Consider the following 72089-nt stretch of genomic DNA (forward strand, 5'->3'; position numbering starts at 1 on the left):
GACACCGAAGTTTAAAATACAATACTACTTACAATTTCTCAAAAAAGTGAGGGGCTTCCCTGGTGGTTAAGAGTCCGCCTGCCAATGCGGACATGGGTTTGAGCCCTGGTCCGGGAAGATCCCACATGTCACAGAGCAACTAAGCCCATGCACCACAACTACTGAGCCTAAGCTCTAGAGCCCACGAGCCACAACTGCTGAGGCCCGCATGCCTGGGGCCCACGTTCTGAAACAGAGAGGGGCCACTGCGGTGAAAGGTCTGCGCACCGCAGCAAAGAGTGGCCCTGCTCGCTGCAGCTAGGGAAAGCCCGCGCGCAGCAACGAAGACCCAACACAGCCAAAAATAAAATAAATAAATATAAATAAATTTATTTAAGAAAGAAAAAAAAAAGTGAGATACCAGGGCTGGTATCCCTGTCTGGGCAAGGTCACAGGCTTTGCTCAGGAATTGTGCTAGTCCATAGGCTGTCCTCTGTTGTGAGGCAGGGCTGGAGGAAGAGCTCTGCAGCTGCCCTGGTACTCTGGCTAAGCTTCTTGGTAGAGCAGGACTGGAGACTATGCTCCACAGGAAGGGCTGCTAACTCATTTCCCTGTCCAGGTGGGCCACAGAATGTGCTCCGCTACTGCCAGACATCTATGGCTAGGCTTCCTGGTGGGGTGAACCAGAGGCTATGCTAAGCAGTTGGGTGGGGCAGTGAACTTGCTTCCCTGCCTGAGGAGGACTGTATATAGAATGGGCTCGGGCTTCCCTGGTGGCGCAGTGGTTGAGAGTCCGCCTGCCGATGCAGGAGACACGGGTTCGTGCCCTGGTCCGGGAGGATCCCACATGCCGCGGAGCGGCTGGGCCCGTGAGGCATGGCCGCTGGGCCTGCGCGTCCGGAGCCTGTGCTCCGCAACGGGAGAGGCCACAACAGTGAGAGGCCCGCATACCGCAAAAAAAAAAAAAAAAAAAAAAAAAAAAAAAGAATGGGCTCCATTGCCAGTATGATATGTTAGCTGGAGACCCATACTAGGCAGAACCACCTACTGAGCTCCCTGGCCAGACAAAGCTACCACTTAAGCTCTGCAAATGGGCCAAGCCACTGGCTGCGTTCTCAACTTGGGGGCCACCACCTGCCAGAACATGGTCTGCCAAGATCTGAGCACGGTTGCTGTAATCCTTGTTTCTATTTGATCCCACATGGTCCAGCTCCACAGATTACCCCAAGATCCCTGAGATGAAAACCAAGTGGTTCTCCCCAGAAGTGTCCTGAATGTTCACCTTGGGCTCTCTTTTTCTCACTGGAGAAACCTTAGGCCCAGTGTGGTGCTAAGTTAAATTTTTGCCACCTTTTTTTGAGGACAATTCTGCAATGTACATCACACCATGTCTACTTCTATATCTTAAAGAAGTAATTAAACTTGTGCAAAAATATGTACAAATATCAGCATTCACAAAGTGGAAAGGGCTGTGGAATTTATTATTTAATTTTGGATGTAAAGGTCTGGAACTTTCTGCTGGTCCTAGAAGTGGAGTATGTACAATTATTTGAAGAATTTGAATGCTATTACAAAACAGTTTATGGGTGACTTTGCATGGTGCTTGACATGATTTCAATATGTTAATTCCAGTGGAAACAGGAATTCTTGATTTAAAAAAATATGGTACTAGGAGGGATAACACATAAAGCCATTCATGTTTAGAGTGAATGGGTTCCTCATCTAAAACACAGAACATTAAAAAAAAAAAAACTATTTGAGTGATTCTTTTCTAAATTTCCCCAAAGATAGAATGGAACTAGAACCATTCTAGGTGCACAAGTAGAGTTACTTCATTACATACAAGGAATGCCTTAGGGAATTTGTGCTTAATTTTAATTCTCTCTCTAGAACAATTGAGAAAGGGTAGCAGCTATTGATATGAAAAGCAGAGAATAAGTTTCTAATAACCAGACCCTGCCAGCAGGTAAATTTGGATACGGGAAAATGTAGGAGGGAGAGATCTAGGATGTGGGGCGTTTCCTGGACTAATTGGACATATGTGGTTAGCTCTACCTTGGAGCCCTATGTGACAAGAGGAAATCGGGCACTGTCATTCGTTTGACAAATATTCATTTAGTACACAGACTTTGATAGGCATTGAGTATAATAAAGAAAATAAAACATAGTAGTCCCTGTCCTCAAGAAACTCACTGCAATTATTACTAAGCAATTATTTTTTTAAAACTACGTAATGCAGGGCTTCCCTGGTGGCACAGTGGTTGCGAGTCCGCCTGCCGACGCAGGGGACACGGATTCGTGCCCCGGTCCGGGAAGATCCCACATGCCGCGGAGCGGCTGGGCCCGTGAGCCATGGCCCCTGGGCGTGCGCGTCCGGAGCCTGTGCTCTGCAGCGGGAGGGGCCGCAACAGGGAGAGGCCCGGGTAGCGCAAAAAAAAACAAACAAAACAAAACAAACAAACAAACAAAACTACATAATGCTAAATAAAAGTAAATATTAATCAGTGTGTTAAGTGATTATATTTGTTTTCTACTGCTACACCACAAATCATCACAAACCTAACAACTTAATCACACATCTATTTCTTACTTTACGGTTCTGTAAGTCAGGAGTCCAGGCACAGGTTAGCTGGGTCCTCTGATCAGGGATTCACCAGACTGAAATCAAGGTGTTGGCTGAACTATGTTTTGATCTGGAGCTCAGGATTCTTTCTAAAAATCATTCAGGTTTACACTTCAAATCTCTCTGACTTCAGGAAGGGCTCAGTCCCTTTTAAAGGCCATCCTGATTAGGTCAGGCCGTGCGGGATAATATTCCTTTTGAAGAACTCAAGTTTAACTAGTTAGTGCCCTAATAATAGGAGTAACATCCCATCATATTCACAGGCCCTGTCCACACTCAAGTGAAGAGGATTATACAGAGCATATACACCAGAGAGTGGAAATCTTGGAGTCTAGCTGAGAATTCTGCTTAGCACAGTGATATAAAATATATAAATAAATTCAGTACCCCAAACCACAGAGCAGGGGGCATCAAACACTGTTTAGGGAAGGAATAGTAAGTAGCAGGCTCACCTGCCACATTCTCCCTTGCCTGTGGCAGAACTCCTTTGCTAATGGCTCCAGGCAATTTCTCACTAAACGGAAATATGCTTTAACAATCCATTTGTAACAAAACAAGCTGAAACTGCTTTCTGATTCGTAGCCTAGGGTAATTAGGTAAGTTGTCACAGAGGACTTGATGTTCGTGCCTCTAAGAATGGATAAAAAATCATTATGTGAAAAAAGCAGAGGAAGTACAGTTCAGGCAGAAAGAACTATTTGTGCAAGAATATAAAAGTATAGCAATGCACGGGATTTTCAGGGTAAATAGTTTCTTGTTTCTGGAGGGTAAAGTACAAGTAGGAAAGACAGAGTGGGAAGTACAGCTGGGGGCCAGACTATAAAGAAGTTCATAAATTGGGTTAGTGATTCTATCCTATGGATAGGTTGATATCATCTAAGCTGTAACACTTTTGAGATGGAAAGGTGGAACTATTAATGATAATGACAGGGCTACAGGTATAAACTGGAATTGCCCCAAGCAAACCCTACTTATAGGCAATGACAAACCAAAGAAGGATTTTAATCTGGATAGTGACCTTGAACAAGGGCATAGAATAAAAGAAGGTGGTTGGAAAATCAAAGGCCTATTTTATTCAAAGGCAGTTTCCCCCTTAGCTGCTCATGCTGATAATTGTACCAATTTGTTAGATGGTCCCGGCTTTTGTTAAAGGTTTTCTCTAAAGTTTTGGTAATCACAGTGAGAATTGTACTAGCTATTTTAGATTATTGCTGAATTACTTCTGGATGATGTGAGAAAGTATGCCTACCCTCCTATAATATTTAGGGCATCATGATGTAGTCAATGGAAAATTCAAGGGCAGGATGACCATAACTTAATACACATACATTTTAAAAGTTTAAAAAAGAATCCAAGCTATGGTTTTTCTGATTGGTACAATAAATACAGATTAAAAACCAACCTCAATTCTGTGATGCTGTTATTTTCTGTGTCATTTTGTGAAAACATAAGCTGAATCAATAGCTCAAGTCATATGAAAATACAGCAGGAAGAAGGCTGTTCCTCTGAATAAATACCCTTTAATGAACTGAACTCCATTGTGGTGATATAATTTTAGATTCAACCATGTAAAATAGACACATGATTCTAAATTACTCTAAAGTTTTTGATCTGGATAACAAATAGAAGTTTGCTTTTCCTATTTCTCATCATCTGGGATGACATGTTGTGGTTAAATATGACTTAAATTCACCATGTAAATTGGGTAGAGACTATAATGTGAACCACTAACAATGGACTAAATTCCAGCTATTTTCCCTAGGGTATGGTATCTCAGTTTATGAATGTATTTGTACTTCATAAATCATTCTCAAGAGCAAAGAGAAAAAATGGAAATACATTTTCTTTAGACCCCATGGGTCTTCACTTAATGTTTAATGAAATAGGGAAGATACTTTATCAATGGCAACAATAAAATAGTTTCAACATTCAGCTTATTGAAAATAAGCTTTTTTAAACTTATTGAAAATGTCAAAGACCTTCCAAACATAATGGATTTGTAAGGAGGATGCGGGGTGAGAGAAGAAGAAATATAGTAATAGTATTTAACTCCGAAAAGTGGAGAATGACCAAAATGTAACAACATATGATAGCATCATGCAATGCTCCCCATTTCAGCATGAAACAGATAAATAATTTTGGATATTTAAAAGACCACTTAATTTTCCAAGGCAGATAGTTGTCAGTGTGCCACTATATTTTCCAGGAGATTTGCTCATTATTTGAAAGCTATTCTTTTGGATTGTGACAATTATCAACTTGTACTTGATATGTTAGTGTCTACTTGACTGAATTTTTTAGTTACATCTTACAAGTCGTAACAAAAAATAGGAGAGAAAAATTATATTTAACTGAAAATTTTGTTGACCTAGTGAACACTTTTGTCCCTAATTTTCTTTGCCTCTCATACCTTTTTGTATTCATATATTCACTCAGTCATTTGTTCATGCATTCATTATTTATATAGGGACTATTATATTCAATAAAACAGACAAGGTACAGTGATGGAGAGTGAAATACATGTCTTAGTTCTAGTAAGATTTACATAACGAAAATACAAAAAGAAAAGTTTTGGGCAGATCAAGAGAAGTGCATATAAAGGGAGGATTCAGGAAAGGTGTCATAGAGAAGTTGAAAAAATAAAGAGTCTGAAAAAAAGGGAAAGAAGATAGAAAATATCAGAACGATAAATAGTCATGTTTTCCTGGACACCTGGAAATCACTTTTGGTGTATGCAGACTAGTGGCAGGAGAGAAGTGTGGAAATGTGGGTTTGGGCGAAATTGGGCAGTGACTTGAAAGGCAAAATTAGACACTTAGAATCTGCTAAACTTCTGAGTATCATTTAAGGATCTGTCATTGTTATTGTTTGTTTAATCCTGTAAATCATATTTTAAATCAATTTCATGGAGTCATAATTTATACATAAATGTACTCATTTTAAATCTATAATTTGAGGAATTTTGACATATATACAAAACCATGTAACTGCTACTACTGTCAAGAAACATTCCCAATGCCCTAAACATCTCCTTATGCCCAAGTGCACTTAAATTCTAACTCCTTATTTCCTTTGTGATTAGTAAGGTTGAGTGTCTATTTGTGTGCTTATTAAACACTTGTACATCTTTGTGTCACGTACATTTTTATTGGGTTATTTATCTTTTCATTATTGGTTTGTAGGTGTCCTTTATATGGTCTATATGTAAGTCCTTGGTTAGATACATGTTCTACAAATATTTTCTCCCAGTACATATTTTGCCTTTTTATTTTACTAATAGTGCCTTTCAAAGAGCAGAATTTTTTTTTATTTTAACGAAGCTCAATTTATCGTTTTGACTTTTTTTTGTGTTTGTTTCTTAGTAATTCCTGCCTTTTGTGTCCTACATAAGAAATCATTGGCTACTTCTAGTTTTGGAAAATATGCTATTTTTCCATAAATATTATAGTTTTATCTTTTATCTTTAGGTTTCTGATTAATTTTATGTTAATTTTTATTTATGGCATGAGGTCCAATTTGAGGTTTCTACAATTTTTACATAAGGATACCAGTTGTTCCAGCACCACTTATTGAAAATACTATTGTTTCCTGTGTTAGTTTTCTATTGCTGTGATAAATTTCCACAAACTTACGAGCTTGAAACAACACAAATTTATTATCTTACTGTCTGTAGTTCACAAGCATGACATGGGTCTCACCGGGCCAAAATCAAGGGATTCTCAGGCCTGTGTTCCTTTCTGGAGGCTCTAAGGGAGAATCCATTTCCTTGTTCATTCAGGTAATTGGCAGGGCCCAGTTTCTTGTGATTGTAGGTATGAGGCCCCTGTTCCCTTGCTGGTTGTCAGCTGAGGGTTGTTACCAACTTCTAGAGGCCACCCCCATTCTTGTGTCCTCTTTCTATATTCAATGCTAGCAATGGTTGGTCAAGTACCACTTATACTTTGAATATCTCCTGCTTCTTTTTCTGTCTCATCTATCTGATTGACACTTCTGCCTTCACTTTTAAGAACCCATGTGTTTACATTAGGCCCATGTGGATTATCCAGGACGATCTCCCTATTTACGGTCCATAACTTTAATTCCATCTGCAAAGTCCCTTTACCATGAAACATAACATACACAGGTATAATAAGAAGGGGCAAAGGTCATGAGGGCCAAAATCCTGCCTACCACACTCCCCTTTCAAATTGCCTTGGCACCTTGTAAGTAAAACCAGTTATCCAAATATGTGTGGTTCTATTTCTGAACTCTCTATTCTGTTTCATGGATCTATACATCTATTCTATGCCAATAACACACTGTCTTGATTACTATAGATTTATAGCAAGTCTTGATATTTGGTAGTTCAATCCTCCAATTTGTTCTTTTCCAAAATTGTTTTGGCTATGCAGGATCATTTGCATTTCCATATGAATTCTATATGCAGATTGTCAATACATTCATAATTGAATTGAATCTAAAGTTAAATTTGGGGATAATTAGCATCATAACTATATTGAGTCCCCCAAATAATGAACATGATACACTTCACTTATTTAGGCCTTCCTTAATTTTTCTTTTTTTTAAGGTGTTTATATTTTCAAAAAATTTGGTAAGGTGAATTCTGGTCTCATGAAAATAGCTGGAATGCATTCTCCCCTCTTATATTTCCAAAAGAGTTTGTAAAGGATTGATATTATTTCTTCCTTGGTATTTGATAGAATTCACCATTGAAACCACTGTCTGGGCCTACAGTTTTCTTTATGAGGATGTATTTCATTACAAATTCCTTCTCTTTAATAGATGTATTTGTATTTCCTATGTTTACTTGTATCAGTTTTAGTAGTTTGCATCTTTTAAGAAATTCTTCCATTTCATCAAAGTTATCAAATTTACTGGCATAAATATTATATTTATTCATAATATTCCCTTATTCTTTTAAAATGTTATATCGCTAGTGAGTTTCTCTTTTCCATTCCTGATATTGCTAATTTGTGTTTCCTCTCTTTATTTCTTAATTCATTTAAATAGAGTCTTTTCAGTATTACTTACCTTTGATTATTTTTGTAAGAACCAGCTTTTGGTTACCTCTACTGTTTATTCATTTTCTCTGTCATGGGTCTCTTATTTTTATTCTGTCCTTCTATTTTAGGTTTATTTTGCTTGTTTATTTTATACATTTATAAGGTGGCATCCTAAATCATTTATCTTAGATTTAGTTCTTTTTAATATGAGTATTTAATGATGCTATATAACATCCTCTGAAAGCTAAAGTAGCTGTATTTCACTTTTGATATCTTTTTTCATCATAATTCACTTCAAGATATTTTCTAATTTCCCTTATGATTTCTTATTTGATCCGACAGTGCTGGTTACTTGCCAAATGTTTGGGTATGTTTCAGATAACTTTTAGTTATTGGTTTCTAATTTAGTTTTATTCAAGTTTAGAGGGAATGGGGATACACAGCGTGGTTTCAATCTGTTTAACTTTATTGAGACTTGCCAGGTGGCTCTGAATATGGTCTACCTTGGAGAATGTCCAGGTACACCTGAAAAGAATGTGTATTCTGCTGTTTCTAGTTGGAGAGTTCTACAAGTGTCAACTAGGTCAGGTTCTTCGCTAGTGTTTTCTGTTTCTACATACTTACTGATTTCTGTTTTTTCAAGTGTTAAATTATCCAACTATAAGTGGGATTTATTTATTTTACTTTCCTTTCTGTCATTTTTCTCCATTTTATGTATTATGAAGATCTGTTTTTAAGTACATACACATTTAGGACTGTTAGATCTTTTTAATGAATTGAACCGCTATACTCATAAAATGCCCCTCTTAGCCTCTGGTGATATTTATTGTCCTGAAGTTTACTCTGTCTGACATTACACAATCTAGCTGTGTTATGATTAAAGTTTGCATGGTATGTCTTATTCTATCATTTTACTTCTAACCAATAATCAATATTTATATTTAAAGTGAGTTTTCTCTGCACAGCATAAAGTTAGATCTTGCTTTTTAAACCAGTTTTATAACCTCTGCCTTTTAATTCAAGTGTTTCGAAATTTTACGCTTAATGCAATTTTTTATACTGTTGGCTTTAAATCTACCATTTTCCTATGTTTTTCTATTTGTCCGTATCTTATTTGTTCATAAATTTCCATCATTTCCTGCATTTATTGAGGGCAATTATTACATTTTTAGTATTCCATTTTATCTCCATTCTTTACTTAATAGCTATTCCACACTGTTTCATGTAAGTGTCTGTTTTGGGATCGTTATGTGCATCTCTAACTTATCATAATCTGTCTTAAAATAATATAGCATTTCACATCTAATTTAAGAACATTAGGAGTTTACAATAGTCTATTTCCATTTACTCTTTTATGTTACTGTTACTTAAAATTTCACTGCTACATATTTTATAAGTTCAACAATACAGTATTATTATTTTAGCTTTAAATTGTCAACAATGTGTTTAAAATTTATTAAAAAAATAAAACATTTGTATTTGGCCACATATTTAACATTCCCATCATTCTTTATGTTTTCATGTATAGTCAAGTTTTCATTTAGTATCATTTTTCTTCACTCTAAAGAGTGAAGAATGTTCCTTTAACATTTGAATGTTCCTTTAACATTTCTTATAATGTAGGTTCACTAAAATTCTCTCTGCTTTTGTCTATTTGAAAAACTATTCATTTTACTCTCATTTTTGAAGAATATTTTCCCCTGTATAGAAATCTAAGTTGACAGTTTTTTCTGTCAACAGTTTAGATATTGTTTCGTTGTCTTCTGGCTTGCATTATTTCTGACAAGAAGTCTGCATTCATTCTTGCTTTTGTTCCTTTATAATAATGTCTTCTTTCCTCTGGTGATTTTAAGATTTTCTCTGTATCACTGATTTTCAGCAATTTGATTTTGATGTGCCTTGGCATGTTGTTCATACGTATTCTACTTGTGTTTGTTGAGTTTCGTGGTTATGTGGGTTTATTATTTTCATCAAATTTGGAAAAGGGGCCATTTATTTTTTCAAATAGTTTTTACTGTCTACCCTCTTTCCCTCTTTCTAGACTTCAATTATATTTATGGTAGACAACTTGATAGTATCACACAAGTCACTGTCACTCTGTTCATGGATTTTAAAGCTTTTTTTTTTCCTCTGTGCATTTCATTTTTGATAATTTCCATTGCTGTAACTTCAAGTTCACTGATCATTATTCTGCAATGTTTAGTTTGCTGTTAGACTTATACAGTGAAACTTTTTTTAAATATTGTATTTTTAGTTCTCAGTGTTTTGTTTGTTTATTATATTTTTCATTTATCTCTTATGTTCATACTTTTCTTTAAAATTTGAATGTATTTAATAGCTCCTTTAAATCCTTTCCTTTTTGGTCAACCATACAACCTGTATCATGTATTAAATATAATGTATTCTATTGAATGATATTTCCTCCTGTACTGCTTCTTCACATGTCTAGTAATTTCCGATTAGATGCTAAACATTGCAGTGCTGTGTTGTTCAATTTCTGGATTTTGTTGTCACCCTTTAAGGGATGTTGAAATTGTTTTTTAGGTTGTTAGGTTAATTGTGAATCAAACTGATCCTTTTGTGGCTTGTTTTATAGCTTTGTTATGGTGATATCTCTAGTAGCTGTAAATTTAGTGTTATTTTAGCCTCACTACTAAGGTGTGACCTTACTGGTGTCTCTTCCAAATGCCCTGGATATTCAAGCAAACTATGCAGTCTAAAAGGTGGGAATTAGAATGATTCCCAGCCCTATGTGAATTCTAGGAATTGCTCAGGTTGCAACTCACTGATAGTTTCTTACCCAGCCTTGTGGAATTTCATTTTAAGCATGTGTCACATAGTATTCAGCAACAGACTCAGAGATGCCTATGTGGATTTTTGGAACTTTTTCTCTGCATAGCTATTTTATTCTCTTGTCTTCTGCCTCAATCTCACTAAACATTGTTCTCTGAATTTTCAACAAACCACTGCTATCTGCTTGGGATTTCTCTCTCTTGCTGTGACCCAGGGACACTTTTAGGACTCACATCATTTGTTGTCCTTTCATGGACTACATTTTTATTTTCTTTTCACCCCACATACCAGCACTACAGAGGGAAGAGTTCAGGCTTGCAAGAACTTTGGATGGTGCTGAAGGGGCTATAGCCTCAGAGGCATCTGTGCAGTCTGCTACATAATGATAGATAATGTTGTTTTTTCCCCCTAGTTTTATTGAGATGTGGTTGACATGTTTAAAATGTAAACTTTGATAAGTTTTGATACATGCATGTACCCATGAAACTATCAACACAATCAAGATAATGAACTCTCCATTAACTGAAAAAGTTTCCTTTTTATACCTTGAAACCCTTCCACCCACTCTTCCTCCTACCCAAGACCCTAGGCAACCACTGATACATTCTATGTCACTACAGAATAGTTTCCAACTTCTAGAACTTTAAATAAATGGGATAATACCATATATACTCTTTTTTTGGCTTGACTTCTTTGATTCAAGCTAATTATTTTTAAAGTCGTCCACATTGGTACATGTTAATAATTAATTTTTATTTCTGAGTAATATTCCATTGTCTACATGCACCAGACTTTGTTTATGCATTCTCATATTAATGGACATTTGGTTGTTTTCAGTTCTTGAGTATTGCTAATAAAATCATTATGAACATTCTCATACAAGTCTTTGTGTGGACATGTGCTTTCAGTTTTCTTGGTTATTTACCTAGGAGTGGAATGCCTAGGTCAATTGGAAGACTTATGGTGAACTTTTTTAGGAGCTGTCAAACAGTGTTTTCAAAGCAGTTGTGACATTTTACACTCCGACCAGCAGTCTTTGAGTGGTCTAGTTGCTCCACATCCTCACCAAGACTTTATATGGTCAGAGTTTTTAACTTTACACATTCTGGTTGGGGTGTAGTGGTGTCACATTGTGGTTTTAATTTTCATTTCACTAATGAATAATGATGCTGAACATCTTTTACGTGCTTACATACCACTTGTATATGTTACGTGATGAAATGTCTGTTTAAATCTGTAGGCAATTTTTATTGTGTTGTGTGCTTTCATATTATTGCATTTTGAGATATTTCTTTTATAGTCTGTATACAAGTCCTTTATCACAGGGGTCTCCAACCCCCGGGCTGCAGACTGGTACCAGTCTGCGGCCTATTAGGAATTGGGCCACACAGCAGGAAATGAGCAGCTGGTAAGCAAGCGAAGCTTCCTCTGCCACTCCCCATTGCTCACATTACCACCTGAACAATGCCCCCCAACCCCTACCCCAGTCTGTAGAAAACTTGTCTTCCACGAAACTGGTCCCTGGTGCCAAAAAGGTTGGGAATCACTGCTTTATCAGATGTAAGATTTACAAAATATTTTCTCCCAATATTTGACCTGTATTTTCATTCTTCTAATGAGCTTTGAAGAATGAGAATCTTAATTCTTATAAAAATTGATATATCAGTTTTTTCTTTTATGGATTATGCTATTGATGTTATATATTTAGATTTCATTGAATTTCTGGATCACTGGGTTTATTATAGTTCTCATCAAACTTGGATATTTTTCAGCCATAGTTTCTTCAAATATTTTTTTCTGCCCCTCACTTTCTCATCCCGTTTGAGGACTGCAATTACACATATAATAAGCTACTTGAAGTTGTTCCAGAGCTCCCCAATGCTATTTTCATTTTCTTCTCCACTCTTTTCTCTTTCTGTTTCATTTTGGATATTTTCTACTGCTAGTTATGCAAGTTCACTAATATTTTCTTCTACAACGTCTAATCTGTTTAATCTTATCAGTATATTTTATCTCAGATTTTTTTTTTACATTTCCAGCATTTCATTTGGAATATTTATATTCTCGTTGTCTCTACTTAACATGCCTGACCTTTCCTTTACGTTCTTAAATATGTGTATAGTAACTCTTTTAATGACTTTGACTCCTATCATCTCTGTCTTTTAAAAAATCTGTTTCTGTTGATTGTATTCTTACCTCATTATTTCTTATATTTTCCTGCCTTTTTGCTTGCTGGGTAATTTTTTATTGTGTGCCACATATTGTGAATTTTACCTTGATGAGTGCCAGATTTTTTGTATTCCTCTGAATATTCTTGATCTTTATTCTGAGACATAGTTAAGTTATTGAGATTCAGCTTGATTCTTTCAAGCCTTATTTTTAAGTTTGTTAGGTGGGACCAGAATAGCATTTAGTCTAGGGATACTTTTGCCCCACTAGCGAGGCAATATTCTTCTGAGTATTGTACCAATTCCTTATGAATTACAAGGATTTCTGCTGGCTGGTGGGAACAGGTACTTTTCTTGGCCCTAATGCAGTTTTCATCAATTCTTCCCTCTACTCCTTATGGGTGGAGTTTTTTTTGGCCTCTGATAGATTTTAGCACATGCAGGAACTGATCAGTACTTGGCTCAAGACTCAAGAGGAACCCTCTGCAGATATCCAGAGCACTCTCTCAATGCAACCCTTGCCTCTCCATTACTCTATCCTGTGAACTATAGCCTTTTTCACCAGTTTGGTCACTCCGCTCAGCTTTTCAACTCAGGGAGACTGTCAGGTTCCTCTCAGCTTCTGGCCACTGCATTGCAACATGGAACCTCTCTCCAGAAGGTAAGCTGGGGCACTTGTAGGGCTCACCTCATTTATTTCCTTCCTCTCAGGAATCACTGTCCTGTGTTGACTAATGTCTGATGTCCAGAAAATGTTGTTTCATACATTTTGTCCAGAATTTTATTTGTTCCAGGTGGGAAGGTAAATTTGTTCCTTTTTTTTTTTTCCATTTTCATTTTTGTCAAAGCAGGAGTTCCAATCCTCTGGGTTTTGACATTTCAATATAGAAAAGCATATGTTTCATATATTTTGCCCAGTTTTCTCATTGTTAACTTACAGAGGAATCATGGACAGAAGTGGAAGTCCCCATCAGTGATTTTGAATATGCTTGCAGGATGGGTTATATTTTAAGAGGAGTCATAATTGAATATATAGAATGAGTAGAAAGGTGAAGAAGATAAAAAATAGAAATCAAGTTAATGACTAACAAAGACTACAATTATGATGCATAGATGATAAATTGTGTTTTAACAAACAACCCAATCAAAAAATGGGCAGAAGACCTAAACAGACACTTTTCCAAAGAAGACATACAGATGGCCAAGAGGCACATGAAAGATGCTCAACATCACTACTTATGAGAGAAATGCAAATCAAAACTACAATAAGGTATCACCTCACACCACTCAGAATGGCCATCATCAAAAAATCTACAAACAATAAATGCTGGAGAGGGTGTGGAGAAAAGGGAACCCTCTTGCACTGTTGGCGGGAATGTAAATGGATACAGCCACTATGGAGAACACTATGAAGGTTCCTTAAAAAACTAAAAATAGAACTACCATATGACCCAGCAATCCCACTACTGGGCATATACGTTGAGAAAACCGTAATTCAAAAAGAGTCATATACCACAATGGTTATTGCAGCACTATTTACAATGGCCAGGACATGGAAGCAAGCTAAGTGTCCATTGACAGATGAATGTATAAAGAAGATGTGGCACATATATATATATAATGGAATATTACGCAGCCATAAAAAGGAATGGAATTGGGTCATTTGTAGAGACATGGATGTACCTAGAGACTGTCATACAGAGTGAAGTAAGTCAGAAAGATAAAAACAAATATCGTATATTAACGTAACTATGTGGAATCTAGAAAAATGGTACAGGTGAACCTGTTAGCAAGGCAGAAATAGATATACAGATGTAGAGAACAAATGTATGGACACCAAGGGGGGAAAGGGAGTGTGGGATGAATTGGAAGATTGGGAATGACATATATACACTAATATGTATAAAATAGATAACTAATGAGAACCTGCTGTATAGCACAGGGAACTCTACTTAGTGCTCTGTGGTGACCTAAATGGGAAGGAAATCCAAAAAAGAGGGGATATATGTATACATATGGCTGATTCACTTTGCCCTACAGTAGGAACTAACACAACAGTGTAAAACAACTATACCCCAATAAAAATAAAATAAAAATTTTTTAAAAGATTATAAATTGTGTTTTAGATATATATAACTTGTGGTATCAATGAGACATCCAGAAAGATATCAATCAGGAAATTGGAAATACAGGACTGGAATTTGGGAGAAAGGTCAGAGCCATATTGCCAAGGAAGAAAGAGAGGAGAAAGAAAATAATGTTGGAAAATAGCTCGGGGTCTTATTAATATTTATAATTGCAACACTTAGCATAATGCCTCGCATCCTATAATTGCTCAGTATATGAATGCTGAATAAATGAATGAAAAAAATTAGAGCTACATTTAATATAAAGAATAAGAAAAAAAGTCAGACAAAAGATGATTAGAGAGGCAAGAGTTTCCTTGATATTAAGAGGCAAGAGTTTCCTTGATATTAAATTCTTGAAAACAAAGTCCTGCAAAATTTGACTTGGGAGCAGTTTTGAAAAAAAACTATATTTTTTAAAAATAATGAAAAGCTGAGGAGACAAAAGTAGTGTTTTTGTAGTCATCTGTAGTTTCTATATGCCATCTACAAAATAAACGGCATGATATACACTTCTCTGTGTAGTCATTACCTGGCCCTTATTGCCAATCAGATCAAGCTGCCTCATTATTGCATTCCTCTCCAGGTTTATAAATGGAAGGCTTAAAATATCTATAGAACCAAACGTAATTGGCACTGCATTGTGTGCTTTTACCTCTCTCATTTTTTTCATCAGTGAAGTCATCCATGACTTTAGAAGAGTGTTTTCCAACAAAGAATCAGTTTCCAAATGAAAACTTTGCTTTGCTGTTATATTGGCTGTGTGAATTACACTACTCCGATTTTGCTACTAAAATATAAGTGGCTTTTGTTTAAATAAAGAAATATATTAATCCAGAAAATATCATAAATTATTATAATCTTATATTTTAGGAAAAAGTTAATTGCATTTCCAGGCTACCAATATAATTTATTTCCATCATATTTTATTTAGCATAGCATCACTCATCTGATCCTGCAAATTATATCCTCCTTAGAAGGCATTTATATATTTTACAAAAGTTAAAAGTAGTTCCATAACATAACATAAATAAAACCTCCCTTTGGAGGATTTTATATCCAAAAAAATATTTTAAATTTCTTAAATTGAAACTTTAAAATTATACTTTAATTTAGCCTTCTCATTATGGGTTGGGCAAATGTATCAAATATAGAATGACAATAACAAGACTACTATCCTTTTACATGTGTAGACTTTTATCTATTTGTGATTTTAAAAATTAGCCATTCTAAACTTTTGGGTTTCATTAAATCATTTTGTGATCAAGATATATTTTGTAATAGGAAATATATTTGATAGATGAAGTTAAAGCACATTAAAACCTCAGACTTAATTTTATGAAAAATAAGAGTAGCTGGTTTGCTTGTCCTCTGCCTTTGCTAAAACTCTGCTTCTCGGTGAAACAATAATCATCTTACTTTAAAATCATTTTGACCATGTCATTTCCCTTTTCAAAAGCCTGTAGTTCCTTATCACTTGTTTTTGTAAAATTTCTCTTATCAGGTATCTGTGGCCTCCATCAGCTCTCACTTTCCCATCTCATTATGCTACAATTCACCAACTTTATTTTTAGATACTCTCTACCATGATCTGCTCTCCAGCCAACAAAAGTAACTTCTCAACTTTCTTATTTCTTATATCTGCCTCCACAGGTTACACTTAATTGTTCAATGACCATTCTCCCTAGCCATATTTATACTTGATTCTTTTTAAAAAATATTCTATTGCAGAATTCTTCTTTACTTAGCGCAAATCATATGTATACATTTTGTACCCCTCTTCCATTGATTCATACAGCTTACTCTACATAATCAATACTTATCTATACATTTATATCATACATTATGATTGACATTTTCACAGTTGTCTATTTTGGTAACTCATTATGACCTGATTTCACTCTGGTTTGTATGTCTCTCTATGGAACACTAATTTAGCAAAGTCATCTCTGAGACAATATTATGTCAGAGAGAGAGCACTGGCCCTGGCCTGGAGTCATAGCCCAGGTTCCAGTCATAGTTTATAACATTTACTATTGGTTTGACCTTCGGTAATGTACCTAACATTTCTGAGCCTCCATTAGCTAATTACTCCATATATAAAATGGGGTCATAGCAGTAGCTGCTTCCTAACTTTAATCTGAAGATTAAATTAAATAAGCATATAGTAAGTACTCAGTAATTGAAGGTTTATCAGCATTAGTATGGCCCATTCTATCAAATTAATAGTGATCCCAAAGGATTTGTTTCTCATCAACAGCTTCCATAATCTTGTTGTCCTTTGCACATTTGCTCTACTGCATGTGTACTCTATTAGCTGAATCTTGTTAGTGGGCCAATCTAGCAGTTGTTTACATTGTCCCATTTCCTCTATCCTTCTGAAATCAGTTCTGCATTCCTAGGGATTTGGTGAGAGGTCATTTGTCCCATGTGGCCTCACCCACTTTGATGCTTGTAGGCAGGCATATTCAGAAAGTTAGTCTAGATTTCATAAACTCTGAATAAAGTTAGAAAGTGATAAGTACCTTAAGCATGGTACAGAGAAAATTATATAGGAGTTCAGGAAGTTAGCACTTAAAAGTCAACTACAAAGAACTTGCAGTCTTATATATTAATTTACTTATTATTAATATTCTACCTTATTTATGAGAAGATATCTGGTAGGCAAAATATGTGAATAAACAATAGAAAATTGGACATTTAAGTAATGCTTACATTAATAACTTTAGCTAAAAACCTTACTAAGGCAATTAAAAACAGAGATAGCACTCATATATTGCTGATTGGAGTACAAAACAGTTACACGATCACTTTGGGAAGTTATTTGACAATCTCATAAATTAACAATATATCTACTCCATGACCCGGCAATTCACTACTAGGCATATACTGAAGAAAGATGAAAATGAGTACATGTGTCTAAGGAAAGATTTGTACAAGCATGCTCTTAGCAACTTTATTGATAATAGTCAAAACAACTAATAAACACTAAAAGCACCCCAAATATCCATGAAGCTGGAATAAATAAACAAATTGTAGTATATTCACAAAATGGAATACTATCCATCAATAAAAAGTACAAGCTACTGATATATGGAAAATTGTGGATGAAACTAAAAAAAATAGTATGTCAAACAAAAAAAGAAGCCAGGTACAGAAAAGTATATGTTATATGATTCAAATTATACGAGGTCTGGAACAAACAAGGACTAATTATGGTATCAGAAATCAGAATAGTGGTTAACATTGGAGGAGTATTTACTGGGAGCGATCTTGTCTGGAAAGCAGCATCTCTGAGGGTGATGAAAATGCAATATTGTTCTAGATAAGATTACAAGAGTATCCATACATAGAATTTCTTCACAAAGTATGCATTGTGCTATATACAAATTCTACTTCAATAGAAAATGCAAAAGTACAAAGCAACAAGGAGGCAGATGTCTGGTAAAATATTAAAAGATGACTTCTACAATGTGTAAGTAATGTTTACCTGTGGGGGGGTGGGAGAATATAAATATAAATATAAATAAATATATATATATATTTGTTTTTCATTATTCCTTTCCTCTAATATATGCTATTATGAGCTTTACTTTTTTAATTATTATTTTTCATTTCTAAAATATATCAAAGTTATGCTGCATTTTCACTGTTGGCATGGGGCTCCTGATACTTCAGGACAAATGTTTACAACTCTTTAAAAATAAAAGTTATTATTGGCTTGGCTGACTGCAAAATATTTATCTAAGGATCACTCAATAGGAGGATAGGTGATTATTAGTCTAGTTTAATAACTTGATCTCATAAATTTTGAAGCCTGTAGCATCATGGGGGACTATGTTTTTGGATGCATACTTGACCATATTGTATATTTTTAAAGATTCTTTTACAAGTGTTCATAACCTAAGGCTAATGTTGTATTTCAGTATTTAAAGCAAACAAGCAAATGCCATAGTGCTGACAAAGTAATAGGCTCTGACTTATTTGAAGTGAGAGCTCTCTCTTGCCTGTTCCATCCATCCTCCAATCAGTTTCTAAGCTTTATGAAGAAGTTCTTAAAACTGGTATGAGAAGCATCCAACCTTGTGAATATGAAGGGAGGTAAAACATAAAACAAGCTGTACAAAGCTACTCTGCATGAAAATGCTCTTCTACTAGTGTGCCTTTGTTCGAATAAATTTTAACTGACTTAATTAAATGAATACTGATGTGTCAAAATAATTAATAACTATTGTATAGCACTCTCTAATCTACAGAGTGCTTTTGCAGGTTTTGTCTCATTTGGTAACCTATTATATTTGGACAGGAACACTTAATGGAATGTTTTGCTTATAGAGTGTTCCCATACACCACAGTCTTGTTACTTGACTAGAACCATTATGGATATGGCAATCTGGACTCTAATTCTGAATATACGAATGTCTCTTTCATTTTGGCTTTGTGGAGAAGTGAGTAGTTCGACATAAGTGGATTTTCCAGATAAATACAACTTAGCATTAAAAGCACCAAGATGATTAATTATAACCACTTTTAAGAGGAATCATTATAAAATCTATAAAACTTTTTATCTCCTTTTTACAAGTCACGTTTGACATGTATTTTAGTTCTAAAGAAATACAGGACCACATTATAATATTTGGAAAATATAGAAATGTGTGAAGAAGAAAACAAAAAAAATTCCATATTCCTACAGTGTTTATTCAAAGATAAACACTGTTAATATTTCAGTATGATTTCAGCCTTTCTACAGTGAAATATATTTCTATGTGTATAAATATAGTTACATATTAATCTTACACTTTACATACTGTTTTATCTTGCTTTTAAAATTAATATTATATCATGATTATATTTTTTTTCATATCACTTCATGTCTAGACATACTAATTATTAGTCATATTTTCTATATCTTTTTATCTACCTTTTAAGGTAATTGCTAAGTAACTGTATTATAATTTAATTAAATAAATGTTTAATCAGTTTCATGATTATATTTATGCTAAAAATTAAGGATGCTTAAATTATAAATAACAGACTTCAATCTATTCTCATAAATCTATATATCATACTACATAATTCATAAGGAATTGAACAACCATTCAGTGAATAAAGAATCTATGCTATGTAGTTGGAGAAAATATTTTTATATAGTTATTCTGTGATTATTTGTAGTTGTCTAAAATATGATCTCAATCTTGAGTATCTGTGAAAGATTTAAAATAGACACTGTGTAGAAGGTTCTTAATAGGGTTAAATTTAAATGCAGCATTCTCTATGTTTCTTAGTATGCTTCCTTACTTTGAAATATAAAATACTAACAATAAACACAATAACAGTGAAGCAATAATTAACCTGAAGCTTCAAAATATATATGTACTACTAAGTATAAAGTTGTATGATACTGTAAACATAGGATAAAAAGGCCTTCAAAATTTCACAAAAAAGGAACATACATCTCTGTATTATCGAATCAGAAAACTTCAAGGTGCCTTCCTCCTTGAGATCCTAGGAAACACAACATTAAAATGGGGGTGGCATCTGCGTTTATACTGAGTGATAGGTACAAAGATAGCTACCTACTCAAATATACTTTATATGGTTCCTTCTCGACATTGAGAATGACAGATGACAAATATAAACCCTTAGGGCTTTATTTATAAAGTCACATCTGTACATTCACATTGGCTCTGTTTATGAGAAGAGACAGACTGGATAAAAATAGTCAGGTACGATAACCCAATGAAGTGCTCAGAGCATGTTGTGAAACACATGGTCAACTATAAACCAATTGGCCCTGTATTAGGGCCAGTTATTCAGAAAACTCTAATATAAAATTCCCTTAAAAATCACACTAAACCACAGTTTTGTCTCTTCTTTGAATTTTAACGTTGGTACAGTAATTCTACAAGCTCCATGAGGATAGGACCCGTGAGCATTTTGTTCTCTCTTGTATTCCTAGCACCAAGTATAGTGTCCCACATTCAGTAGGTGCTCAATAAATACTTTCATTGAATAAAAAAAATATAGATTGGTTATAAAGTACTTGGAAATTAGAAATAGGACATCCTGGGGAGATTAAAGGTTGCAGCTACATATATGATAATATTCATATGCAGGTATATGGATATTTACATTATAAAGTAATTTAAAAACATAAAAGTCTCAATAAAGTTTTAATCAATACTTTCTTTTCCCTCAGAAAAACATATCATTTAAAAAATGTTTTCATCCCCTTAGTGTGAAGATCTGAGCTAAGAAATTTTAAGAAAACAATATGATTTAACTAGTTAATAATAGTGTTTAATATTGCCAAGAGATGTAGCAAAACTTTCAGGCGTTATGTAAGGAGGTACAGGACAGGGGTTAACTATATGCAGATATTATGGCAGGCAGGCTAGGCCTGTCCAAGATGCTGCCTTTAAATTTTTACTGTTTTTTTCTTGTTCATCTCTGGTACTCATAAGCTAATGTTTTCTATTTTTAGGAATCATCTTCAATGTAGTGTCTTTGAGAGTTCCAGCTGTGGTAGATGGGACCTAAGGTAGTGAGAGATATTTGCTGGTGTTGGTCATTTTAGGTTGAATATATAGAATATGATCTATATACATTACACTGAATATTTTCTTTGCTCAAATAAAAGGGAAAATATTTAAAATCTTAAACAAAATAGTGGAGTGTTCTGTCTACGCATATCTATATACAGATGCATATGTCTTTGTGTAGGTCTTAGACATGTATATTCATTTTACTTGTACTGGAGACTGTTTAGCATGCAGTTCATTAAAATATGTCATCATTCTCCCAATGATTTTATAAAAATACCAAAACTGCCATTTTACACATCAGGAAAATTGTCCTCTGCTACAATATAAAAGCAAAGGTTTGTACATCACTTTCATCTTAATGAGTTTTGTGGTAGTAGGTGATTTATGCTTCTTTTATCTTTTTATTCAGTGAATGCTAGTATAACAGGATGACAGTTTGTTTATCATAGCTTCATTGAATTGATTTTCATGATATTTAATGAATGCTATTTTTTAATAAATGTGTGTTTCAAAATAACGTTCTGGTATATTTTCTTATTTTAAAATGTGTGTGTGTGTGTGTGTGCATGTGTTTTGATTTGAAGATTTTCTGCTGCTATCTTTGATACAGCTGTTAATGATCTCTCATTCAATTCAATGGTTCTTTTATACCCCACCCATCAGAAAATGAAGGAATGCACATTTTAAATTGAGCTAGAGATACCAATGCCCAAGAAACAAGAATTTCAATATATAAAGGGTTTTATGGTTTTGATGGGGTATCATTATATTTTGTTGCCTAACCGCCATTTAAACACCAGAACTCAATATGAAAAATAAAAGGAAGCTCATTTGCACTGTAGGGGGCTCTCTCCTCAGTGTCCAAGTTACTCTCTAGGAGTTAGTCACTTAGGTAAGGTCAGCAAGTTTTTTAGTGTTGAGCCTCCTCCCTAAAAACCAACCAAGTGGTAACTGAGTGACTTTAAGTGTATTAAAATTAACATAATGCATCGGGGTACACAGCTTTAGTTAATTCCTACAGCAATCGTGTGAGATATGTTTTTATCCCCATTTTGCAGATGAATAATCTAAAACTCAGAAAGACTAAAAACATTGCCCAAGGTCCTAGAGCTAGTAAGAGAGAGCTGAGATTCCATCATTGCTCTCCTACCTCAAAGCCTGTGTTTCCTTTTCTACTCTGTTCTGTCTCCCAGTAATGTTAACACTGTATTTAGAAGGCTAAATTTTAACTTAAAGCTTTTAAATGTATACCCCTTTCAAAACTGCTCTCATGTTTACTCAGAAAAGTCACTGAATGTAAATGAATATTTGCCTCCCATTCAGCCGGTATTCCCTAGAAAAAATCCCAACCATCTTACTCCACTGCTATTTTGAGAAAATACGTATTGCATTGAATAGTTGGAATGCTTCACAGGGTAAAATACCAGTTCTTTTTGCTCCAGCTCTAGCTAGATTTGAAATGTCAGGTTGAGTCATTTCTCTATATTCTGAAAGAATGTGAGACAGTAGGGATTATTTGGAGATGCTAGACACATACAATGTGGCATCCAGACCAAGGGGAGTGATAGGTCATTGCCTGGCAGATGGCATAACGAGCTGGAGAAGCTAATGGCAGATGGACTTGACGATTTGGGCAAAGCAAAAGAGCTTTTGGCTACTAACACAAAGTACAAGGAAAGCATTGAAGGAGCCTACTCCGATCTGATGATGATGCCAACTTGGATTTAGCAGATGATATGGTGAGAATGAGGCATATGGAAGATAAAGTGGTATTTTTTTCTAGGTATGGTAAGGAAAAGGCAGCTAATGTAAACAAAGTGCTGAGGTTTTTGGTTAACTAAACTCATGTGTGTCGGGACATTTTTTTAATATACTCAGCAATACTTTCATATTGTCAAGGTAAAGTATGAATTTATAAATTGTTTGTTAATACTATAAGGTTAAACTTTAAATTCTACCACAGCCTTCATGAGTTAAGCAAATTAACTCCAATTATATATTTTATATTTTGTTAGAAAAATGAGATATTCAGACCACTTGAAACAACTGTAGTAAGTAGATTTTCTAAGCTATATTTTTGCTCTGAAACTACTTGAAAAGAGCCACTATTTTTTCATTTATTGATCAAGGTAGATTTTTGTGAGTGTAATGTCCTATCTGTCTAAAAAGATGAAACTATTAAACAACCAATAACAGAGCTTTGAGATGTTTCCCCCAGTAGTGATGATTAATTTCCACCAATTCCACCAAATTCTTTTAACCATCTGTAACACATACTATGTTGAATAACTGATTGGCAATTTCTGGTTAAAATGTATCTGAACTTTAGCCCCTGCTGAAGTCTCTCCCAGACTTCCTATGGAAATATTATGAATCCATAGAAAATGATGAGAACACACAGATCAAAAGATTAAAACAAACAAAACAAAACAAAAAAGCCAGTATCTGGGTTAATGAGACCAGACTAAGTTATGAGCAAGAGTTTGCCTCATGAAAGTAAGATGGGTAGGGGTAAGATGCGTGAGGTTTTGCAATTCTACACTATGGCCAATGGCCCAGAGTCCCAGGATCTATACTAACCAGAACTCTGGACAACCATATCTCTACTGTGAAGTTGCTACTTTATGAGGCAAAAAAAGTATGCCTACCCTCATCCATGTTTCTATGTTCATTGAAAGACAGCAGCTCCCAGAACTGATAGTAGTATATTTTATCCTGGGAACATGTAAGACTCACAAATAAACTGCAATAACTGGAGACTAAAACTTATAAATATTTATTGTACATTATGGAACAAGGTTAAGGGTGGGAAAAAAGTTACTGAAGTAAAGCAAAGCTATGTTAAGCACGTGGTAGCTCAAAACTGGAAATAGGACTTAAATATGTGGGCATTAACCTATCCTCTAACTATGGACCAAAAAAAGCTATTCAACCATTCTCTGAATTGAGAAAGACTGGGACCAAAGGCAAACACCTCGCTGGTTCTGTTGCCAAGTATTTTGTCTGAAGAGAACTTGCCTCATTTGAAAATGAGTAAAGAGAAGAAACTCACCACATGCGTTATGAAAAAAATCACACAGGACTGGGGAAATGGAACATAAATTTCAAAAGAAGAGAAAATGAGTCCCTACAAGATCCAGAAGAAAATATCTTAAAACTCTTTGCCATCCTAAACACACTGGGAGAAAAAACATGTCTTGGAGATACAAAAGCACAAAGTCATAGGGACAACATTCTGAGATGTGCAGGCAACAAAAATAGGTGAAAAGGGATATGGGCAAGATAAGTAAGGGTTTCAATGTAACTAAAAATGCAATAGAAGATTAGGAAATTAAATGCATATTGGAGTTACTAAAAAGAAGAAATATACTGCAGAATATCAAATTAGTAATGCAGAATAAAAACTTAGGAAGCTTTACTGGAGTCCTGAGAAAAGGAAAAAAGGATGAAAATGAGAGGGAAAATGAGAGCTATGGAGGAAAGAAAATGGAGATCTAGCCTATGAGTAATTGATGTATCTGAGGAACAGATGTTACAGAAGTTATTAAAAATATAGTAGAAGACAACTTTTATGAATTCAAAAAATACCCATGTATGTACCTTGAAAGGGCTTACTAAATTTACAGAAAAAATAATGAAAGGAAACTCATATCTAAATGTACTTTGGTTAATTTCTTACATTATAAGGATACATTTTAAAGTCCTGCAGGTATCTGAGAAGGTGAAAATATAATAAAGATAATCTAGAAAAAAGAAAGCTGGCTCTGGATTTATCTGTAACATCTTAGTCCTGAAGGCAATGTAACAACATCTAAAGAGGCAAAATCTAGAGGTGGCAAAAGGATTTGACATGTCTTTTATATTCAGCCATGATGACTTCCATGTGTGAAGGCAATAGAAGTAAATCTTCAGATGCAAAAGGATTCAGATACTATACCACCCATTTAGACTTTTCAAAGAATTTACTTTAGGCTTTATTACAGCCAATTATGAGACTTTTTGTTTGTTTGTTTTTACTCTGAACATCACGTTGAAGAATCACGGTGAGACTATATGTTTTCAGGTAGATCTGTAACCTGTCTTCAGATGCTATTCTCTCATTTCCATTCCTTTTTAGTACCAAGAAATGTGTTTTCCAAGCCATGTCTTTTATCTTACAGTTCAGATGGAATCTTGTCATGTTTAAGGACAACTTACAACAATTATTGGCAGTGTACCATTCCAGCACTTGTTAGCAATAGGTAAACAATTTACATAATCACTGTACCAGAACATTGTGCCAGGAGAATTACTGAATAATTTTTACTCTCTACAAAATCATACCTACTTAAAGGAATATAACAGACTTATTCATTATAAAAAACTTGAGTAATAATTTACTGCATCTTTAAAATGCATTGATTGTCTTGACTAATTGCTACTATAGACTGATGCTTTGTGATTTACCACATGTAAACTCAGGTGTGATCATGATAATGCATTGAGTAATTACTAAGGTTATGGTGGTGGTTTGAGAATTTTGAGATGCATCCGATTCACCAAAATATCTCATTTGCACCAGAATATGGAAACTTGTGTAAAAAAAGAGAAAAGAAAAGAAAAACAGTAAATGCAGAATCTTCCACCTTAACTTCAACCAACACCCTTAATTACACTAAGATCAATATTGATGACCCAGATACACAGCATTATTCATTTATTCAGTCAACAAATATTTATTGAAGTACTCCTGTGTACAAAGGATTTTACTGGAACCTAGATACACATCTGTGATAACCTTGCCTGGTGATCACCTCTTTTACACTTTCTCACGCTTAGTAAACCTTTCCTTCAAAAACATTGAAATAATCAGACCACTATCATACTACTTTAACGATCTCCTGGATTTATATCACCCCATACCTGTGCCACAGCACAAAGCCAATCATTCCAACTCCACTCTTAACATTGTCCTCAATTCCCTGATCATTTTTATTTTTGCTGATAATTTCTGACTTGTATGATATATGATATATGATGGAAAGGTTTTTGATCAGAAAATACTGACAAGGCAAATATTTATTTTAGTAAAACAAAATAATACAAACATAAAACCTATTACCCAGTGCTACATGTACTTCAGGAGTTGGAAATAATTTTACCAATATTATGTGAAAATAAAGTAAGAACCTAAAATTGGGACATAAGAAAATGTTCTACCATTCTCCCAACTGACATTTCCCACTGGGACTTTGGAATTCAGGTCTTTGGTAGATTAGGTTGAATTCAATCTTTGTAAATATGTGTGTAGCTTTGGGGGTGAAAATCTAAAGATTATCTTGAAAGGAGATTTGCTTGTCTAGATCATTCTTGCAAACGCTATGCAGTGATTTTTATATATGAGTTTACTCACGGTTACCAATTATATGTGAAGGCAAGTTGTACATAACCCTCCCAGAAGTATAACTTTGAGGACGATTAATCTAGATCTCACTTTAGTTCAAGAAAATAAGTCTTCCACTCAGCATCACATACTATGAATGGAGGGTCAAGTGAGGATGAAGAAAAGCTATGAAAGCTATATATAGGTTATATACATACATTTTTTTTTTTTTTTTTTTTTTTTTTTTTTGCGGTACGCAGGCCTCTCACTGCTGTGGCCTCTCCCGTTGCGGAGCACAGGCTCCTGACGCGCAGGCTCAGCGGCCATGGCTCACAGGCCCAGCCGCTACGCGGCCTGTGGGATCTTCCCGGACCGGGGCACGAACCCGTGTCCCCCGCATTGGCAGGCGGACTCTCAACCACTGCGCCACCAGGGAAGCCGCTAGGTTATATTTTTTTAATGGGTTCTCATGGACACCCCACAGAAAGTTGGGAGGTATAGAAAGAATTGATTAAAATAGCTTACTGAAAGTTCAGGCCATATTACTCTTTGTCCATCTTCTTCTTACCATCCCATTTCTCATTAATTTATCATAAATAAATTTCCAATATATTTGTATTAGGGTGTTTTTCTTTAAAAAGTTTCTGTGGGAAGTTGTATGCCATAATGCATAACAGAACAAGAGTCTGAAACCAAGTTACTTGGGTTTGAATCCTGACTAAGCCATTCCCTAGGTATGTGACCTGGTACTTCAGTTTTTCAGTTTCCTCATCTGTAAAATAAAGGAAAACTTTATACCCATAAAAAATGAGGCATATGGAATAATATTAGTACCTGACTCAGTGCAGTTTTAAGAATTCAATTATATTTGTCTGTATATAGGCAGAGTCTGAATGCCGTAGATAGATAGATAGATAGATAGATACTTGCTTTTACCTATTTTAATCTTCTTTAATCCTCACAACAACTTTATGAGGTAGGTATTCTAATTATTGTCCTTATTTTGTAGATGACTAAATTGAGCCATTGAAAGGTTAAATAACTTGCTCAAGATAACACAGCCAATGAGTGGGAGAGCTGAGTTTTGATTTAATACAGTCTAGCTTCTGAGTCTGTCCTCTTGAACACATTATCTCTTTCAACCCTATAATGAGCGAAATTTACTCCAGGAGCATTTATTAATATCCAGGGCTAAAAACTCAATTTCTAGTACTTCAGCACTTAGGTTTCTTGATGTTTTAAAGATAGGCTTGCTCTTCTGCTTTTAACAAGAAATCCTTTAGTTATCCGTATCTTTTCATTAGTCAACTAAAGATGAAATAGAATATAATAGCAAAAATCATGACTGCATTTACAGGTGGCACTAAAATTCATAAATTATCCACATCTCCATACTCCAATTTCCATGTCACTTAATGAGAAATTGCTGATATGATTCACAGCATCATTTGATGACTGATTTTTAACTTCTCTTGCACTGCCATTAAGAAATAGGAATATTTAAATGTGCAGGTAGTTGTCTCTGCCCTTCACATATTGGCCTTTAGAACTTATTACCAATAGCTCAGGCATTTAATAATGTATTTTATAGCAAGATAATATTAGTGGGGTCTTTCTTATGCCAACATTTTTCCCAAAGAATTCTTAAACCCAAACTGCATCTCTACATTAGAAATAACTCTCAGAATATTTAATGATGAAATGAGCTGTAATAGGTATAATGAGAATATAGGTGAAGAGCCAAGTGAATAAGTACATGTTATATCTATCACCAACTCATATTTTTAAAATGCTTAACAGTAAGACAACTCTCACTCTGATAATCAATGACTACATCTCTATGTTAACGTCCATGATTTTTAATAACATTGTCACATGAAATCGTATATCTATATTGAATATCCTGAGAATAAATTAATAAGGCACTACTGAACTTGGTTTTCAGAAGCTGGTAAAGCAAATAATGGTTATTACTAATGTTAAGATATTTCTGTCACTATTACAAAATATGTATATGTATATGTACATACAGATTAAATATTTTAATAAAATAACCACTGATTGCAAAATATTTCTTCAAATGTTTAAAAAGAACTTTATACCTCACATCTCACAACACTCACCCCCTATATACTTTGATCCAACCACAAAAGTACTCACCAAAGCCTTTGCCTTGGACTAAAAGACCCCACATATATTTGCCTGAATCCTTCATTGATCTGTAAATTCTTAGAAGATAGGGACTATGCTTAACCCGATGCACATCAAAATAGTTAACACATAGTAGGTGCTCAAACTATTCCTTAAATAAATGGAAGAGCCGTTAAATGAAAAATTAAAAATTTGATTAGCATACAGATAAAAACTGAGGACAAGGGAAGAAATTATGTTTTCCAGAAATGACTGTCAAAATGAGAATATAAAAATGGACATGCATAGAGCCCAAGGAAGCCCAGAATTAAATGAAAGGGTAAGTGATCAGAACAAATAAAGGATGTTCAAAGAGGTAGGAGAAAAAAGAGAGAGTAGTTATAAAACAAGGGAAAAGAAACATTCTAGGAGTTGGGACTTACTGACAATGGCAAATGTTGTGGAGAAACTAAGCAGTTTGAATACTGAAATTAACTATGATTGTTAAATCATTCTTAGATATGGAATTTTATGTATAGTGTGGTAGTGTCAATTCGAGCAATGCTAAAAATTTAGAACAAATAATTTGAATTAAAGTTACTCCCCACATGGTAAATCGCCAAAGCTGGTCCATGTTGTACACTACAGAAGCGATATGAGACTTAAGGTAAAGGTGTTTATTAAAAACAAAATACTTAGTTTTCTTTTTGCATTTTAAGAATAGGAGACACAAATTAACAACGTTTAATGCTGAATATACAATTTCAATCAGAATTTAAAAGCCGTAAAACATCTAAATGGAAGTAAAATTAATAAATACAGGAACTTTAATTAGAATAAAAGTAAAAATGTTCTTTTAGCATTGATCTCAGATACAGTCATATTTTTACAGTGCAAATGAATTCAAATTTCATACTTTTAAGCTGATTAAATAGATCCTCCTCATTCAATTTCATGAAACTGCCCAATTTACAGAGAATTTGGGTATTAAAATTTACTGTACATGACAACTAGACTCATTTTCAGAATGCAGTCTACCACCTCTATGTGATTAGATTTCCTGTTATAAGCTCTGAAAAGGTTAGTGAAAACCTTTGCCAAGCAGCTCAGGTTTTATAATTGGGTGTAATAAGTAGATATGGCAATGGAGTTCTTCGTTAATGTAATTGTAATGCAGATCCGCAATGTGTTATAAAAACAACACAGTGAGGGATCTAAAGAGAAATAAAGACACACACACTTGTTGCTTGTAAATATGATCGAGAAATACACTGAATATTTCTATTTGTCTATTAACTGCAAAATATACCTCAGAAACAACTATTTATTCTTTTAAACTATAATCAAAGTTAGAATGGCCTGGTGACTTGAATTCCGATCTCTCTCTCCCAGCCCCCTGATGAGAAAGACAGAGAGAGAGAGAAGAGAGAGAGAGAGAGAGAGAGAGAGAGAGAGAGAGAGAGAGAGCAGGAGAAGGAAGGCTAGGGGAGGGAAGAAAAGAGAGAGAGGAGAGAAATAAGGTATGAGAATATTTGCTCTTCTTTGTTACCTGTGTTTCCTCTCCGCTCACCATGAAAACAACATACTTCAAGTATTAATCTAAAGTTTACTTCCCCCAGGACAACTGTAATGAACGCCACCCTACACAACTATCGCTTGCTTCCTGATCCTTAACTTGTACTTTATTCATAAAAGCTGTTACCTGTACATTTATCTATAGCATAGTGGTTAAGAGCACAAACTCTGGAGACAAGCCTGCCTACATTCAAATCTCAATTCTGGTTAACTCTTAGTTGTGTGCTCTTGAGAAAGGAATTTAAAATATACCTAAAGCAGTGTATTTCCTGCACTATACCCTGACTAATATTGATATACAAGGTGTTCTCCAGCTTGGCTCAGGCTTTCCTTCCAAGCCTCATCTTCTATGACTTCTCCCTAATGTGATGTGCTCTACCCTAGCACATGTTCTTAAACACATTGTCCATCTGAATGCCTGTGTCTCAGCTTGTACTATTCCTTTTGCCTGTAAAACTTCATACCATAGGAGAAGCTACTACATTTTATCATTCAAATGCCACCTCCTCTTTGAAGCCCTCCCTAAATACAGTGAAGCCTTTCCTCATCTATGATTCTACAGCATTTACAATTCTTCCCCCTAAATGAAAATCTGCTTTCAAAGTTTATTGGTGAGGTGTCAGGGAAAAGAACAGTGGAGTAAGGTAGTTTTCAATGCTATTTATGCTCTAGAGTAATCTAAAATTTTTAATAATGTAACTTGAAAAGATTTTCTTGGTTAAAAAAAAGTGAAACATCAGGATTGTTCTATGGTTTTTCAGAAATTACATGATGGTTGTATCAGAAATAAAATCAACTGCTAAAAAAATTCTGAACTATATCCATATATTCTCCTGGTTCTTTTTAACTCACTAAGCCAGATCCCTTTTCAGAAGGTCTGCCTTCTCAATAGGACTTTTCTCTAATTGTCTCCTCGTTTGTGAATGCAATGGGAATTTTAGGCAATTTAAGATGCACCTACTCAGGCTTTTATAGACTTAAAAAATGACACTTATTCTGAACAGTATTACCAATTTGTGTGTTAACTTGCATTTAACAAAATACCAAACAGGCATTGAGGAAAGCCACAGGTGAGTATTTCAAATAATCTTGGGTAAAGAGCATGTCAACTCCAACTAGCCATACAGATGAAGGTTAAAAAATGCCTAAGTTAATTATTTCCATACATCCCTTAAACCAGGAATTTAAAACCCATATAAGCCCAAATAAATTAGTATTACCTTTCTTTTTCCAGAAATGCTTAAAATACTTTATATTTACAACATATAATGAAAATGTGGGGAAACTTAAAGAAAGCCATGGTAGGGAATAAGTGCATGTGAAGGAGATGTGTAAAGGCAGAGAGAGGAAAGAAAATAGAGAGGCAGAAAAGAAAAAGTAGTAGCAATTAATGTCTCTTAATTGTGACTCTTGGCTCTCTAAGGAATTTTTGATTCTGTGTAACAATTCGATGTCTCATATTGGAGCTGTTTGATAGGCACTCAGGAGTTCCCTGCTGCCCGCCGAGGGAGAGGAAACATACTTTTTTTTTTTTTTTTTTTTTTTTTTTTGCGGTATGCGGGCCTCTCACTGTTGTGGCCTCTCCCGTTGCAGAGCACAGGCTCCGGACGCACAGGCTCAGCGGCCATGGCTCACGGGCTTAGTTGCTCCGCGGCATGTGGGATCTTCCCGGACCAGGGCACGAACCCGTGTCTCCTGCATCGGCAGGCGGATTCTCAACCACTGCACCACCAGGGAAGCCCAGGAAACATACTTTTAAGTGTCATTAGCTACCTTTTATGTCAGGAGATACTTTCTATTTTTGTAGACTTTTGGGGTTCTTGGGTGATTTAAAAGAAAATGAGGGCAAGTCGTTTGGAAGCTATTATAATTTTTGTTCAGCCAAAGAAATACAGTGTCAGGCAATATAGGAACTTAAGTCTGTTTCCGAACCGTACATCTATATTCTCTTGATGAATTCTTGTATTTATCTGATAAAATGTTAAGCACTAAAAATCTGGGCTTAACTAAAACAGCTTCACGCATGGAGCCCTCTCCTGTCTGAAAGAATACCATTTAGAGAAAAAAATGAAAAGCATTTTATCATTGAGGCTATAGTATTGATTATTTCTTTCTAGAATAACCATGACTGCGTACCTCTGATATTTACATGTGATGCTCAAAATAATTTCATAATTTCATCATGATAAATTCAGTTACACTGCAGTAACAAACAACTTCGAAATGTCAGTAGCTTAGAACACCAGAGATGTATTTCTCACACAGAACACCGGTCTATTAACGGTTGTCTGGGGGCTCTGCTCTGAATCACCTTACTCTGAAACCCAGGCAGATAGAACCATCACCAGCTTGAACAGTTTCAGTCATGGTGACAAAGAAAAAAGGAAGCTCTGGAAGGTTTTTCATATCAAATTAAATGCTCTGCATTGGCAAGCACATGGCTCACAACTGAAGCCAGAACTAGTTATAGCTCCATCCAACCACAAGGAAGTGGTACAGAAAATGCAATCCTGCCTTGTGACACTAAGGAGCGGAGAATGGGAATATCTGGTGAAAGTATTAATGATTTCCACATACAATTCCAAATGAAGTCTTCCTGGCAAGTTCTAAATTTCAAAGATTCCATGCAGAGTAGAAAATGGATGAGAAGGAGCAACATTTAGATGAAACTGAATATACATACACACCGTATTGGGCAAGTTTTAGGGATTTCTGACAATAGTCTACAAAATGCATATCTTTAATTTGAAAGCACTATAACTAAGAAAAAACTATGAGGGAACCTGGTTAAAACTAGCAAATAATCCTTTATATAAAAATCATGTAACTGGGTTGTACCAGGGTTAAAAATAACAATCTGAGCATACTGTAGTTAGAAAAAATATTAGGAGCTTCATATTTTTGATGGATCAAAAACTGCTGTGGACATCTTACAGATGCTGAAGAGATCGCTGCTGGGTCAGCCCTTCTATTCTCACCCATGACACTGCTTTATAGATTTTCCCATTACTATCCCTTATTTTCTACTTTCTGATTTACAAGGCATTTATTTTACTGTTTCATCCCCGCCCAACCCATTCCATCACACTGCTGCCTCATCCCTGCATATTTAACTCTGTTCTTTAATTTTCAAGAGGCATGGTAGGCCAGCTGGTCCTGATGTCATACCTTATGTCTAGTTCTCTAAGATTCCAGGCTCTTTATTAAAAGGTAAAGAGGTTCTTTCTGATTTGTTGTTTTTGTTGTTCATTACCTAGTGCTTGAGGGTCCATATTTTAACATACCATAGGTTGGTAAATATATTTATTTTCCATGCCCTAAATTATAAATAGCTTAAATCACTGTGACTTCTGGACATTATGGAAGGAAAACTCAATTCTAAAATAAATTTTCATAAGCTGAAAACCGCAATGTAAAATTAGGTAGTCAAGGGTGAAATCTGGCAAAGGCAGGCAACAGGGCAAGGACAAGAAACTTGAACTGGATAGGGCTTTATCAGACATCTAATCTCATTACAATAAGTGAATGAAATCAGTTAACAGAACATATATTAATAAGTTACTACATGTTACAATAAACATGCAGAGTTACATCATTCTATATTCAGTTTCCCACTTAATCTTCAATACAAACTGGGAGGTAAATTTTCTCATACCTATTTACAGATTAGAAACCCAAAGCTTAGAGAAATTGAGTAACTTGCCCCAGCTCGCACAGGTAGTAAACTGTAAAACTCAAATTCAAACCAGATTTGTCTGAGTCCAGTGTACATGCTTTTTCTCTTATAGTGATTATGGTTTATTAAAATAACTTATTCTTCACATTTCTTTGCACAAAAGTGAAATTTTCCTTTTTTTGAAGTTAAAAACATAAAAAAAATTCAGTTTTAACCTAACATTTATTACTTGATGCTTTCTAATTTGTAGAACATAGTTGGTTTTTTTTTATTTTTTATTTTTAAGCAGTACGCGGGCCTCTCACTGTCGCGGGCTCTCCCGTTGCGGAGCACAGGCTCCGCGGCCGTGGCTCACGGGCCCAGCCGCTCCGCGGCACGTGGGATCTTCCCGGACCGGGGCACGAACCCGCGTCCCCTGCATTGGCAGGCGGATTCTCAACCGCTGCGCCACCAGGGAAGTCCCATAGTTGTTCTTTTAATTTAGTGATATATTAAGACCAAGACTTACTTTTCAGCAAGAGTAAGGCTAACTTTCTAATGCAAAAGTCACAGGCTCTATATGCAACTCCTAAAACACGCACCCTGTTCTCTTATATGAACTACATTACTAACACTGTTTGAACATTCTAAATATACATATCTTTAAACTACATAGCACACGGTATGTATCGTTTGTCCAATGTCTCTAAAACCTCTGACTTCCTGCCAGAGAGTACTGCTGAACGCTATTTTTACAGTCTCGCCTGTTCTGTTGAACGAAACACAATGCAGCACTAGTGGAAAATGAAATTAAAATATATTGGGGGAGGTAAAGGAAAAGAACGCGAGTATTATTAGGCTGGTTCATGCCAAACAGATTACAACAGTCATTATAACAATTATTATTAAGGTTCTGTTAGGATTTTCTTCAAGTGGGGGCGGATTAGTGTGTTGAAAACTACAGTTATCTAAAACTGTAGAGTATGAGATATTTGAAAAGATTACAAGCAAAATTATTCACTTTTGACAGATGGATAGCTCCTATAAAGTTTCAACGTGTTTGGAGGGGATGTGTAGTTTCCAAAGGTTCACGTTAATATCGTCTAAAATGATATATTGGGCTTATTATTAACTGTATTACAATAATTTAGGAGAAGTAACTAAATCATTTTTAACTAGCTTCCCTTACCTTGAAAATACTTTAAGTTGGCTTGGTTTGTATATAAAACAAGGACTAGCATTATAGAAATATATACTAAATAATTGAATAGAAATGATGACACTATTTCTACAAATCAGGAATGGAGATTTCTCAATTCTTCCTTAGAAACAATCCTTTAAGCTTAAGTGCCCAAGCTTGAGGTATAACTGGGGTAATGAGGCATTTTTAGCAAACATACTAGGAATTATGCAGCCCGTGATCGGAGGTACCATGTGATGTAGTCAACTTGGAAGGTTATATGATGATGAGTATTACCAATTTAATTAACATATGACAGTTATAAAGGGCTGTCCAAACTTGTCAGCAAATTCAGATGAAAATATTATGGCTCTCTCCAGAGAACTGAATGTAATGACCTAAAAATTGCTACATGATGGGACTACATTTCTACCAAAGCCATTTTGCAAATCAGATTTAATCTGATCAGCTCAACTCAGGTAGTCTGAGAATACCGCATCTATGTTTATTTAGATGTTAAATGTTTGACATGTTTAAATAACATCTCTGTCAAGCATAATCTCCTATTTCATCGTCAGTTCTACCTCGAGAAGGTGGTAAGTAAGGTGGTATTCTGCGAGCTTTTTTCTCTGAAAAATGGACACGGCTATATTTTAGCACCATATCCAGCAAGTTCTTTCCACTCTCTGGTTAAAAAAGTAAAGTGTCAAAATCCAGGATGTATTGACAACCTCATATATACCCATGATAGAATGAACAAGTAGACTGCAAGTGAATCCTGGTCGTAATGTTGGGGACTTTTTAAGGGCAGTCTGTAATTCAGCAATACCATAGCACAGTCTTTGAAGTCTGGACCATCAGCTCAGCCTTGTGAAGCTCTTTAGCTTCTCAAATTCTATTCCCTATCATTTTATGGAAATGAGAACAGAAAAACAAGATGCCAAATCCATTGAATGACATCAAGCATAGCTTTAAATTAAAGACTCTTTTCCAAGGTATTTGTTTTAATTTGCACAGTATTGGGATAAAGTTCCAAAAAAGGTATATGAGAATTCCATCCTCTTATTTTCCAAGTCTAATTTCTTGATTTGCTATGAAGAGTAGTAGAGTCAGATAGAAGAAATATGGTGAAACTTATTTTAAATCCAATTTTATTTATTAAATTAGATCTAATTGGTTTAAGTGGAACAAGTGTTCCAAATAGCAGCAGTCTATTATATTTTACAAGGATGTCTACTAAGGTGCCAGAAGAATACAATTTTACCTATTAGTGTTATTAGTAATATGAAAAAAGGAATATACCACATGTAAATAATGTATTCAGCCAGTTTTATAGCTGCCACTATGTATGAATTTTAGTATAGATGAAGACTTCGATTGAAAAATTTTGTTCTTATCCATATCAATATTTAATTTTAGGCATAAATTGAACTCCCATAGACTTTGGGCTTGTGTCTAATTAGGATTGGATTTACACAAATTATTATGAACTGTTTAGTTTATTTTGAAATATCCTATAGGGTGTCATGCAATTGTTACATGTAATTTGAAACACTGAATTCAATGACCTAAGTTTTATGATAATATTATAGAGGAACGTAAAAATATGGAAATGTAAGTTAAATGTAATTCATGATCTTAATTGAAGGCACCAAGGATTATAAAGTACAAAGGAGTCAGACCAATAATCTAAAAAACAACTTCAGGTGAGCGAATATCAGACTTTAGAGATTCAAGTATTCTAAAAAGAAGGAAACAGTGAATATGATTTTCTGAATGTGATGGCCTGGGCATGAATGATTGGCCCTTTGAAGCACAGTGGAGTATGTCCCATCTTTAGAGTACCCATAAAGTACACATTCAATTTAAAAAAATATGTAATAAATAAATAAATATATATATATACATTTTACTCAAAGGAAGATGATGTCAATGATGCTGTACAATTTGAGATCTGATCTTTTATTAAAGCTCATATTCGTATTTCTACAATGATGCGTATGCTCAACTTTCTTGTGGTATTAGAAGGAGACAATTCTTCTAGTAGGCATTTAACTGATTTTTAATGTTACATATTGTTCAGTCTGCTAGGCCAATAGTTCATTGAGATGACAAAAATACGTATTTATATACATTTTTTGGAGACTCAGTGACCTTACGTGTTTGGTCATGGACTCATAAATCAGTATTTATGAATTTCAAGCCTATGCTAGTATGATACAACTTAAAAATTAAAGGCAAGAAGAGGAACAATCCAAGCCATACATCTAAACAAAACTTTTTCTTTACAGCAGCCAAAACAATCAAAGTAAATATAGAGACATAGTTGATAGAATGTTGCAGATAAAATGCATAAGGCAAATAAGAAATGAGAATATGATATTCATTTGAAATCAAAGTGTTCAATTGTTTAAGAAAAATGATTAAGAATAAACATCCATAAGTAGACTCAAATGAAGATTAACATAAATATTTGAAAATGTACTTGCCCTATAATCTAGGTTTCTTTAAAGAAAAACAAAAGGAAGTTCTGAGAGGACAGTTGATGAAGTTCTTCTAGAGTGATGTATTGTGATGGAATGGTAATTAGAAGCTGTATGCCACATCATGTGAAAAGCAGAATTTATTTGACAGTCCCATATAAATGCACAGCTGCTATCATATACCTTTGTAACATTAGAATCAGAACTGAAAAACATTTTTCATGAAAGCAATCCCTATAGATAGGTTGAAAATTCTCCCTGAGTTCTAAATGACAGTAACTATAGTTTCTTGTCATTCTTGTTTTATCTTCTTCTAAACAGTGTCTAAAGAGTAGTTTAAGCACAATTATTTTGAATAGTCACATTGCAAGTATGTTTGCAATATTGACAAATTATGCTACTTTGTCACAAGTACGTTAAATAATTACAGCACTTGTCAGATATCTCTAAATCCGATTATTTCATGCAGAAGAAAACTTAGTGTATCCATACCCAAATCATATTATATTCTGCCCTTGATGGGACATCACATCACTTTGGTTGACAGTTGATAACATTACAGATAAAGAAGCCTATTTTATCAAAGGATTATGCCTGTCATGGTATAGGAGATTTAGTGTCACTCACTAGCAGCTAGTAACATTCTTTTTGCAAGTTTGGGGAGTTAAGGATAAGGCTAGATGACAGGGTATCACAAAGATTTTGCATCCTTCAGTACTTTAATACAAATGGACACATAAGTTTTTCCCATTTAAAAATTTTTTATTTGAGTTTCTAAGTTTCCACTTGAAAGATGAGGTGCATGCCTGTGATAGAAATGTTTCCACCCATTCCTTTCTGAATGTTAAACTGGTTTCTAGTTGGCGAAAACATTTGTCCCTTCTGATCAATTCCATGATAGCAAGGAGAGACTTCTTTTTAAACCCAAGATTTTACTTCTCAATAAGACAACATATATAATACATAATGAATATCAAGATTGCCAATATTTATAATACTGTCAATGAGATCTTGATGGATATATTAATAATAAAGTATCAGAAAATATGAAGATTGTAGATGCTATAGGTCTCCTCAAATTGTTTCTCCATAGTAGCTATGTTATTAATAGGCAACTCAAATTTAATATATCCAAAATCTAATTTCTTATCTTCTCTCTACCAAAAAGATTCCACCCACAGTCTTTTTCCATTTCAGCCAGTGGCAACTCTTTCTCACTCCCCATATCCTGTCCATCAACAAATTCTTTTGGTTCCAACTTCTATATAAATCTAGAGAATAACAGGTTCTCACAACTTCCACTACTAGCTCCATGATCCAAGAAACCATCATTCTTGATTAACTTAGAGCCTACTAACTGCTGCTCCCACCCTTCCCACTCCCCACCTCTGTTCATACACACAGTCTAGTATTCACACCCCAACAAAGAGATTCATTTTTCTAAGTCAGATCTTGTCATTACTATGGCTGTCAATATCAAATAGAGTGTAAACAAATATCCTTACAATGATCTAAACACTAAACAATATTCTGCATCCCCCTTACTTTTCTCTCACTTCATTTCCTACCATTTTTCCCTTATTATATTTGCTCTAGCCAGTCTTCCTTGACGTTCTTCCAAAAAAAAGTCACTCTCTCAACCTTGGGCCTTTCTTTTATTTCTATAAGCGAAGACAAAACTGACATAGAATTTCTTTTTTGTTTTCATCATGCCTAATAAAAGGAGAAATACTTCATGTTAACTGGTTTTTGAAGTCTGGCATCCCTAAGTTGCCAGTATTGTGCCAGAGAAGTGATAGTGAAGCATTCTGTTACCAGAGAACAGCTTACACATTGGTAAGATATGGTTCTCAGGTTTATAGTTCATGCAGAAACATGCCTATGCTATACTAATATAGTACATAATAGAGCATTAAAAATACATAAACTTTGGGTGCATTGGGTTATCTTTGTGTGGTATATCTATGATATTTAGAAAATAATGTTAGAAAGGTATTGTTAACTCAAAGTTATTTAATTAGAAAACTTAACAAAAGAAGTGAGGACTTGTGAACCTATGTATGTACTGGAGAGGAGATAGTATATACTGGAAATAGGCAACCTTTTTTGAGGTTGATGACTTTCATAATTTCTAGAGAGAAATAAAGCATACTGTACACATAGAAAATAAGAGCCTTGGTTCTCTTAGTTTCCTAAATTTTCAAAGTACTAATATTCATTTAGACAGTGCTACTTTTTTTTTGATAAATTAATCAACATGCTTCAGATACTCACAATACCCTGAGTGTTATTAAGAATCTACAGAGTTGGCCCCCCTCAATTAGGAGCATGATGGGGCAGCACATTGTATGTTGATTTGGGGGGTTGCATTAATTATCAAATATAATCCAGAATGAAATCAAATATACAAAATAAATCAGGAATGGGTCTTCTTTTAAAATCAATAAATGAACAGTGAGTCAAGGGTAAATGTTTGTAGGAGAGAATCCAACTTATTATCTAAGATAGGAAGTATTTCTCAAACGTCAAATAACTACTTTTATTTCAAAGGGCAGTTTAGAAAGAAAAAGGATATTTGAAATTCTCTTTTGTCATGAAATTATCCTTTTAAGACACATTAAAAATTATTAAAACCTGGACCTAAATAATTGAACTAGGTAGAGTAGCATTTCTATTTTCAAAGAAGGCTCTGTCTCACCAGTACTTGTTAATAAAAACCCCATCATAGTAAAATACAAGCTGGCATTTATCCCATGTTGTTTTAAACAAGTTTGTGTAGCATACTTGAAGTGCATTTTCTTGATAATTCCTATTGTACCGTACATGGCCTCCTACTGAATGAGCAAATGATGATAATAGCAATCATCAAAGTTACAATACTTCAAGTCCTGTTAAAGTTAACTCCAGAAAAAAAAATGCTGTGGACTGTTCGTTGTCATATTGTTACATTTTCTTTTTCAACTTTCACTTGGCTCTTTTACTTTTTTGTTTTTGTAAAATTGTTAGAATGTCAAATCAGTCTCCATACACTTAAATATTATGAAACTGCTTAACAGCTATGAATAATGACGTTACAGAAGGTAGAGGTTAGTATAAAACACTTGAAGGTCAAATGAAAATTTTAGTTGGAACTATAACCCTTAACAAAATATGGGACCTAAGCCTAACCCAGACATATGTGCTAAAATTACTATTTAAACATGATTTTATTATGTTATTTATATATTTTGGTAGATGAATAATGATGTCTTTTGCATATGCTTAACGAGTAATTTTATGTGAACCAAAGCTTTAGTAGTAACCCACTTTTCCAAAAACTGCCAATTTGAGCAACTAAGGAACACTGGATTTCATTTTAACTGAGTTCAAAAGAAGGTTTTAGATAACTACTGATCGATTTATTTTTAAATAATTCACTTAAAAATAGATTTATAAAATCTTCTGAAGGGAATCACTCCAAATTTAAAACTTCAAATTCTTTCCAAGGAATTAATGTTTCATTTTGCTACAGAGCTTTGCTTGCCCAAATCCAGAAGAATATTTTTTCCCTCTGGTTATAGTTTCTTAGAGCAGAAGTAATTTATTCCTGCATACACACTTAGTTATTTATGTTTTACATGCTTATTATGGTAATGCTAGTTTTTTTGAAAAAAAGAACAAACAGTGTTCACTAATAGAGAGTGGTGGGATTCTATTCTCACTGGGCATTATTGAGAATCATTATTAGCTGCCTATCCTTTTATAGCATCAATACAGCCTTCTGGTATTTAGTCAATATTTTCTCATAATATCTCATATTTAATTAATCTCAATGATAATAAATTGATGTCTGTCTCCCATTGTTTTAAGTTTAACCTTGAAAAAGCATTTTTATGTTTTGTTCTTTAGAGAAAAAAATATTTATGGGAATCATCAATTTAACCTGGTATGCATTTTTAAGCCATTGATAAAGATCACCTATCCCCTGACATTTCATGGGGTGAAATTAGCATATTCATTAATTGTGTTTCTATTTCCATTTCTATTCCCAAAGTTAATTAAAGAAGTCTGACTTAATTATGTATCTTATAGTCATTTCTGTCAGATACAGGACAAAGAAACCCATTTAAATATAATACCACAGATTTCATTTCATGGCTATGGCATGAACACTCCTGTGTTCATTTACACTATATGACCTGATTTTTTTCCTGAAGAATATGTTCATTGACATATTATCAGTTGGGATTCAACGAGAGAAGCTGAATCAATAAAAGATGTATAGATATAGATATGAAAGCTTCAGATTCTTTCCTAATAAATCTTCAGGCTTATTAAAATAACTTGGCTCACATAATTGTGGGGCTGGCTAAGGAAACCTAGCATCCATAGGCAGGTTGTAAGCAAGGGCAGGATGGATCCCACGGGCATGGGCCTACACTGTTGTGCACAGGCTGAACTCATCTCTCTCTCTTTCTCTGTCTCTCTCAATCTCTCTAAAATTTCAGCACTGTTTTTAAGGCCTTCCAGCTGATTAAATCAGACACACCCAGATTATCCAGAGCAAGTTCCTTTACTTAAAGTCAACTGATTAGGGAATTTACATTAGCAACATAACTTCACAGCATCACCCAGATTAATGTTTGAATAAACAGGGAATGTAGCCTAGTCAAGGTGATACATTAAAAAAAAAAAAACCTGTAGCCATGAAGCCTAATTTAAATCAATAAAAATCGATTACCATTTCAAAATATTATATGAATTTAAGCTTTTTATGTATTGGTGTTATATCTTTAGAAGGTAGAAAAAAAAGTAGCCGTTTGAACTGATCGGCCCTTTGATATTGCTAACAGGAACAAGAGGAAATTAGAAGACGTGGGAATAAAATACTCAACAAAGTACACCAAGAATATATTCCTTCCCAACCTGAATCCCAAGACAAATAAATAATAACTCCTGCAACCAAGGAAGACTGCAAATACGGTTAAATGATTCAGTCATGAAACTTTATGTAGCAAATAGCATATCAAAATATATACAGGCGAATTTCATTTCCAGAAGTGACAGATCAGCTTGACTCAAACAAGCCATTCTGCAAAAATCAACTAGAAAAGCTGTGGAAAATATCGTTTAAAATATTTCTGAAGGCATGAGTGAGCTGCCAAGGCAGCCAGAATCTGCAGGGCCAAAATCCAGAAACAAAGGGAAAAAAAAAAATTTAAGGAAGGCATTTCAATTCAATTTTCCCTTCAATGCATTAACCAATTATTATACGGCTTCTGAGAGGCTGAGAAACCATCAGTGCTTTGAGCAGTCTCATAAGTCAAAGGGAGACAACCAGAATTCAGACCTCAATAAGGAGGAGGATCTCTCAAACACACCTGGCTTTCATTTTAGACTTTTGAAGGCTCATCTTTTAGGAAAACAGGGAACTGGACATAGACAAGACCACATAAAGGATTAAATTCAGCTTCTAATGTAACCAATCACTGAATTTATGGAGGTATTATGTCCATATTCTAATGAAAGTAAGAAGCAAAAGCAAATCCTCTCTTACGAAAGACTATACAGACTCCTAAACTTAACGATGGTTTCACTTATGATTTTTTGACTTATTGTGGTTTGAAAGTGATATGCATTCAGTAGAAACCATATTTTGAATTTTGGCCTTTTCCTGGCCTAGTGCTATGTGGTATAATACAGTCTTGTGATGCTGGGTCAACAATCAATACACTTACAACCGTTCTGTACCCATACAACCAGTCTTTTTTTCACTTTTTGTTCACTATTAAACAAATTACATGACATATTCAACACTCTTATAAAATAGGCTTTGTGTTAGATGATTTTGCCAAATTGTAGACTAATATAAGTATTCTGAGCATGTTTAAAGTAGGCTAGCTACAGTGTTTGGTAGGTTATTAAATGCATTTTCAACTTAGGATATTTTCAAATTATGATGGATTTATCAGGACATAACCCCATCATAAGTCGAGGAAGATCTGTAATTCTGAACCTCAAAGTATCTTTAAAGCAGATAAGACCAGGTGACCAATATCAACAGAAAACTAGATAATAGAATTATCGATAGATGTATAGGATATTTAAATGTTGAGGTTACCAGACACAAAATTTTAAATAACTGTAATTAATATTTTTAAAATGAGAATTTCAGTACAGAATAGGAAGCTGTAAATAAACATACGGGCACTTCTGGTTTCCAGTTCAGCATATAAGGAACTTAGAAGGCACCACTCCATTCCAACAAGTAAAAAGCTTAACAAACTGAAATATCAACAGCTCTTCTTAGGTTGATCAGAAAAGTGAGGTCACAAGCAAATCGCTGCCCCCAAAACTGGAAGGAAACACAGGCGGATACCGAGAATCACTACATACCGGAACAGAAACCAAGGAGCAGAACTCTCCACAGAAACCAGTGCCAGGATAAGAAAACCTGAACTGTAATGAATGAAGTGCTGGAGGCTCAGTATGTACAAGTCTGAGAGATAAAAACTCCAGGGGGACCTAGTCATAGAGGGACCCCCTCACAGTGAATACTGGAGAAAATTTTCCTCATGCTTCTGGCAGGGGAGGGGGAAAAAGGAACCATTTTGAAGTATGCCAGATCATTCTGTTCTTCTTAATAACGTCTGCCCTCAGGAAAAACTATTTAGCCAGAGCCTAATTTACTGAGGTTTTTTTAGAGCCTAACCAACCTGAGTTGCCCAACTTCAGCTCCTTTTAGCCATCCTGCCCCATCTAAGGGAGGAGACTGAGAAGCACTGGTCAAGTTCATCGTCCAGGAGCACAGCTCACCAAAAAACTAAGACAGAATCATGAGTCTATAAAATTCTTCCTCTCCCCCCACACCTTATCACTGCATTACTAAAGACTGATTTACTGCAATTCCTTTTACCCACTACATACTGTCCCCTTTCAACAAAAATTAAAAGGCACACTAAAAGGCAAATACACAGTCTGAAGAGATTAACCAAGCGTCAGAACCAGAGTCAGATATGGCAGGAATGTTGAATTATCAGACCAGGAATTTTTTTAAAACGATGAATAATATTCTAAAGGCTTTCATGGAAAAAGTAGAAAACATGCAAAAACGGATGGATAATATAAGCGGAGAGAAAGTCTAAGAATCAAAAAGAAATACTAGAGTTCAAAAACACTAACAGAGATAAAGAATTTCTTTGATGGGCTCACTAGTAGACTGAACACAGCTGAGGAAAGAATCTTTGAATTAAGGAAACGACAATAGAAATTTCCAAAACTTAGAAGCAAAGGGAACAAAGAACAAAATAAAGAACTGTGGAATAACTACACAAGGTATAACAAATATGTAATGGGAATACTAGAGGAAGGAATTAAGGAAGGAACCGAAGAAATATTTGAAGCAATAATGATTGAAAATTTACCGAAATTAATGTTAAGACACCAAATCATGGATCTAGGAAGCTCAGAGAACACAAAATAGGATAAATAGTAAATAAATTAATTAATTAATTAATAAAAGCAAACCCCTACAACTAGGCATATCATATTTAAATTTCAAAAAATCAAAGATAAAGAAAAATCTTGAGAGAAGACAGAGGAACAAAGATAAGAATTATATCCAACTTCTCAGAAGCCATGCATGCAAGAAAAGAGTAGAGTGAAATTAAGTATTGAAGAGGAGAAAAGCCCCACCAACCTAGAATTCTGTAACTTGAAAAATTATCCTTCAAAAGTGAAGAATAACAACTTTATATATAATTGTGTGTATATATACATAATTTGTGTATATATATATATATATATATATATATATATATATGGAAGGATGCTTATCTATAAGTGAAATGAATGACACCAAAGATACAAAGGATGGGAGGAAGATATTAGGAATCTTATTGGTGAAGAGTTACAGTGTTATTTGGAAGAGTTATAGTGTTATTTGGAAATGTATGTGGATTAGTTGTAAAAGTATATTTCAAACTTTAGGGAAACAACTTAAAAAAGTAAAAAAAATGTATAATTGACATCATAAGAAAGAAAACAGAATGAAATACTAATCATGAAAAGGTTTGAAATATTGCAAAAAATACTAAAATGTGACAGAGACATGGAGTGAGGAAATGCTGTTGGAAAAATGGTGACAATAGATTTGCTTGACACAGGGTTGACACAAAACTTCAATTTGTAAAAAACACAGCATCTGCAAAGTGAAATAAAGCAAAGCACAATAAAATAAGCTATGCCTGTATAAGGACACATATAGATTAAAAGTAAAAGGCTAGAGAAATATATACCATGCTAACACTAATCAAAAGACAGTAAGAATAGCTATATTAATTTCAGACAGAACAGACTTCAGAACAAGGAAAATTATCAGAGAAAATGAGGGGCATTATATAATGATAAAGGGGTCAATATTCCAAGAAGAAAAACAATCTTTAATGTATATATGGCAACAACAGTGTATCAAAATATGTGAGGCTATGTTCCATTTTATTGCCTTTTCTCCTTTATCTAAGATGACATAACTATTTATGTGGGCCTACTTATATGTTCTTTATTCTATTCCTTTGATCCATATGTCTTTTCTTTTGCCAATACTACACTGTCTTGATTACTGTAGCTTTATATTAAGTCTTTTTAAATTTTGCTTTTTTATTGAAGTATAGTTAATTTATAATGTTCTGTCAATCTCTTCTGTACAGCAAAGTGACTCATATACTAAGTCTTAATGTCTGGTAGTGTCCTTCTGATTTTGTTCTTCACATTCAATATTAAGTTCGTTATTCTGGGTCTTTTTCCTCTCCATGTTAACTTTAGAATCAATAATTCAATATCCACAAAATAACTTCCTGGGGTTTTAATTGGTATTGCATTGAATCTATAGATCAAGTTGGGAAGAATGGACATTTTGACAATATTGAGTCTTCCTATCCATGAACATGAAATATCGTTCCATATATTTAGTTCTTTGATATCTTTCATCACAGTTGTAGTCTTCATCACATATATCTTGTACATATTTTATTTATACCTAAATATTTATACCTAAGCATTTCATCTTTGGGGGCGCCAATATAAATGGTACTGAGTTTTTAATTTCAAATTCCATTTTTTCATTCCTGGTATATAAGAAAGCTGTTGAATTTTGTATGTAGAATACTTTTCTACATAGACAATCATGTGATTTGCAAGAAAAGACAGTTTTATTTCTCCCTTCCCAATCTGTGTACCTTTTATTTCCTTTTCTTATTGCATTTGCTATGTCTTCCAGTATGGTGTGAAAAGCATTGGTGAGAGTGGATATCCTTGTCTTGTTCTTGATCCTAGTACGAAGCTTCAAATTTCTCATTATTACGTATGTTAGCTGTTGGGTTTTTTGTAGATTTTTAACATCAAGTTAAAGAAGTTCTCCTCTATTCCAAGTTTGCTGAGTTTTTTTTTGTCATGAATGTGTGTTGGATTTTGCCAAATGCTTTTTCTGCATCTATTGATATAAACATGTTATTTTTCTTCTTTAGTCTGTTGATGCAATGGATTTCATTGGTTGATTTTTAAGTTTTTAACCAATCTTGCATACTTGGATACCTTGTTTGTGGTGTATAAATATTTTTATTCATTATTGAATTTTATTTGCTGATATTTTGTTGAGGATTTTGCATCTGTGTTCAGGAGAGATAGTGGTCTGTAGTTTTCCTTTTGTAGTTATAAAAGATGTTTTGTAACATCTTTCTCTGGTTTTGCTATTAGGGTAATGCTGGCCTCATAGAATGAATTAGGACGTATTTCCTCTGCTTCTATCTTCTGAAAGAGCTTGTAGAGAATTAGTATAATTTTTTTCTTTAAGTGTTTGGTAGACTTCAGCTACCAAACACTTAAATAACACTTCTGGGCCTACTGCTTTCTGTTTTTGGAAGGTTATTAATTATTGATTCAATTTATTCAATAGATATAGACCTTTTCACATTGTCTATATCTTCCTGTGTGAGTTTTGGCAGATTGTGTCTTTCAAGGAACTGGTATTTCATCTACATTTTCAAATTTGTGGGAATCAAGTTATTCATAATATTCCTTTATTATCCTTTTACTTTGCAATGAATCTGAAATGATGTCCCTTTTTCATTTCTGATATTAACAATTTCTATATTCTCTTTTTATTGGTTAATCTGGCTAGAGACTTATCAATTTTATTGATGTTTTCAAAGAACCAGCTTTAGGTTTTGTGATTTTCTGTTGATTTCCTGTTTTAAATTTCATTGATTTCTGCTCTAATATTTATTATTATTTTTTTCTTACTTTGGATTTAATTTTATCTTCTTTTTCTAGTTTCCTAAGGTGGAAGGGTAAATTATTCATTTTAGATCTTTGTTCTTTTCCAATAGGTACATTCGATGCTAAAAATTTCCCTCTAAGCATTGCTTTCACTGCAGCTCACAAATTTCAATAAGTTGTTTTCTCATTTTTATTTAATTCAAAATGTTTTTTAAACTTCTCTTGATATTTCTTCTTTATTTCTTCTTGATATTTCTTCACATAGAACTTACAGATATTTTTAAAAACCATAAAAGAATATTATAAACAACTTAATGCCAACATATTTGAAAGTTTAGATGAAAAAGACAATTCCTAAATTGATACAAGAATTAGAAAAGTTTAAATTGATGCTATTCATAAGAAGTTCAGATGTATTCACAAAGATGCTACGATAGATTTTATTCTCATATATGAAAAAAAATCCCTTATCTGAAAACACATATTAATACTTTGGTTGTCTCCAGAATTCTAAATGTAGATCTATAATACATTTGAGTTTGTATCTTATTTTTAAATAGTAAAAATATAATTTTAAATGATAAAATTCAAATTGAAATTTAATCAAGGGTTCTATATAATGGTTTGAATAACAGTGGTCTATCCTATACTTGAAAACATCTAAGATATCTCAGATGGAAAAGTTTACTAGGTTTACATTCCTTTCTCTGTCACCTTTTTCATGAAGGCCTTTCTAATTTTATTAGTAATTTTCTCTATCTCTCTCGGTCTCATTCTTCTTTTCTCCTTTAAATTCCCAGAGTGATACTGCAGCATTTCTATTTCTCCTGTTATACCTAAAGTATTTCCTTTGTATTATAATTATTAGTATACTGATAGGCTTCTTGAGGACAGGGATTCATTTTACATTTTTTTAAAATACATGCAACTTTGGCATAGTATATCTTCATTAAACTGAATTGAATTTACTATACATAATACATTCAAGTATATTTTGAATCAATGCTACACAGTGATTTCCTTTTCTTGTGGGAAGGAGAAATTCAAACGTGTATAGCCAGACCACATCAATAACCTAAATTATTTCTCTGTGGCACATTGATATGTTGGTAATTACTTATCTTACTATCCAAATTTGGAGTCTGTGAGCTTTCCACATAATGGCTCTGAAATTAGTAATTTGTAGAACTGGAGGCAAGATGATTTCTGGATGGAATCTTAGGGAAATTACCGATGTCCTCTGATTGAATTGAACCTGAGATGGCTTTTCTGCCCCCCAAAAGGTTCATGTGTTGGTTAGATTTACCTTCCCTGGATTATCTCCTAGTTAGATCATAACATTTAATTTATAAAATGTTTTCCATAGATGTACATAGAAGCCTATTTATTTTGTAGTTAAAAGACATTTCTTTTCATAAGTATACTTTAATTAAGATTATGTCTAAATAACTGAAAGAGAAATGTTACTCTGAACCAGCTATTACTTTATTTCATAAAATGTGTAAATTTGTATTTAAAATTCCATATATTCAAAATATATATAACCATGTTCCTCAAGTGGTTACATAAACCAAAAAAGTAAAGCACACTGATTTTTAAAAGCACTTAAAGAAATATTATTAGAAATCCATATTTTAAATTAATGATTATTGTATGAAATAAATAATAATTTCCTATATCTTTGGTGGAAAATAAGCAATACTTGCACCATAAAACCACTTGAAAATATTTCTATATTAACCCTGAATGGGACATTCCTCATCTAATTTAATTGTAGGTGTAGGTGGCATTTCATTTTTTATAAATGAGAAAATTGAGGCTTAGGAAACTTAAGACAATGCCCACATTCACAATAGGTGGCAGAGCTTGATTTGAGCACAATTTTTTTTTTACTTTTCTATGTGTAGTTTCTAACTTAGGGTCTCTAACATTCTTCAATATTGGCAAGAAAAACTACTATACATAACTAACTAAAGCCTTGGGTCAGGAAGATTTACTAGCAACTTTTACCATTTTCTTTTCCTATTTACTCTTCCATGTTTGAAGACTCCATGATATCTTAGCAACACATTTTTGCTGTCTTAGAAAATATAAAAGTGTTTCTCAAGGAGACACACACAATTAACTCTCTTGTTTCCTACATCATTGTGGTGATCTTAAATATCTGTTTTGTAATCAATCAACAATGATTAATTGAGTTGTTACTATGTGTTCAGCAGTATACTAAGTGTCTTAGAAATATAATAGTGCTATCCTAACTCAAACTAAAGCAACAAAAATTAGGCACCTCCATCTAATATGTTTATAATCTGATTTCATGTACGCCAATTATTTCGAATATATCAGTTATTAATAATGTTGCTTAATAAGGTATTATTTGAGTAACAGAAACAATAGATGCATTAGAGTCAAAGAAGTGAGAGATAAGTGTTAACTGGAATCATCAGCCCTGTTAATGTCTGCCAATACTTGTGATTAAATAAAATATATCAACAAGTCAGGTTTATAAAAATAAATAATAGTGAAAAAGAAAATAATCCATGCACAAGTTATTTTCATATTTATAAGGTAAGATGGAGACAGAAATGTGGACAGAGTTCACCTTGCAGATAGAAACTTCTGTATAAGGAATACCAGGGAAAAAAGTTAAGAGTTATGTCATCATCATGGCAGAATAAGAGTTTTCCACAATCTTCTCCCCAAGGAACACTGATTTAGACAATCAGCCATGGATAAGAGAGTTTTTTTTAAGTCCAGGAGTCCTGCAGAGAAGTATAAGAACACCACTGGAGCAAAAAGAAAAAAAAAAAGCAAGATTAGACCACTGAAGAGAATAAGAGGAAGTTTCACTTTACTCACATCACCCTCCTCCAAGGTAGTACAGCTTAGGACCAGAGAGACCTACTTAGCCCACAGTTTCCCTGTGGGGGGAAATGAAAGCATGTGAATGACCACCCAGATTCCCCAGCTATGTGGGATGCTACCAGAGAGACTCATTTGTTTCTCACCCCATTCAGAATACTGACATGTTGCTGTGTGACTGGAAAGCAGAAAGCAGGTGGGAGAACAGCAGATAGGGCTCTCAGGGGTCATCAAAGTGACACAGATCTTGCTGACCAGTTTGCAGACTCCATCAGGAAGTCTGACTACAAGCTACTGGGTACGCAATGTCTGCAGATTCTTCCACTGGCCCATGGACACACTCAAAGCTCTATACGGCTCACCTGCACACATCTCACACTCCATGGCTGGAACTCTGTGCACGTGCCCAATGGCAGCAAGAGCAAGGTTTTGCAAATGAGTAGTGAGCATGCACAGAAAGCTGGTCAAAGTACATTGGACTGGGAGAAATTACACAAACTTGAGCATTCAGTAACACTCGAGGGAAAGAAAAAGGGATGCTCTCAGTACCTGGGCTGGGTTTGCAGGATTGAGAGAAAGCATACAAGCTTAATAATTCAGCCACAAGAGGGAACGAGAACTCTGGAGCAAGAGCACACACAGAAAAGGTCTGAGGAGACCCTCAGAATTCCAACAGGGCTGATGGAAGGAATTTTATTCCCAAAGCTAGTCTGTAAAGGATGGAGGAGGTGAGTGCTTTCTTCAAATGTGAACACAGTAATGCAAGAATTCAAGAAACATGAAAAATCAAGGAAACATGACACCACCAAAGGGACACAATTTCTCAGTAACCAAAACAAAGAAATGGAGATCTGTAATTTTCCTGATAAAGAATTCAAAATGATTGCCTTAAGGAAACTCATTGAACTCCAAGAAAACACAAAGACAGTTCAGTGAAATCAGGAAAACAATACATGAATAAACTGAGAAGTTCAATAAAGACACAGAAATCTTAAAAAAAAGAAACAGAAATTCTGGAGCTGAAGAATGCAATGAATAAAATGAAAAAACAAAAAAGCAATAGCGAGCATCAACAGCAGACTGGATCAGGCAGAAGAAAGGATCTGTTAAGTAGAAGACAGGTTCTTTGTAATTATCCAGTCAGAGAAGGAAGGAAGGAAGGGAGGGAGGGAGGGAGGGAGGGAAGGAAGGAGGAAGGGAGGAAGGGAGGAAGGAAGGATAGAAGGAAGAGAGTGAAGAAAGCCTACATAAACTATGAGATATCATTAAGAGAAATAATCTATGCATTACTGGAGTCCCAGAAGGAGAGGAGAAGGAGAAAGGGGAAGGAAGCTTATTTAAAGAAATAATGGCTGAAAACTTCACAAATCTGGGGAGAGATTTGGACATCCACATTCATGAAGATTATAGGTAAGCCCAAGATATCAACACAAAACAATCTTCCCCAAGACAATATAATATAATGTAATGGTGGTAGAGAACCAAAAAAGAAAATTAATAAAAACTGAAATAATTAAACATTACCTATCTATGAGTTATCTCTTTCAGTAGCCCTAAGAGGTAGAAGAGAAAAGGAAATGCTTTAAAGATACAGCCTGGTTTAATGATCAAAATAGATAACATTTGTAGAATGCTTAATAAGTACTAGCCACTGTGACAATATGCACTATGAGGGAATGAGAATTATGCTTTCATAGTCATTCATGGGTGTAAGTTCATTCCTTCATGTGTTTGTCTAAGTTCTCAGGGTCTCTGGATGGAAAGAAAGGAAAAAATGAAAGATTGTATGGAGGATTCTATAGAAATGAAGATGCTAAAGTGACCAAATAGTATGGTTATATGAGATAAGAAATACAAATTGTCAAGAGAACTTGACAGTAAAGTCCAGAGAGAACAAAATTCATGCAAATCATAGCAGGTTTTTATGTCAGGAGGCTGCAAAGATAACTGGATGAGAATATAATTAACTATTTTCAATACGATATATTGGATATGTGAAAAAATATAAACTTCCAGAGAATAGTTAATAAATAGGATAACAGGGCTATTGTAATACTGATATTTCAATTAAAATGGTGTTAGGACTATAGACTGAAACAATATAGGTATAAATTTATCTCCTGAATTTCATGTAGTTCTGAGATAAAACAAATTAAATACAAACTGATACTCTAAGATGTCTCTGAAATATCTGTACTAAAAATTTCTATATAGTACTAAACATCAGAAGCTACTTTGGAATGAGAAGACAAGTTTCCATTTGCCCTTAACATAAGTGTTTCCACAAGTAATCTTCAAAATTAATCAATGAGGTGTCCCTGCCTGGAGTCCCAAACATACTTTAAACCATCTTTTGTTATTGGCCATAAGGAGTTGCTGTTTCAGGTTCCTCCCTATCCTAGGTAACTTGGGTTCTGAGTTAAATGAAAGAAAGGCAAGAAGTATGATTGAGTAATTGAGGATCAAGAGTTATTGAGAAAGTTTCAAACATAGAGTCTGGCTAGCATCTGGTATAAGCAAGACAAAAAGAGACTTGAAATCTCAAAACTTGTTATCCAGTCACATAACCATGTGGCTCTGAAACTCTGGGACCCCAGTGTCACAATACCCATGCTGGAAAGTCAAACACCAAATACTACTTTCTAATTTTGCTTATACAACTTACTACCTATACTTAGCGGCTTATTATCAAGCTACTGAAATTTTATGAACTTTACTTTACTCATTGGTAATGATAATAATAGTACTTAAACTACAGCCATATATAGGTTTAGATAATTTATTTGAAAACTTGTAGGATATTTGGCCCTGTCCAAAATGCCCATTGAGACATCTAGTCCACACGAAAAGGTCTTTAAAATTTGGTCCTGTCCAAAACGTTCATGAGATATTTGGTCCATGATTCATTAAATAATACAAACATTTAACTTCATTAGAGTTTTATTTAAATTATTTTTATTGTTAATTCCTGATGAATTTTGGATTTCACATTTATTTTTGTTCTTCTTCCTCATGAAGTTTAGCAGGGTTAGTCTTAAGTCAATGAGCAACTGATCTCAAGCATATATCAACTTGATTATTGGCTTTATATTTGTTATATCTGTTAACAATTTCAGTTATAGGAATTTGATTTTGTTGGTATCATCCTGAAGTTGGTGGTTGTATTTGAGTGTGACCACCAAGAACCTGGGTGATTAACTTGTTCGTTTGCTGTTCATCTTTTAACACTCCAATAAATCTCCAAATTTAAGGATGATGCACTACCATTAGCTTTGAAATTTGCTATGCCAGTCTTCCACAGCATCATTTGTCTTGTGATTGCTATTCAGTACTGATATATAAACATTCCAAGTTTTGGGCAGAAATCTTGGAGCTTCTGCTCTTCCTCTGCTTCTGCCATGACGTCCAAGGATATAATTCATTAGGTCATCTAAATATTCTTCTGCATTCTCCACAATGTACTCAAAAGTTTCATTTACATCTTCCAAAGGCATAAATGAAAGTCCAAACATCATGGATGCTCATGTACTGGTGTTCGTCTTCATTGTTGTATACTCACGTGTTAGACCCAAAGAAGATGTTTTTCACCACAATGACTATGAAAAGTGAAATAAGTATCCTTTTACTTGGGCATTTGGTAGGAACAGTTGAATCGCATTCATATTTGCAAGCTTGAAATCCATCATACACAATGAAAGATTAATGTTGAGTTTCTTTTCCATGCAAATGCAAGTACTTTCATATATATAAGTATGTATGTATGTATGTAAGCGTCCTCTTGCTTTTTCATTTTTAGTGCATAAATCAATGACATAGTATAACCTAATACTACACCATGCACAGTAGATAACTGAATGAACTGTATTAGTGCCATCTTGAAGGTGCTATCACTGAATAATGTACTGTCACTTAAATATTGAATATTGTCAAAGTTGTGTAAATAAGAATTCTTTCCTCATCTTGAGCACCAGAATCGTGCATAAGAAATCATTCTCGGGCTTTCCTGGTGGTGCAGTGGTTGAGAGTCCGCCTGCCGACGCAGGGGACACGGGTTTGTGCCCCGGTCCAGGAAGATCCCACATGCCTTGGAGTGGCTGAGCCCGTGAGCCATGGCCGCTGAGCCTGCGCATCTGGAGCCTGTGCTCCGTAACGGGAGAGACCACAGCAGTGAGAGGCCCGCATACCGCAAAAAAAAAAAAAAAAAAAAAGAAATCGTTCTCCATCTCTGGTCACTTTATGTCTGGTCACTTTATACTACTCTGGAATTTCATATCCATGCAATGACCTCTTCAATGAGTTTCTTTCTGGTGGCATTAATAGGACTTCTTTATCATGATGGAGAGTTCTTTGAAGTACCTACAATGGTGTTGCATTTGGTTCTTCTTCTGTGTGTCCTTTTAATCTATTCAGGGTTTTCCTTACTTCCCCTTCAACATCAGTGTTTTGCTGATGTTTTCCTTTTCTATCTTGAATAATTGCACTGTTATCCAAATCCTGACTAGCTTGTACATCGAGCATGCAGGTTCTCCTCTCTTCACAGAACCAGTACCTTTTACTCCAATCTATTAAGGGAATGGAAATGATAACAAAAAGCATTACAATGCGCCATTGGCTTTTCTTTTTGTGAGGATATTATTTCTGCCATATTCCACTGAGAATTTTCAAATAAAGATATCATATTGCCAAGCAACAGAAGAAGGGTTATTTATCATTGTTTTTCTTCTTTTGTAGCAGTCTGACCAATGGTCTATGGCTTACTGGTAGAAGAAACCTTACTAATGTCTTACAGATTTGACACCTGGTTCGACTGGGCAGGATTAGCCAGTATTTCGGCACCAGTGGAGGGAATGGTGGTCAATGCCAATGTGCAGGTAAGTGTGGAAATCACACCCATTAAAATCTCTCCAAATAAGCAGATGTTTCTGGCAGTCTACCGCAATTACGAGTGTACCTCTATAGGATATCCATCCAAGAGGAACATTGCCCATTAACCATGGGTGATGAGATAGTTGTAGGGAGGTTAATTAGATGCCTGGTATCACCCTCATGGCAGCTATTACACCTGATCACTGTGTAGTACGAGAGCCACACCTGTTCTCACTCCTCCTGAAGATGCTCTGTATAGTGTTTACATCAACAAGATCACTGCCTGCTTTACACAGCAGCTTAATCAAGCTCCTCCTTTCAAACTCTGTCCTAATTGAATGACTCAGCCACATCCAACAAAATGCCCAGTGACATATTAATGCATGGCAGGGATTTTTGCCTTTTTTTTTTCACTATTAGAACCTCCTTCCTAGATCTGTAGATTTGTAGATTTTATTTGCAAAATAAATGTGTTGAATAAAACTGTACAGAATTATACCATTAGAAGCAACTTGGTTTTTATATTTTATTTGTAAACAAAAGATAGTATGTCTTCATTAAGAAAAACTCAATATTTTGAAGTTATATACTATTATCTGAGGCCTAACATGTCATAAGAAATAGGAATAGTTTCCTTTAAACAAAAGATAGAAAATGGAAAATATCACTACAATATATTTTCTCTATAAGAGTTTTTTGAGATATATTAAAATTTGTCACAGTTGTTTGCATTAAAATAAGGAAAAGTGTCCTGTGAAATTAGTTCGATTTTAGCCACTGCTGTATTTGCAAAATAAATATATGTTAATTTCTTTCCTCCAAAACAGAGTGCAGATTAAGTGGCAATTACCATCCTACATAGCTTTTAAGTTTAATGAGCAAGGAATCTGAGGGAATGTATAATAACTATGCACAGTAGATGCTTGTCATTTGTGTCAACAGTGCAGAGAGGAGAGACAGATGAGAGAGAGAGGAAGAAAATGAAAGAGAAAGAGAGAGAGAGAGAGAGAGAGAAGTGAGCATTTGGCTAATATAACTCTCTCCTTATATATATTTTCTACCAGCAATTTAAGTGTATGAGGCATGACTTGAAAGTAATGAGACTGATATTCTTGTGTGACTACTAAATTAATCTACAGACAGTTTCAAAAGATGTTAAAAGATGTTTTATATAAAAGTTCTGGTAGGCTTTTTTAAAGCAAGCACTCAAACAAAAGAGGAATGCATGTGATAAAAAGTACCCTGGGCATGCTGTGACAATATTCAAAGTTGAACAGATTCCTTCCTAATTGGACATATGATCTTTTATGATATTTTGCTTTTGTGGATCTCCTTTCCCTCAACATTGAATTAAGTAATCTCTAAAATCCCTTTCATTTGTAAAAACCATGAAACTATTTTTTTAGAATTATAGCTCACATTATGAAAGATGTTTAATTTGGGTACAATTTATTGAGCCTTCAAAAAAATAATCCATCTGTTCCATAGTTGTGCCCCAAAATGTTTTAAGTGATAACAATGACATTAAGTGTTTCAATAACTTAAAACACCCAATGTCTATTTGCCAAAACAGAAAGACTCAAAAATGTACATTGTGGTTGCAGCACATTGACATGTAACAAGGTCAGATTTACCAATATATTACCACAGTTCATATCTATGTTATTTATTTCCTGTGTAAGGAGAGAAGTTTTTCATTTAAATATTGTGACTAATCTGAAGCATATCTGAGCTTTTATCAAAAGATTTCCAAATCAGAGCTCAAGGACCTAGAGCTATTGCTTTCTATATTTTCACTCTGTAGATGCATCCACTGAAAAAAAAAGATGATCTCAAATTTGAAAAAAATAAAACAAAAAACTATCCTCTAAGAAACGGGTGGCTACATAAAAAGAAGAAACATTTTTTGTAAAGTGTTTGCAAATATTACATTTAGATTTAGCCTATGAAGGATTCCCAAATGGATTACTACGTTAGTACATAAACACACTAAGTTAGAAAATACTCAGTCTGCTTGATGTACCTTAATACTTAAATAATTGTTTTGTTTTCCATTGTATATCAAATTTACCTGTGAACAACAGATCATTCATTCAGTTATTCATTCGTTTAAAACATATTTGTTAATTCCCAATTTCTACTTGGAATATACAAAACTGGAAAGCGCATCACTTCTACCTTTACAACACAAACAACAAAGCCATATATCCTGCAAATTCATAATTTTCTTGAACCTATCAGAAAGCTGAGGTCACAAGGCAACCAAATAACTTTAAATCTAAGGAAAGACAGGCAATAAGAGATAAGATACAAGCACTTATGTGAAGATGGATGTAGCCAGACACCGTTAAGAAGAATTAAGCAATTTTTAAGTGAATAGTGTAGTACAATTTTTTATATAGAATAATTTTTTTAGTTTTGATAAATGTTCTATGGTTATGTAAGATGTTAACATAAAGGGAAGCTGGATGAATGCCACATATACAGGAACTCTCTACTATTTTGCAATTTTTCTATAAGTTAAAAGTTTCTAAATGTTCTTTTTTTTAAAAACTGTTATAAGTTATTGACTGATTGGTAAAAGCTGACTATGGCTAGAAAGAGAATATAGAACCTTGAGGGCACAGGTATAAGGGGAGTACATACTGCAATCTCTTCTCCATGGGCGTCACTGGACACTGAAAATATATTGGTGAGATGCTGAGAAAGCATCCCTCAGTCTATGAAAGAAAAAAAAGCATCCCTCACAGTACAAGTCTTGGTGAGAGGAATAGCAGCAGCAAATCCTACCCAGATCTGTTTCTCTTATTTCATCTATGGAACAAAAACTGTAAACTGTGAGAGAGGAAAGGGCAACACAAACTGTCACCCTTAGGGCACTGGTGAAAATGTACTGCAGCTGGTAGAAGAGAACAAGAAAAAAGCAAAACAAAACTGTACCCTTGGGGAGAGCAAGAGGATGGGCCAAGAACTATATATCTGGGAGGGGCAAGAGTAGTGAGAAGGCCACACCTCCAAGACCTAGGGACACACTTCTTGCCCAGGATAGAGGATTAATTAGAACAACAGAAAACACTCTCCATCATCAGGCTAATCAGAATCAAGTGATAAGTGACAGTGAAATAATGAGGAAAGTGTTATAAGAGCCTGAAGGAAGACTCTCCCTGAGGCACGGCCCAAAGGAAGACCCAAAGCTATGGAGCAGACATTGATAAAAACCATTGGGCAACCAGAACCCACCCTGAACTAATGTATCATTTGAGGAATTTAAAGCCTGGCACACCTCTTAACAAGACTAAAAACAGCAGCAAGAAACTCCACAATCTACTCTTGACTAGAATGACATGCATACACTCACATACACACAAACGCTAAAAGCCTAGTAAATACAAAGACATGCCAATTTCTCGACATAAGAACTATTCACCTTAGTCTCTATTGTCTTACATAAGATGTCCAGTTTTCAACAACAACAACAAAAATAGCAAGCATATTTAAAAAATCAATTAAAAAACAACATACTGTCAAGAGACAAAGCAGTCAACAAAACCAGAATTAGATATGAAAGAAATGTTGGAACTATTTGAAAGAAAATTTAAAATAACTATGATTAATATGTTAGGAGTTCTTCCAGATAAGACTGAGAACATTCAAAATCAGATGGCAAATTTCAGGAGATAAAAATGCAAACTATATGAAAGAATCAAATAAAATGTTGAAAATGAAAATCACAGTAAATGTGATACACAATACCTTTGATGGGCTCATCAGTAGACTGGACACAGCTGAAGAAAGAACCAGTGACCTTGAACATATGCCCACAGAAATTATCCAAACAGAAACATACAGAGAAAAAGGGTGAAAATAAAAATACAGAACAGTCAAGATTTGAAGGATGATATCAAATGATCTACCATATGTGTAACCAAAATCCGAAAAGGAAAAGAGAGAACAGGGAGTTAAAAAAGATATTTGGAGAAATATTGGATTTGCTGCTGCTATTCCTCTCACTCAGACTTTTGTACTACAAGGGATGTTTTGTCAGGAACTCACCAATCTTTGTTTTGAGTGTCCAGTGACACCCATGGAGAAGAACCTGTAATGAATGTGTACTCATTACACCCTTACGCCTGTGCTCCCAGGGATTCTATATTATCTTTACAGCCATAGTCAGCCTTTACCAATCTGTCAAAATTAATGCCACACAACAAACCACAGAGTGCAGAAGCTCAGAGAAAGCCAAGTAGAATAATTACTAACACACAAGCATGTACACAGGTATACACACACAAAACTAGATTTATGTTCAAGCAGGTGAAAATCTAAGTCATTTAGAAAAAAAAAGGACAGATTATATACAGAAGAACAATGATAAGAACTGCAGAAAATTTCTTGTCAGAACCATACAACAGAAAGTATTGAAATGACACTTCAAAACTGCTGAATTAAAAAAAATTCAACCCATAGTTCTATACCTAGTGAAAATACCTTTCAAAAATGAGGAAGAAATAATTTCCCTGAAAACAAAATCTCAGTGAATGTATTGCTACATTCCTACATTACAAGAAATGTTAAAGGACATTCATCAAGCAGCAGGAATATGATATCAGGAAGAAGTTTGAATCTACACATAGAAATAAAGGCCACTGGAAATTGAAAAAAATGTAGGTAAAAATTATTTTTGTCTTTATTCTAATTGCTTTATTACTTCTATGTTTTGCATTACTTATCTAAAGCAAAAGTAGTACCCTAGCACTGTGTTTATAAAACATATGTAAAGTGACAATTATCACAAAAATAGCACAGAAGATAGGAGGAAAGAATTTTGAGCATATAATTGTAAGGACCTTGCACTACATATGAAGTGGTATATTATTTAAAGTGGACTCTAATTAATTGAAGATGTATATTTTAAACTCTAGGATAACCACTGTTTTTTAACAGAGAGAGACAATAAGTCAATAACAGAGATAAAATGGAATCACAAAAATGCTCAATTAATCTAAATAAAGGCAAAAAAGAAGAAAAAAGATGAAACAAATGGAAAACAGCTAGGAGGATGGTCAATTTTAATCAAACCAAATCAATAATCACATTAAAGGTAAAATTGTCTAAATGTGGGAATTAAAAGACAGAGTTTGCCATATTGGATAAAAAATTCAAGACCAAACTACATTCTGTCTATGGGAAAACCACTAGATAGATGATAACTAGGTAGATAGACAGATTTAAAGAAAGGAACAAAAATATACACAATTCAAACACTGGTAAAAAATAAAGCTGGAATATCCTTATTAATGTCTGACAAAGTAGACTTCAGAACAAATTATACTATCAGAGAAAAGTAGGACATTATATAATAATAAAAAGGCCCATTCTCCAAGAAGACATAACAATTCTAAATGTGCATGCACCTAACAACAAGTTTCAAAATACATGAAGAAAAAACTGAAAGAACTGGAAGGAGGAAAAGAAAAATCTACAGTTGTAGTTGGAGCCATCAACACTCTTCTCTCAGTAAATGATAGAACAAGTAGAAAATCAGTCAGGATAGAGAAGATCTGAAAAACACTATCGACCAACATGACCTAATGGACATTTGTAGAACACTCATTCCAGTAAGAGCAGAATATATTTCTTTCAAATGCACATGTAACATTGAACAAAATAGAGCATAAATTTTAAAAGAACAGGAATCAGAATGCATGCTCTCTGACAAATTAATAAAATAGAAATTAATAAAAGGAAGATATCTGAAAATCCACAAATATACTGAAAATAAACAACACACTTCTAAATAACCCATGTGTCAAAAAGGAAGCCTCAAGGAACATTAAAAAATTATTTTGAACTAAATAAAAACAAAAGCAAAACATATCCCAACTGGTGGGATGCAACTGAAGCAGTACTAAGAAGGAAATTTATATCATTAAATGGTTATACTAAAAGGAGTAAAAGTCCTTACATCAGTAATCTAACCTCCCAACTGAGAGACTAGAAACCAAAAAAAGATAATTTTAAACCCAAAGCAAGCAAAAGAAAGGAAATAATCAAGATGAGAGCTGAAATCAGTGAAATTGAAAACAAAAACAGACAAAAACAATGAAGCCTAAATCTGGATCCTTGAAAAAAACCTTTTTTTAAAAAAATTGCCTTACTTACCAAGAAAAAGAGAGAGAGAGAGAGCACATGTAAGACAGGACACAAATTACCAATATCAGGAATTAATTAGGGAAGAACTTTACTATAAAACATACAAACATTTAAAAGATAATAAGGATATACTAAGAACAGTTCTACACCTATAAATCTGACAAGATAGATGGAAAGGAAGTATTCATTAAAAGCCATAATACCAAGTTCATGGAAGTGAACATAGATACTCTTTTTAGACTTGTATTTATTAAATAAATTGAATTTGTAGTCTAAAACCTTCCCACAAAGAAAACTAGAGACCCAGTTGAACTCTACCAAATAATTAAGAAATAATGCCAATTGTAAATGATTCTTCCAGAAAATAGAAGAGGAGAGTCTATTTCCCAACTCATTTTATGAGCCCAGTATTACCTTGGTAGCAAACTAGCCAAGGATATTATAAAAAAAACAAAAACAAAAAGCAACTAATATCACTAATGAACATAGATGGAAAAATCCTCAACTTAATATTAGAAAAGTAAATCTAGTAACATAAAAAAAAGATAATAAATCTTGACAAATGTGAATCTAGTTCAGTATTTAAAATCAATCAATATAAATCACAATGTTAACAGACTAAAGAAGAAAAACCATAAGACCACCTCAGTAGAGGCAGAGAAAAAAAAAAGGACAAATCCAATAACCTGTCCTGATTAAAAACAAACAAACAAATCCTGCAAACTAGGAATAGAAGGTAGCTTGATTAACCCAAAGGCATCAACAAAATACTGACAGTTAACATCATATTAAATGCTGAAAATATGAATTATTTCCCCATGATATTGGGAATAAGATGAGGATGTTCACCACTGCTATTCAACATTATGTACTAAGTACTTGCAATACAATAAGAAAAGGAAATGAAGGCACACAGATTGAAAAGTTTCATTAGGTCCCATTTGTTTATTTTTGTTTTTATTTCCATTACTCTAGGAGGTCGATCAAAAAAGATCTTGCTGTGATTTATGTCAAAGAGTGTTCTTCCTATGCTTTCCTCTAGGAGTTTTATAGGGTCCGGTCTTAAATTTAGGTCTCTAATCCATTTTGAGTTTATTTTTGTGTATGGTGTTAGGGAGTGTTCTAATTTCATTCTTTTACATGTAGTTGTCCAGTTTTCCCAGCACCACTTATTGAAGAGACTGCCTTTTCTCCATTGTATATCCTTGCCTCCTTTGTCATAGATTAGTTGACCATAGGTGTGTGGGTTTATCTCTGGGCTTTCTATCCTGTTCCATTGATCTATGTTTCTGTTTCTGTGCCAGTACCATATTGTCTTGATTACTGTAGCTTTATAGTACAGTCTGAAGTCAGGGACTCTGATTCCTCCAGCTCCATTTTTTTCCCTCAAAACTGCTTTGGCAGGCTTCCCTGGTGGCGCAGTGGTTGAGAGTCCGCTTGCCGATGCAGGGGACACGGGTTCGTGCCCCGGTCTGGGAGGATCCCACATGCCATGAAGCGGCTGGGCCCGTGAGCCATGGCCGCTGAGGCTGTGCGTTTGAAGCCTGTGCTCCGCAATGGGAGAGCCCACAACATGCGTACTGCAAAAACAAACAAACAAACAAACAAACAAACAAAAAAACTGCTTTGGCTATTCGGGTTCTTTTGTGTCTCCATACAAATTTTAAGATTTTTTGTTCTAGTTCCGTAAAAAAGGCTATTGGTAATTTGATGGGGATTACATTGAATCTGTAGATTGCATTGGGTAGTACAGTCATTTTCACAATATTGACTCTTCCAATTCAAGAACATGGTATATCTCTCCATCTGTTGGTGTCATCTTTAACTTCTTTCATCAGTGTCTTATAGTTCTCTGCATACAGGTGTTTTGTCTCCTTAGGTAGGTTTATTCCTAGGTATTTTATTCTTTTTGTTACAATGGTAAATGGGAATGTTTCCTTAATTTCTCTTTCAGATTTTTCATCATTAGTGTATAGGAATGCAAGAGATTTCTGTGCATTAATTTTGTATCCTGCTACTTTACCAATTTCATTGATTAGCTCTAGCACTTTTCTGGTGGCATTTTTAGGATTCTCTATGTATAGTATCATGTCATCTGCAAACAGTAACAGTTTTACTTCTTTTCCAATTTGTATTTCTTTTTCTTCTCTGATTGCCGTGGCAAGGACTTCCAAAACTATGTTGAATAATAGTGGTGAGAGTGGACATCCTTGACTTGTTCCTGATCTTAGAGGAAATGCTTTCAGTTTTTCACCATTGAGAATGATGTTTGCTCTGGGTGTGTCATATATGGCCTTTATTATGTTGAGGTAGGTTCCATCTGTGCCCATTTTCTCGAGAGTTTTTATCATCAATGGGTGTTGAATTTTGTCAAAAGCTTTTTCTGTATCTATTGAGATGATCATATGGTTTTTATTCTTCAATTTGTTAATATGGTGTATCACATTGATTGATTTGCATATATTGAAGAATCCTTGCATCCCTGGGATAAATCCCACTTGGTCATGGTGTATGATCCTTTTAATGTGTTGTTGGATTCTGTTTGCTAGTATTTTGTTGAAGATTTTTGCATCTATATGGATCAGTGATGTTGGTCTGTAATTTTCTTTTTTTGTAGTATCTTTGCCTAGTTTTGGTATGAGGGTGATGGTGGCCTCGTAGAATGAGTTTGGGAGTGTTCCTTCCTCTGCAATTTTTTGCAAGAGTTTGAGAAGGGTGGGTGTTAGCCCTTCTCTAAATGTTTGATAGAATTCACCTGTGAAGCCATCTGGTCCTGGACTTTTGTTTGTTGGAAGATTTTAATCACAGTTTCAATTTCATTGCTTTTGTTTGGTCTGTTCATATTTTCTATTTCTTCCCATTTCAGTCTTGGAAGTTTATACCTTTCTAAGAATTTGTCCATTTCTTCCAGGTTGTCCATTTTATTGGCATAGAGTTGCTTGTAGTAGTCTCTTAGGATGCTTTGTATTTCTGTAGTGTCTGTTGTAACTTCTCCTTTTTCATTTCTAATTTTACTTATTTGAGTCCTCTCCCTCTTTTTCTTGATCAGTCTGGCTAATGGCTTATCAATTTTGTTTATCTTCTCAAAGACACAGCTTTTAGTGCTATTGATCTTTGCTATTGTTTTCTTTGTTTCTATTTCATTTATTTATGCTCTGATCTTTATGGTTTCTTTCCTTCTGCTAACTTTGGGTTTTGTTTGTTCTTCTTTCTCTAGTTCCTTTAGGTGTAAGGGTAGATGGTTTATTTGAGATTTTTCTTGTTTCTTGAGGTAGGCTTGTATAGCTATAAACTTCCCTCTTAGAACTGCTTTTGCTGCATCCCATAGGTTTTGGATCTTCGTGTTTTCATTGTCAATTGTCTGTAGGTAGCTTTTTATTTCCTCTTTGATTTCTTCAGTGATCTCTTGGTTATTTGGTAATGTACTGTTTAGCCTCCATGTTTTTGTGTTTTTTACGTTTTTTCCCCTGTAATTTATTTCTAATCTCATAGCATTGTGGTCAGAAAAGATGCTTGATATGATTTCAATTTTGTTAAATTTACTGAGGCTTGATTTGTGACCCAAGATGTGATCTATCCTGGAGAATGTTCTGTGCTCACTTGAGAAGAAAGTGTAATCTGCTGTTTTTGGATGGAATGTCCTATATACATCAATTAAATCTATCTGGTCTATTGTGTCATTTAAAGGTGCTGTTTACTTATTTATTTTCATTTTGGATGATCTGTCAATTGGTGTAAGTGAGCTGTTTAAGTCCCCCACTATTATTGTGCTACTGTCAATTTCCTCTTTTAGAGCTGTTAGCAGTTGCCTTATGTATTGAGGTGTTCCTATGCTCGGTGCTTATATATTTATAATTGTTATATCTTCTTCCTGGATTGATCCCTTGATCATTATGTAGTGTACTTCCTTGTCTCTTGTAACAGTCTTTATTTTAAAGTCTATTTTGTCTGATATGAATATTGCTACTCCAGCTTTCTTGTGATTTCCATTTGCATGGCATATCTTTTTCCATCCCCTCACTTTCAGTCTGTATGTGTTCCTAGGTCTAAAGTGAGTCCCTTGTAGACAGCATATATATGGGTCTTGTTTTTGTATCCATTCAGCAAGCCTGTTTCTTTTGGTTGGAGCATTTAATCCATTCACGTTTAGGGTAATTATTGATATGTATGTTCCTATTACCATTTTCTTAATTGCTTTGGGTTTGTTTTTGTAGGTCCTTTTCTTCTCTTGTGTTTCCCATTTAGAGAAGTTCCTTTAGCATTTGTTGTAGAGCTGGTTTGGTGGTGCTGAATTCTCTTAGTTTTTGCTTGTCTGTAAAGCTTTTGATTTCTCCATTGAATCTGAATAAAATCCTTGCCAGGTAGAGTAATATTGGTTGTAGGTTCTTCCCTTTCATCACTTTAAGTATATCATGCCACTCCCTTCTGGCTTGTAAAGTTACTGCTGAGAAATCAGCTGTTAACCTTATGGGAGTTCCCTTGTATGTTGTTTGTTTTTCCCTTGCTGCTTTTAATAATTTTTCTTTGTCTTTAATTTTTCCCAATTTGATTACTATGTGTCTCAGCGTGTTTCTCCTTGGGTTTATGCTGTATGGGACTCTTTGCACTTCCTGGACTTGGGTGGCTATTTCTTTTCCCATGTTAGGGACGTTTTCGACTATAATCTCTTCAAATATTTTCTGGGTACTTTCTCTCTCTCTTCTTCTGGGACCCCTTAATGCGAATGTTGTTGCATTTAATGTTGTCCCAGAGGTCTCTTAGGCTGTCTTCATTTCTTTTCATTCTTTTTTCTTTATTCTGTTTGCAGCAGTGAATGCCACCATTCTGTCTTCCAGGTCACTTATCCGTTCTTCTGCCTCAGTTATTCTGCTATTGACTCCTTCTAGTGTAGTTTTCATTTCAATTTTTGTATTGTTCATCTCTGTTTGTTTGTTCTTTAATTCTTCTAGGTCTTTGTTAAACATTTCTTGCATCTTCTTGATCTTTGCCTCCATTCTTTTCCCGAGGTCCTGGATCATCTTCACTATCATTATTCTGAATTCTTTTTCTGGAAGGTTGCCTATCTCCACTTCATTTAGTTGTTTTTCTGGGGTTTTATCTTGTTCCTTCACCTGGTACACAGCCCTCTGCCTTTTCATCTTGTCTGTCTTTCTGTGAATGTGGTTTTTGTTCCACAGGCCGCACGATTATAGTTCTTCTTGCTTCTGCTGTCTGCCCTCTGGTGGATGAGGCTATCTAAGAGGCTTATGCAAGTTTCCTGATGGGAGGGACTGGTGGTGCTTAGAGCTAACTGTTGCTCTGGTGGGCGGAGCTCAGTAAAACTTTAATCCACTTGACTGCTGATGGGTGGAGCTGGGTTTCCTCCCTGTTGCTTGTTTGGCATGAGGCAACCCAACACTGGAGCCTACCTGGGCTCTCTGGTGGGGCTAATGGCGGACTCTGGGAGGGATCAGGCCAAGGAGTACTTCCCAGAACTTCCACTGCCAGTGTCCTTGTCCCCACGGTGAGCCACAGCCAGCCCCCGCCTCCTCAGGAGACCCTCCAACACTAGAAGGTAGGTCTGGTTCTGTTTCCCCTGGGGTCACTGCTCCTTCCCCTGGGTCCCGATGCACACACCAGTTTGTGTGTGCCCTCCAAGAGTGGAGTCTCTGTTTCCCCCAGTTCTGTTGAAGACCTGCAATCAAATCTCAGTAGGCTTCAAAGTCTGATTCTCTAGGAATTCCTCCTCTCATTGCCAGATCCCGAGGTTGGGAAGCCTGACGTGGGGCTCAGAACCTTCATTCCAGTGGGTGAACTTCTCTGGTATAAGTGTTCTCTAGTCTGTGAGTCACCCACCTAGCAGTTATGGGACTTGATTTTACTGTGGTTGCGCCCCTCCTACTGTCTCACTGTGGCTTCTTCTTTGTCCTTGGACGTGGAGTATCTTTTTTGGTGAGTTTCAATGTCCTCCTGTTGATGACTGTCCAGCAGCTAGTTGTGATCCTGGTGCTCTCGCAAGAGGGAGTGAGAGCACGTCCTTCTACTCCGCCATCTTGGTTTCAATCCTAGTTTGACAGTTTCTAATAAATGCAATCATATATTTGCCATATGACCCAAGCATCCCACTCCTCAGCAATTACACAGGAGAAATGAAAATTTATGTTCACATGAAGGTTTTATGTAATTGCATATAGCCGTTTTACTCATATTTGCCAAAAACTTGAATCATCTCAAATGTCCTTCAAACTCTGAATAGATGTGCATATTGTCAGGCATCCGTACAATGGAATTCGACTCAGCAATAAACAGGAATGAACTGTTGATACAGCAACATCAGAGACTCTCATATGCATTTCGCTTAGTGAAAGAAGTCAGTCAAAAAGTTACATATTATATGATTCTATTTGTATGTCATTCCTTTAAAGGTAAACGTATACTGATGGAGCACAGATCAGTGGCATCCATGGTCTGGGGTTGGAAGAGCAGTTAATTACAAAGGGTTGCACAAGGGAACTTGGAGGAGAGATGGACTCTTCAGTTTTGATTGAATAATGAAAAAGCTAAAGACAAAAGGAGTTGTAAACATAATGTACTTTAGTTGTCCTCTGTCCCCCTCACCCCACAGGGTTATTAGCATATGATTATGAAACTTCTTATAACTACACTATGGATGTACAAATAAACAAATATATTGTAGATAATGAGAGTCTGAGAAAGATCCAATAAGCAAGATGAAAGCCTAGAATAAATCCTTTGGTGCTGAATTAGAGTCAAAGATATCTATAAATACAGGTAGAGAAACGAGGATAGTATATATTTATGTATATGTATGATATATATATATATATATATATATATATATATATATATACACACACACACACACACACATATATGCTGTCTGAGAAGTTTTTCTGATAACGGGACATTTGAGCAGAGACATGAATAAAATTAGAGGGAGCTTCATATAGATATTTGAGGGAAGACTATTTCTAGCAGTGGGAAGAGTGAGTGCAAAGTTTGTAAGGCAAAAACATGAGTGGCATGTTATTGCTAATAATCTAATCTGCATAGAGAACTGTGGATATTTACCATCAAATCCTTGTTAATTTTTTCCCCTTTTGAACAAAGCCCTTTTCAAATGTTAACATTATGACAGTCCCAAACATTAATACTAGTTGGTGAAAAAAAAAAATCTAAAGCTTCATGTAAAAAGGGTAATATTTCACATTCCAATGGGTTAACTCACTTCAGAATGCCTTACCACACAGTTTCCTTCGATAATAAGCTGTCCAATCCCTCTTTACCTCTTAATTTCCAATAGGAATCCTGCGAGATTTTTAAAAAGTGTTTTTAAGCACTTTTCCAGAGCACATCTGTACTTGAAAGGAGTCCACCTATAAAATTGTTATTGTTCTTATAATTTACTAAAGGCTTTCCTACTAACTACCTTTCATATATGTATCATCTATCATTTCCCTAGTTGTGACTTTTATAGGCGACAGATAATTCTCTTTTTATTTTGTAAATATCTAAACTATACAATATATTTTTGCCTAGACTTACAAAATGCTAATATCAGTAATCTGGGAGTTGTGACCAAGTGTTCTGATAACTACCTTATCTTCTGAGCAAAGTAGCAAAGTCAAAGAATAATCAATTCATGTCTAAAATTTTGATTGAGTGCATATGTGTTTAAATAGGTTGGCATTCCACAACCATCAATCAAAGACAAATATGTCAGGGAGAAATTTCCAGTGTAGATCTAGCCCCATGACCACATTTTACTAGAAGTAAATTATTTCTCTTTTCTGGACATGTGGGATAGTTATTTTTTATTTTATAGAACTAGCATGTTTTTATGCTATATTTATGCATATTGCCTAGTAGTTTGTAAAAGCACCAGTGAATAAAAATTTTATCAGTTCCAGTGAAAACTGATAGCTTCTAGTTGCATCCATGACCTTCCTTCTTTTAAAATGTTTGGTTCATCTCTTAGATTATGAGTTGCCCTTGATTTTGAAAAGAGTATATATAATGCTGAATTCACTATGAAAATGCTATCATCCACTTCTGCTTTTACTTAATGTCCTGTATAATCTTGATGCACACAAATGGTTGGATCGTGTAACGTATCTGACAAAACATGGATAACCATGCTATGTGGTGTGATGATGAGACATTATGGTGACATTAAAACTGTAACAATGCTTATCCCCTTATCACTCTCTCTCCAACCAAGGATCCAGATTAGCACTTCTTTGTATTATTATATTCCCAGTTTTTAGATCATTCTAGCGTATTATTTTTCTTACTTTTGACATCAAACAGCTTTAGAGAATACTGTACCAATGGCTTTGCAGAGGACAATAGAAATTTGAAAATGAAATAAAACTTTGCACTTCACACAAAAAGTTCTACTAACATCCTAAATCTGGGAGGAACAGAAAAAATTCATTATAATGTTTGTCATCACATGAAAGTACCTTACTTATTATGATTTTACTACACCAAATATTTTCCACATTTCCCTACATTTTCATATTTCATATAAAACTATGTAGTGTATAGATTTAATCATTGAGATTATAAATCTGTTTTCTAAATGCCTCATTGTTGACATGAATTTTAAATTATTGCATTTCTTAAATACCAAACAGAAACCTCGGCTAGTAGCTTCACTGCATGAATTAAACATTCTGTGGAATAAAAGACATTCTTTTTGTTTATAACGCTTTTTTCTCCATTATCATGAAGGCAATGTGAAAAAATGAATTTGAGGTGAAAGAAATAGCATTTCTTGGCACTGTGGCTTAAGCAGATTTCCTATTCATTGAACAGATAAATGAAGCCAGTACAATGTGTTAGAAAGAGTGTTGTTTCGACTGCTACTGTATTACTTTGTGATATCCTCCACAGGAAATAGTCTATCACTGGTACTCACTGTCAAATCTAGTTTCCAGCTGTGAAGTTGTACCCCTTCCATTCATTTAAATGGTTGTCTTTTGCTTCAGGATGTTAAAAATGCCATGAAAATTGTTCTCAGATTTCCATTTCCTTGCACAGCCAGGGTTTAAAAATAAATAGACAAACCAGGGAATATTATAGGATTAACATTAGGTAACCTTTAAATACACAAAATAAACCCACTGCCCTAATTTAGGTTTCATCGTACAAAAAATATTGTATACATTAATGGTGGAGACTTTCTGCTTTCTGTGATTTATTTCTTCATCCTAAAATATCACTTAATCACTGGTTAATGCTCTATATTCCTAATATATGTCTGCCTTAAGACAGCACCTTAAGCAATTCCTAAAGTTGCTATTCCAAATAATATTCATTTAGCTAAATCATTTATCCTTCACCTATCCCTCACTCTCAGGCTTCTCCACAGAGAAAAGTGTGGCTATCATGATGGAGTCCTTCAGTTGTTATACCGTACATCTTATACTTGCTTATAAGAGCACCCATTCCTTTCTCATTCCTTCTTTCAGAGTTTTCATTTATTCTCTCTAAGGATGACACTTCAACATTTACAGTGAGTTCCGTCACCCTTAATCTCTTCCAGGCCCTACTTCTATTACAATGCCCACTTTCACCTGTATATTCAAATTATTTTTAGCTACTCCCTGGTTTCCAAGACTTTCCCCTTCTCCTGACAGTCTATACTCTCCAGAATCATCCCATTTGCCAGAATCAGGGATATAATTCCAGGAAATTAAACCTAGACCAGCAACAAAGGCACAGCACATCTAGTGTCTAAACTAGTAGCTGAGAAATAAGGGGGTTCTGTTGGGTCACCAGGTGAATGAGTTATTCAGTCAGAATGAAGCAGGAACTGGGGAACTGAAGACAAAAGCAAAAGCCAGGCCAAGTTATATAAGCAATAAAGCTATTCTAGGAATATATTTAAGTAAAGAGTATTAGTGACATGACAGAAAGAAAATCAAATGTTAAAGGAGCCAGAACTGGATAAAGAGTCAGCCAGCCATAGGACAAAGACCAAGATTGAACAGAACAAAAACTGTAGTATGAAGCTTAGTTTAAACCAGAAAAAAAAGGGATTTGAAGTTGTTAAGCAGTAACAAAGCTGTTTGGCAAATCAAAAATCTAATTATCTGAAACGAGGTTCTCCTTTTATGATGGCTCAGGGATAGGAATTTGCCTTAAAGTGTACTTAAAGTATTCTCACTCTATGGATCTGGGGTTGAAACTGGAAACTGAGAGCTTTCCTCAATCAAAATTGCCATTTCTTCTGTGCCATTGCTGTTGCAGAGGAATTCAAATTAGTTCACTTGAGGGTGGAATCACTGATACACTGAGAGGAGATATTTAAATAGAAAGAGGGCT

This window comes from Kogia breviceps, chromosome X, assembly GCF_026419965.1.
Source record: "Kogia breviceps isolate mKogBre1 chromosome X, mKogBre1 haplotype 1, whole genome shotgun sequence".
Taxonomy (NCBI): domain Eukaryota; kingdom Metazoa; phylum Chordata; class Mammalia; order Artiodactyla; family Physeteridae; genus Kogia; species Kogia breviceps.